The following is a 71,531-nucleotide window of genomic DNA, read 5'->3' on the forward strand; positions in this document are numbered from 1 at the left end:
TTTAACAATAGCGAATGATTGCGCTGCAGATCTCCAAAAACGCGTCTGTGTTGCGGTGATTTAGCCTCTGCTCAAACACAGTATAGGACTCTGTTTCTTTTACGTAATTAACATTTCTTGTTACATTATAAGCACTCACCTACGATGGACAGCTACATCCAATGGGAATAGTAGGTGAACGAGTAGTGCGAGGCGAATTTTTTTCTCTTACGTTAGTGTGTAGCAGTTTAGCTCAGCAGTCGGTACCGCAGTGGCACCAGTGTGTTTTTTTTGGTACCTTGATGGTACTGGTTTTTCTCTGCAAGCGTGCGAAGAGCGCCGGCATTGCTTCCATTAACAAGCATGCGGCAGGACGCCTGGAATTCCGTCGCACCCGCTCTTTGGAACTTGAAACGCGAGCAGCGGCTGTTTAATTTACAAAGCGTATAATTGTCTGTCAAAAATAGTTGACAAAAGTTGGAATGCCACAAGTATATAGACAGCCTAAAGGCTGTTTTATAAGCATAGCCTGTATGCATTCTATAAGCATTCGTTCATATACATTTTGTAGACAATAGTCTATAAGTTGTGTAAGGCCATAGGTCCATACGCTGTCTATAGAAGCGTCTACAAAAATTGTTTGTAGAAAGTACATACGCATTTTTTTTTCAAATGTCTACAGGATTTCTATACACTTTCTAAAATTTTGCGTAAGAGTGCGTTTAGAGCGCTTCCTAACTGCAACCTGTACGCTTGCATGTTCCTTTGAACTGTGGGCGCCACTTCTGTAACTGGGCTGCTTTGAGTGTAAACAAAGGCACAGGAACGAAAAGATGGTAGAAGGATTGAAAAGCGGGCTAGTTGAAACCTCTCCAGTCTTGGGAAGCGCACACACACGCACGCACATAAACTGAACACGTGCTGCCTGTCCTGTCTTGTCCTCTCTTCTTTCTCATCTTCAGTTTGTGTGTGTCCGCTGCCCAAGAATGGAGAAGGTGGTAAACCAGCCTCGCTTTACTGTCGATGCTTTTGTAAAAAAAATGTTTCCCACACTGACATTCACTATGCCTCCTGCGCATGAAATCTGAGAGAGCTCCTTGTAATCCATCCCGTTTCTTATCTTAATCTGTATATGTTCGGTGAGCGCTACCGTTGTTGCAGAACGCAGGACTGAGCTCGTTGCTTAAGGAACGCTATTGTGTTGGGCGCCGGCATACTGTTATCGGTACTCTTGTAATGATTATCGTCTTGCCGTCTTGCGGTCCTCTTTTGCTGAGTGTCAGGTTAGAGCACAGAAGCTCGGGCTTGACCTCTCAGCTTTCTATAATTTTTTTTCACGTCCCGTTCACCACTTGTCTCCATAATTGTCTCCACTTGTCTCCAAAGCCTGAACTTCTGTTCCCTCGTAATGCACCTGTGGCGAAGAGCGGCGCGCATTCCTCGCCACGGAGGAGGCGCCGTTTACAGCGCGGGATCGACTTATTACTTACCACGAAATCTGCACACACTACCGATTAGACCGCTTAGCCTTTCCGCCACTCATGGGCAAATCCCCGCGTAGGTGTGAAGTTATGTGGCGACAGCTGCAGACTCGCACCTTTCCGTCCCCTTACCTCCTCCACCGCATTCATCCCGCCATTTACCTTTCTCCCTCTTGTAAATTCTGTGTCTCTCCCAGAGCAGACTTAAACCACATCATGTGGGGGTGCCCTAAGCACCCCCTTCCCCCTTTCCTCAAGCAACTAATATCTAGTGAGGAGCAGTGGGAGGCTGCCTTGCGCAGCTCCAGGCCCGAACTTCAGGAGGCCATCCTGGAGTGGGCTGAGAGGATAAAGGAGGCCTACTTCAAGTAGTTCCTCCCCCCACCCTCTATTCCATTGCCCCCTTCCCTTTAAAGAGGGATAAATAAAGTTTTTAATCATCATCATCATCTAAGGTTTCACATTGCATACACCGCATTATGTCTGCCTGTTTTCTCTACATAGGTGCGTGTTTTGTAGAAGACGTCATCGCTTGGATCGTAACTACTTCAGCACACATTACGCAATCTGTGTAAAAAAAAAGGTCACAAATAAACAACCAAACACGATTAATGCAACATGAAGTTCACGTTATCACAACACGTGACTGCTGCAACAAAAGGCATAACGAGGACGCAATAAGTCGCAGGAAGTGCAGTTGCAGAAAGAATCGTCGTGTGGGTAAGTAAAGCTGCCCTCTCTTGGGCATCGATGAGGACATTTATCGCCCATGTGTTTTTAGGATATGGAGTCATTTGTTGTGTTTTGGAAGTCTGCTGCACGCTGTGTTCAGCCTGAATTGATGCCGTATAAAAGAGCCTCAGCTCAAAACAAGCTCCCAGTGGAACTAATACCTCGAACGTGTACTGCGCTAATTGAGAAAAAGCGAGCAGGAAAGCGAACTTGCCGGTTAGTTGTTGAGATAACGTGCAAAGATAGAATGCATAGAGCGTAGTGAAAAGAACGCTCCGTACGTATCTAAAGGTAAGAAACTATGCGACAGGCAACCTTGTGCTAAGCACGCACTATTCTCAGTACATGAATTTCTTATTTCGACAGCGACCACGACAACGAAGATCACAGGTAAGGTTTTCCTTTTATCCATTATTGATGTTTCCGCGAAAAAATATTACCGCAGGAAGCAAGTTATCGTTATCTTCACAAGCATTGTAGAAAATCTGTCGCTTGAGAGATAATATCGTAGATTACCTCTCAAGAGGGAATAACATCTTATAGATAATAGAAAGTATCATAAAGGCTCAGAGTACAAATGACAGTGAAGGTATCGGTTGAATATTTACTTATTGGCTCGGCAATAGGTGTCCCTTTTGCCTTTGACCTTTTTAAGACTGAATAGAAGCCGTCTTGCTTAAGGAGCCTAAATTTTCAGGTGTCTATCGTCCTTGCGCAAATGCGCTGTGTAACTACAATAGGAATTTGGCAGATATGTCTTGCGAACGCTAAACACCCTATTGGTAGAAATCACCTGTCCTTAATTAGTTTACTTTCGTTGCGTTTATCGTGCTGCCATTCATTATACGTCGTTATCAACTTCCCCGATTTCCCCCTTTGTTTCTCTAATCACTCCGCATTTATTTTATTGAAGTAAGCCCAATCGCTACACGAAATGAAATTAATAGATATTACGAAGTTGATATTTAGCGTGATGAGCTTAAAAGCACCAAATTCGGCTTGTCGAAAAAAAATGCAGGTTGTTGTTTTAATTCCCAAAGTGCTGTCATATGTACGAATAAAAAGTAGGGCTGTTGCTTGTGGAAACTGGTGGTGCACTGTGCTTGGACAATTGTAATGAGTGGTAGGTCCATTGACAGGTATAATGTTTTTCTACCTTTACCTATGGCTTCCTCTGACCTGCAATGTTTCGGAATCAATAAAATGTAATGAAATGTCAGTATGTCGGAAATTTCTTTTTTGATTAATTGATGCTCGGTGGCCTTACTGACGTAATAGCTATCACCACAGTAAAAAAAAAGTATTTTGCTTTGGTTAAACTTCGTTATGAAGCAAAAGCGCCATGAGAATCTTTAGGCGTGTATTTGCCACTGATTCTTTCTTTCTTGAATTGAAAATATACTCCTGTTTGCAGTTCCAACTACGACTACTTGTAAGTTGCCGGGCAATTGTCACTTTCTTTCTTTCTTTCTTTCTTTCTTTCTTTCTTTCTTTCTTTCTTTCTTTCTTTCTTTCTTTCTTTCTTTCTTTCTTTCTTTCTTTCTTTCTTTCTTGTATTTGTTTCTCAGACATCGGCAAAAAGGGGGTCGTAACTAAAGGCGTCAACCCTCATTGCGTAAACATGCTTAATTTGGACAAGATTAATACAAAAATGTAGTTTGTTAGTTCAGGAAGGTGTACAGGTCGGACTAAATTTCAGCAACTCAAACACAGGATAAAAAAATAATAGACAAAGCACTGGAACATGCCAGATGCACTTGCGCAAGTACGGCAATGACAATATAGTCACGAGAACTGCATAAGAAAGCATAAAATTACATTTATGTGGAACAATGATTGTAGAGAAAGAAATTGTGGTGGCTGAATAGCCGAGATTGATACCAGGTTCTCACGTGACATCTAGACATGCAGATCCCGCGTCATTACGAAATAAAATGTTACCTTAAGCGGCAAGGCAAGTCTACCGGTGCGGACATCCAAGGCGGAAAGCCTGTGCCCTTTGGCCTCCCCATGCTCATTTTGTTTTATGATCATCTTTCTTTTTCAAAACCTTGTATGTGATTAAAGCATCGACCTGACGTAAGTGACGTCATCGTTTCCACCCATTAATCGGCGCCGCGCCCTCCAATCACTTCATGACGTCATCGCTTCCGCAAAACCAATGGATGCTGGCTTATCTGTCACATCAGCTTCCTCCTCTTGGCGCTATGCTCGCGGACAACTTTCTGTGGCAAAGGTAAAGCTGTGGGAGCGGAGCTCTTGCACACATGTTAGTGCGCCAAGTAGTCCGGCAGCGTTCGACAGTGCTTTTGGTTGCTCGGAACAGACGGTGAATCGGCGCGGCTTCCACGTGCGACGGTTTCGCGTTTGCCTAGACGCGGAAGGGAAAAGCCGCAAAATAAGTAAGCTTTCGCATTCAGAGGTGTGTTTTATGTTATTTAACTGTTGCTAAATAAGGTGCTTATGTGTTCCGTTCGCCAGTTTAAGCTTACGTGGATGAATGCGCGGGACTCTTTTCAGAAGCGCTCTCACTTGTGCGCGCTTTACCTGCGTAGTTTTCCCTTCACAGCTACAGAAAACTGTCCGCGAGTATACTCTCTCCTCCTCCTCACGGCTGGTGCCCTTCTCTCCACCGCCCAACCGCCAACACCACCGCCGGCAGCATCGGAACGTCGGATACCGCAAAGAAAATTCGCTTCAATACAGACCGAAATTCGCGCTACAATGCTTGTAATATTCACGTTCTTTGCCTGGCTTTGAGCCTAACATCGTGATAGTGCATCACGCTGAAGAAGGCGAGCCGCAGCCGACTACATCTCGCAATCCACTACTGCATTGCCAACTCACTTAACACTAGCCTGGCGCTCTTTGGCCATACTTGGTCCTTGCGTCATAAGACCTTACCAGGGGCGTAGCCAGGGGGGTGGGCTTACGGGGCTTCAGCCCCCCCCCCCCCCCCCCCCCAACCGAAACTTTTTCGTGCTGTCAAGCACCGCCGACCAACACAACCCGCGGCGCCAGAAATAATGCTAGATATTGTATAGAATGTCTTTTTCACGCTCGAAAAGACATTTCAGCGCGAACATTGCGAAATCGGGCTGGATTTCGCTGCAGCGCCCATGCACCGGGAGTCACATGACGCAAGCAGCCCCATTCGAGCACAAAGTTTCAAAGGCGTTTTGATGGCAAGCGCGCTCGTTTCGGCATCTCGCGGAGGCGGCGGAATATACGGGGCGCATGAGTTTCGATTCCGAAACTTCACGGGTATTAAGTTCTCATTACCTTTTTTATGCGAAAGGTGCATTGACATTTGCAAAGTCGTGCTTTAGATCTTCAATTCCGGAACCTTGTGGTTTTAACGTTGCTATAAACATTTGACGCCAAAGGTGTATTGACGTTTCTAAAGTCGTAGATCGGACCATACAACTAGACAGCCAAATCAACACACTACCAGGCAATTTGACAAAGCACGCAGCGAGGTCCGATGAGACGAAGCCTTGTAGTGGGTCACTTTTGCCGTCATGCCACAGAAAAGAAAACATTTTTTTCACCTGCGCCAAAGCATCCATGTCAAGGCACAAAAGCCAGCACAAGTAACTCCGCTGTTATTCATTTTTCTACCTTGACTTGTATTCTCGCGAGGGCACATTGAGGCTCTTCATCTTTTTTTTTGTTATCGTTACCCCCGGGCTGCCGGAGCCAGCCAGAGCGCATGCGCTTTTATTGTGTTGCCTCGACCACCGCGTGGTGCACTTTGATGCGCGTTCGTTTTTCTCTAGCCGAGTGGATTTTCGCCTGGCAGAGTTTTGGACGCTTTCTGGCTAGCAAACCAGAAAAAGAAACAATGGTCGCTCGCCGCCATCACTGCGGGGACTCGACACGTTGCAATGCGTTCGCTTGAGCGCAACGTCTCCGGAAAATTTTCTCTCTTCGGTGTAGGATACCGATCAGTATGCGTATACGGTTCTCTGGGGACCAAGCGTCTCACGTTTTCTTCGATATTCCTTCGGTAGCCACATTACATGGCCAAAGTAGGCATTCGATTGTGGCCAACATGTTTTGCCTTGCGTTTTGTTTCCGTGCCCCCACCCAACAAAAGGAAAAAAAAGGCATTGTTGCGGTGCCGCAAATTATCGCATGGCAAAAGTTCGATTCGTTACTTCTTTTGCGGAAAGTAGTGGGCTACGGGATGCTTCAGTTGCCGGATACTCATATTATTGCGATAGCAATTATATGGACACTCCAGGCGCATTCCTGCCATCGCCGTCGCACTCATGTTCCGGAAAAAGTCCAAGGGCGATGACATCGCGACCGCGCGCCGCATGCTGTATGTGCGAGTGAAAGCCGGGGTGGTGGCATGGATGAGCCGACGGCGGTGGCTCAGTCTTGTGTGCGCAAGGGAGAAAAGCGGGGAGGAAGCGCGCCGCCTCCTGTCGCGCGCGATACATCAGGGCGAGTGGAGGGAGGGGGTGCTTTGATCTGTGAATCTGTGGTTGCGCAACATGTTTATTTGCCTTGTTTGACGCATTATATGCAGTGACTTTTTCTTAGTTAAGTAGATTAATTGGAGACTTGTAGGTATATTGAAATATCTTGTTGCGAGGTGTTTTGAATACGTGCAATGAACTTTGTTTCCAGTGACACTTTTTTGCCCTTTATCAAGCTGTATCTTCGCATTGGTTTATTCCATTGTATCTTCGAAATTTTAATGTATGAGGGCGAGTCAGATGAAAGTGAGCCAACGAACCATGCACAATAATGCCTCGGTATATTCTCTGCGAGGCATGCGCGTAGCACACAGGCATCTCCCATTTACAAAAGTGACACGCAGGTGTGAGGATAAAGGTTCTTTAATGCTCTCATAAACTGCTTTGAACATGGTTGCATGACATAAGGGACACTCCAAAAATTTAACAGCATGGTGTCGTGAGGTTTTTGACAGCTGAAGGTGTTTCCCAAAAAGAAATTAGTCGCCGTATGGCTGCCGTGTATGTTAAACATTGCATTTCATTGGTCACTGTGAAGGTTGGAGCAAACGGTTCAAAAAAGGACGTGAAAGTTGCAAAGACGATCCAAGAACGGGCGAAAGCCACCGTGCAATCACTCCCAACACAACGGCAAAGGTTGATGAGCTGATCAGACGAGATCGGAGGATAAGCATCCATGAACTGGCAGAGTGTGTGAACATAAGTCACGGTTCAGTTCACACCACAATTCATGAACATCTACGTTATCGGCTCTTGTGTGCCCAATGGATACCTAAGATTTTGAACCACCGCCAGAAGACGGAGAAGTTCGGCATTGCCTTGATTCATGTGATCCGGTATCACAATGAGGGTGACGACTTCTTTTCTGCAATTGTGATCGGGGACGAATCATGGTTGCTGCTAGTACGAGCCTGAAACAAGACGGCAAAGCTTACAGTGAAAACATTCGAATTCACCACCCCCAAAGAAAGCAAAGGCCGTCATTTCTGCCGGGAAGGTGTCGTTGGCTTTTTGGTTCGATCGTCAGGGGCCATTACTGAGGGAATTCGCTAAAGCTGGAGGGACTATCAATCGTTTCCGATATTGTGAAACGCTGGATCGGCTGCGTGTCGCAATCAAAAACAAACGACGTGGAAAATTCAGGAATGAGGTAATCTTGCTCCATGGCGATGCCTGTCTCCATGTCGCTGATGTGTTTTACACAAAACTGGCAAAGTTAAAGTGGGAACCGATGCAACACCTGCCAAACAGCCCAGACCTGTCGCCTTGAGACTTCCAGATTTTGGGACGTTTGAAAACACAGCTCAATGTAACAAGATTCGTGTCGAACGATGACGTTCAAGTTAAGTCAAGTCAATGTTCAAGTCAGTTACAGAATTTTTGAAGCAGCAACCCAAGTTTTATTAGACGGGAATCACGCGACTCGTTAGTCAGTGGGCAAATGTTTCAATGCTCATGGATACTACTATTAAATAAAGCACCCCGTTTGTCATATATTCGCATTGGCTAACTTTCATTTGAATCGCCCTCGCATATTTTGCAGAACTGCTGCTTTCTGTATGTGCTCTCTGTTGCGACGATAATTTCGGTGCAATTACAATACACGACCGGTGACAGCTGCTCCGGCGCAATACAATGTGACAAGGGACAGCGTCATTGCGATTTTACCTGGCAGTTATATATCTACAAATATGTAAACAAAGTTCTTGAATGACAAAGTTTCATTAAAATATTTGTACTCAGCTTGTTCATTTTATGGTCTTCACATTTTTTATTTCAGCGGCATGCACTGCTTTGCTGGTTTCAAACTGACATTGTTCTAAAGCTCGTCTGATATTTCCTTTACTTATTAAATATAGAGAAAACATGGAAGCATTGATATCAGGTATTTCAGGCACAATTTTTTACACACACGAGTATAGTCTTTTAAAAAAATATACATATTTCACTTGTCTTGACAGTGCGTAGCGTTCAAGAATTCGTTTGCAGCATCTTTGGCAATGGCAATGCAGTTATTATTCATGTATTTGATCCGTCGACAAATTCTATGCGGGGGAGGCCGAGCTGCAACGTGAGCCCCCCTTGAACGAAATTTCTGGCAACGCCACTGGACCGTATGTATCATCGCCATCGCGGGGCGGGTCCTAACGCGCGCCTACTGCAGTGACTCCCATGTGGAAGAAGCCGCTGCTCTGCTCGTTCGAGGCGACGCTGAGCCCGGACTTGGTGTTTCCCGACGATGGCCTGTGCGACATCAGCTTCTTCCAGGTCCGCGAGGAGAACTACACTTTACTTCGCGGCGACTCCGACGCGGCGTTCGGCGCCTTCCTAGCGGCCGCCGCTAAGCAGAACGTGACCGAACACGGAGTGAGCTTGGACTGCGAGTGAGTGCGGAGGGACAGGTGCCACGGTGTTGTAGCGTAAAGCTACACTGCGCGGGTTGGAGCCGAGCTTCGCGTGCTTCTGCGCCTGCCATACTGCGCATGCGCGACAGCTGCGTGACGTCACGAAAGGCGCAGCTGCGTCGCGCTCGCCGCCGCCGCGGCCGCAGCCAGCGCGCGCTCCTCGCCGCCACCGACTGCGGCGCATTCCAGAGGTGTGACGTCACAGTCTCCGCAGACGCGCCGGCGCCGTGTGCGCCCGCTGCTGCATTTACGATTGCGTCGCCGCACGGCACTGCGCATGCGCGAGGAGGGCGCACCGTGCGTATAAATGCGCGCGAGAGCCAGTTGATGTTGGCCAAACAAGGCCATAGCCGGATAAGCTAAGGTTACCAAAGCAAGGCAAGAGATCAACCAAGGATAGCCGTACCTTTACGCTACGTATATACTGGCATAGCTGAGCTAAGCCACCCTCAATTTTTTCCCTACGGGACCAGTGGTCAGATTGTCAAAGCTTGATGACTGCTGAGCAGTTTTCTCTAATTTGCGATCTGCGCTCCTGCGTGTACACGCGAAGTGTGAAAACATGAAGAAATGCAGTAACCTCCTGAATTAGATATAGTATACAAGGCAGATGCATACTATAATTCTGTAGAGTGAATGTGAAACCTAAAAAGAAGCTATAAACATGGTATGCGCAAGAAAAAGCTAGGGCGGTATCTGCAGGCGCGACAAATGAAGCCAGGATAAAGATGTGAAATAGATACTGCGCGATATCTTCGATAGGCGAAAGGAGAGTCGTAGATGGAGGCGTGCGAATAACCGAAGTTTAGTATACAGTTAGAATGGTCGTTGCTGTTCGACTCGTATTCTGGTCGAAGAAATCCTTATTCCGAATTAGGCAATATTCGTGTTCTTGTTTAGCTTTTTAATGTTTCTATGAATGCCAAAACACTTATTGTATTCTACAGAGATTGAAACGACTGATTCAAGTGATGAGGGTTCCAAATGATTTTGTTTTCAGGAGAGCGGCGATTGTTATGCATAATTTCAGGATCCGGCCTTAGTTACAGGTATGCTCTTACGCTATGTAATTGTTCGTAGGAACTAATTTCAAGCAACCCTGATGTTGGACATACCGTGAGCGAAAACGACGGGCAAATGAGAAGTGGCGCTTACGAATTCGGAAAAGCTTTGTGAATGCGGCCCCAGTTTCTGAGCGAACGCATAGAGAAAATAAGTTCTCAGTGGACTTCCAGTCATTTAAAGAACTGCGTTTGTGTGTGTGTGTGAGGGGGGGGGGGGGGAGGGGGTTGTGGTATGGTATGGTACGGTAAGGTACGGCATATGGTAACAGGCTGTTCTTTCGTTTCATCGCTGTCATTTTCATGGTACGCCATATATAACCTTTCAGTTATCTCCCAGTCAAAGCTTGTCGGTTATAGAGCATCTATTTGCGAATTTTCATTATTTGTTTGTTTGTTTCTTTCTTTATGTAATTATGTACTGCATTGTCCAAACACGCATTACAGCAGGATTGTACAACAATGAAAGAAAACGCGAACGCAATAAAGATTAAGCCCATAACGCTTGATAAAAATAGATGAATATGAAATAACATTACAGGAAAGGCTATTCCACTCGCTGATCGTGCAGGTAAAGGAAAAGTAATGAATTATATCACCCTTTTAAGAAACTTTCAGAAGGATTACATGTATTTAATGATTTAAATAAATGTGTTTTTTTTTCTTACGTGGCGGACTGCAGAAAATTTTGAGGTTCTATGTTTGAAACGAGTAAACAATTGGCATTGCATTCAATATGCGAGGCTATATATTTCTCAAATTTTCAATTCGATTACAAAATTTCACTATTTGAACGCTCCTAGCCGTCAACGTATCTACAAGCTCGCACGGAATTCACAGCGCTTTGATTATGTGGCCCCTCCCGGGTTCCCATTGTGTCCATCAAAAGTTTATCTTCCTACTCGAAAAACATACTGGTTGTGTAGTTTGACAGAAACAAAGAAAGAAGTGAACCAGCTTCATGACGACATAATGTTTGGCGAGGGATAACATACATCGGTCTACCTTCCGACTCGTTTTACCAAAGCGTTTTACAAATACAGTATTCAAATTTGCAGCTGCAGGTGCATTCAGAACTCTTTCAATGTGTACCTGTGCGCGACGCTCTTAATTATCAGACTTTTCATCGGAGCTGTTGCTCATACCAATTACAGAAATCTGTTTTCATCGCTTGCCATTAAACATACTTTCTGCCAGTTTGAACAGAGACCTAAGGCAGCAGTGGAGAGCGGATTTTCATTTCATTTATTTGTTGTTTGTGACATACAGCTGTCTCAGGGGCTGCAGCAAAAGGCAACATTCTTGCCTGACAAAGGCTGCAGCATTGTAGGCATCGCATTGAATAGGCACGCGAGTACGAACGAAAACTTTCATTGTATTGCAACGACGCACATATAATAGTGAACACGTGGCACATTGTAACCATTAGAGACATTGCGATGGCGGTCAAGAACAAAATGTGATAAATGCGGTCGCACTTACGCGTGTCACTGACGACACGGTTGATATTGAAGATACCTCAGTTAGGGCGACACTCTAAGATACAGCGCATGCAGCTGTCTGTCAGGACACCAAAAAGAGTGAAAGCTTCCCCGGGTCGAGAACAAAGATGGCTTCGTAAGTTTTGAACATAAAATATTTAAAGGTCGCGCCTCGGAACGTGTGTGTGGGTTGCTCGATCCATTTGGCTCGTGCCATTGGTCTTTTGTTTTGCAGCAAGTACGTGAATACGTCTGAAGCACTGAAGGAACCCGCCGGCAGGAAAACTATCAAAGAATTGTGGGAAAAGAAGATCTACCACTGGGCCTCCATGAACACATTTGTGTTGAATCCTCCGGAGTTGATCATGGGCTTGTTCAACATTATGAAGGTGAGCAGGGAAAAATGATTACACCAAGCCTTCCGGAATTAACGGTTATGCCAAGCATTGTTACAGTGACAGTCAAGAGAAACACGTGTAACCCGCCGTGGTTGCTCAGTGGCTGTGGTGTTGGGCTGCTGATCACGAGGTTGCGGGATCGAATCCCGGCCACGGCGGCCGCGAAAGTGGTTTTGGCACGTAAAACCACATAATTAAATTTTTTTTTGAAACACGTGCACCAGTTCGTTACGATAAAGTGTTCTGATGAAATAGTTCAGTCTGATAAAGTGTTCTGATCAAACTTTGTAATCTAATAAAGCGTTATGAGCGGACATTTCCGTCTGATAAGGTGTGCTGACCAGAGAGTTCAGTCTGATAAGGTCTATTTTCGTCAGTCTCGTTGTAACTGCTTGATTACAATACAAGTAAAAATCAAGGTCTTTTTTAATTTTTCGCTTAAATCCCAGCACATGTACCTCAGTGTAACGTCACGGGTGAATAGAATTGTGGGGCTTAACGTCACCGAACCTGAACAGTGGGTTTTAAGGAATGGCGTATTGGGCAGAGCTCAGGATTGATTTTGAACTCCCGGGACATTTTTGGGCGGGCACCTAAAACACGCAGTATGAGCGTCTTTTTTTTTTTTTTTTGCTATCCGCCTCCAGCGATATGCGACTGGCTGCGCTCGGGAAACGAACGACCTTGTGCTCGGTACCAAAGCGTCACAGACACTGAGAGAGCGTGGCGGGTAGTCGCCATGGTTGTCAACGCTCGAGTGGGCGAAGTCTTGGGGAAGGAGAAGGAGAGAGGGAACAGTAAGGGGATGAATGGATGACTGGATAAAGGGGAGGGAGAGGAGGGCTGACGACGGCTGACCCTCTCAGTGCCAGGGGTGCCGGTCTGTACGTGCAACAAAATTGAACAATTCCTTTTTTCTTAAAAAAAATTCTACCGTGTTACGATGTGCGAGAAAGCCGACGTCTATTTGTTTGATTACCACGGCCACACCAATACGTATAGAGGTACTGTGAACTGTTAGGGCCTACAACAGAACTACATGCTTGTGACCGTGGAACAGAACACACACAAAAAAATAAGGCTGTGCAAACCAGCTGCCAGGCATTATCAAAATGGAAAAGTGGCCTATTTATTGTTATCCAGTAGGAGAAGAAAAGCATAATTCAGGCGATTTATTACGTTCCGACTAGGTGGAGCGGTGACCCGGGACAGTTACTGAAAAGTCAGGGCTGCCCCGCGAAATTCGAAACGGTTGGCAACCCTAGTAGTCGCGGAAGTCAAAGCCATAGGTCCATAGAGTTACATACAATAATTGCTAGAGGGAATTCTGGCGCCAGTTTCATTCTCTTAGGTCCTTTCTGGACTAGCAAGTTCTGTCACGATACTAGTGGTGTTTCTTGGTATAGTAGGATGATAATTTACTCATACTTCTCAAACAGTTAGCGTGTTTAATGTATGTCTTACCGACTGCAACGAAATTCTGGATCTCGTAAAAAGCCAGTCTTCAGAGTGAAGATGTAGACTAGCCGGCGTGCAAAATTTTGCGCTTTGAAATACGAGCGGATGGGTAACAAAAACCTCGCAGAAGATACAACATTTCTATGCCGAAACTGGAAAAAACGAAAAGAAAAACGCCGCCATTAACGCAATAGTATATATTTGTAACCAATTTCGAAGAAACGAGACGTTGCTTCGTTGTAATTCACCTGTAGTGACAACAGATGCTGTGTTGGGTGCACCAGGTAAAGCGCAGAAAAAAAAAATGAGAAAGAAGAAAAGGAAAAAGACAGAAAAAAAAGAGCAGGAGCAACGAATAGTTGCTCGTGTACTTGCATTTAGGTGCACGTTAGAGAGCCCAGTTGGTGAGAATTATTCCAGAGTACACCACTTCCCCGTGCCTCAGTTTATGGTACGTAAAACCCCAGAATATATACACATAATTTTCTTTCTTTTTGCGTAAGGTATTTTTGTCGCGCTTTACTCGTAAAGCGCGAAATACGAAAAAAAAAAATGAACAGCCTCGTGACTCCGGGATGGATGGATGGATGGATGGATGGATGGATGGATGGATGGATGGATGGATGGATGGATGGATGTTATGAGCGTCCCCTTTGGAACGGGGCGGTGGGTTGCGCCACCAAGCTCTTGCTATTACTCTGCCTAATGTCCTACCTAGGTTAAACAATAAAAAAAAACAAAAAAAACCGCTATGAACTACCACACCCAAATTTTCTGATCCCCTATAGTGCAAACTGTGCTTTTGTACGTCTACGTCTTTTGTAGTTTCCCTACTTTTATTCCACCAATCTTCAAATCGCCTCTTACTAATGCCTATTGCGGACACGTTTACTTTACCACTGCTCCCGCTGAACCCAAGGGCTTCAAGGAGGCCAGTGGTGCCTAAATCAACCGCTGGGTAGACGTCTTCACATTCTAATAAAACATGCTCCGTCGTTTCTCTAGCTTTACCGCAGCAAACACATGCTTCTTCTTCCTTCTTATATCTCGCTTTATAGGTGCGTGTTCTAAGGCATCCCGATCTCGCTTCGAAAAGTTATGAGCTTCCCGTTGAGTTATCATAAATTGTTTCTTTCCTGATTTCCTTTTTTCCTCTTAAGTAGTTACTCATGGAAGGTTTCTTTTCCATTGCCGCCACCCATGAGATCATTTCAGCCTCTCTGACTTTCCGCTTGACCTTCTTTGTTGCTGTGTTGCCCATCCTACAGGCCGCATACTTGCTGGTAACTTTCCTTAGTTCTTTTCCTCCACTGTGAATCAATGTTTTTCCTGTACAGATACCTGAACACTCTCTCAGCCCATTTACTTTCTCCCATATTCCTCAGGCGTTCTTCATACTCAATTTTACTGCGAGCTTCCCTCAGTTCAAAACTAGTCCAGCCCATATCACCCTGCACAGCTTCATTTGTAGTCTTCCGGTGAGCGCCCAATGCGAGGCGACCCACTGACCTTTGGTTCCCGTCGAGTCGTGATTGTACCCCTGATTTAAAGCAAACAACCGCATTTCCAAAACTAAGTCCTGGAACCATTACACCTTTCCACATACCTCGGAGGACCTCATACCAATTGTATCCCCACAGCGCTCTGTGCTTCATTGTGGCTGAATTTCTCTTCCTCTTCACTGTTATTGTTTTTTCCTGTGTTTCCTTATATCTATTGCCTTCGTTTATCCAAGGTATTTATTTTCTGTTACCCGAGGTATTTCCTGGCCCTGTATCTCCACTGTCTGTTCACTGTTTTCATTGAATACCATAACACCTGATTTTCTATCACTAAATTTCAAACCTAAATTGTTGCCTTCCTGTCCACAGATATTAGCCAGACGTTGCAAATCACTTTGCTTGTTAGGTAGCAACACAATGTCGTCCGCATAAAATAAACCTAGGAGCTGCTGCTCTACTACTGTACCTGCCTGTTTGTATGAGAGATTAAGCCCGATGTTACTTCCTTCTAGCGCCTTCTCCATCCTTACCATGTACATCATAAACAGCAGCGGGGATAAAGGGCACCCCTGCATTAGTCCCTTGTTGATATGAACTTACTCCTCGCTCCTCATCCCTTCCCATTCAACGCAAACGGTATTTTCTAGGTAACTCTCTCTCAAAAGCTGTAGACAATCGTCACTTAAGCCTTCCCCTTCCAATATATCCCACAAAATGTTGCAGTCTACGTTGTCATAGGTTCCTGTAATGTCTAAAAAGGCCACATACAGCGGTCTTTTATTACTTTTGATATTTCAATACACTGAGTAAGAACAAACAAGTTATCATCTAAACGCCTACCTCTTCTGAAGCCATTCTGAAGCCCACCCAATATGCCATTATTATCTGCCCATGCTTGAAGCTTTAATTTGACTGCCTGCATTGATAGCCTGTATATTACCGATGTAATGGTCAATGGTCTATACGAGTGAATTCTGTTTCTCGCCCTTACCTTTATAAATTAAATTCATTCTACTTTGTCGCCAACTGTCTGGTATTCGTCTATCTTTTAAAGTTTTTTCCACTGCTTTCACCAGAGCTTCTTTACTTTTTGGTCCTAGTTCATTTATCAGCTTAACGGGAACCTCGTCTAGCCCTGTGGCTGTGCGCTTAGGAATTTTCTCTTCCGCTTTCTGGCAGTTGAAATTTGTATGTACCAGATCCTTTTCCACTTGGATCTCCTCCTTCATGCTATTTTTTTCTTCAAGTACAACCTCGTCATTGCCTTGAAAACATTCGGCTGTTACTTTTCGGATGTAATTTATTGCCGCTTCTCCCTCCAGTCTGTTTTCATCTTCGTTTTCAACTTCCTGCCTAATAATTTGATGTGGTTCCAAAATATTCTAGGTGCGGCCTTCCTTTTCTCACGTATTTCTTACAAGCAACGTTCACTTTCACCTTTTAATTTTGCTTGCGCCAGTATTTGAAGCATAGAATTTTTCTCCCGGTATATTTACCTTTTACTGGTTACTTCACCCTGCGGCAACTGCACATTCTTTGCCTGCCTGTGCTCTCGAGATGCTTTCTGTCGTTCGGCGATCGCTTCTCGTATCTCCTTGTTCCACCAGCTTTTCGGTTTCTTTTTTCCTTTCCACCGAACATGTTGTTTCTCTTTCCGTACTTCTGTCGTTATTACACTTAGAAGCTCACCATATTCCCACTCTTTACTTGGCCATTTGGCAAGTTCTTCCTCGACTCTAGTGACTATATTTGCTATTTGTTCAGCGTTCAAATTTGGACTGGCGATTTTGTGCTCCTTGATCTCTTTCCCAACTACATATCCCATTTTCAAAATGATGCGTTTATGGTCACTCCCTATGCTGCTAAACCCTTCCTCATCGATGACCATTTCTCTCAACTTCTCATGAATTCCTATCATCAGACAGTAATCAATGGTCGATTGCTGGTTTCCCACTTCCCACGTGATCTGCCCTTCACACTTAGCCCCTGTATTCATGATAACGAGGTTATGTTGCTCACAAAGGTCTAGCATTGACTTCCCGTTGTTGTCGGCATAGCCATCTAAATCCTGTATGTGAGCATTCATGTCACCTAATAGGACAATTTCAGCACCATTCCCGAAACCCTAATATCAGCGCTTATGCATTCCACTAACTCTTTATTCTTCTCTGTGCAATTATTACCGGTCCACAAATACGTAACGCCCAGCCAAGTTTTTTCCTACTCATTGTACCTGGTAACCAAAAATGCTCTTAACATTCTGAATTTACTCTTTTCAGTTTGGCTCCCTGATGGATGAGCATTCCGACTCCCCCTCCATTTTTTTCCGACTTAGTTCTGTTGCACCCTTCCCAAACATAATTCTCAATAACTGGCGGCTCTTCTGAGTCTCTAAGATGCGTTTCTCTAACCGCATACACCCCTATTTTTTCGCTATTGAACTGCTTCTCGATCTCTGCTCACTTTTCCTTTCATCTGCCGCCCTGCATGTGCATGTGGCCTATTGCACAGCGAGCCCTTTTTCTTGCTTTCCTCCTCTTTCTGTTATCGACCCTGATGCTCTTCTGAAATTCCTCTATCGGACCTTCATTACTACCTACTCTGGCCTCATGAGCGCCCGCGGGCCCCCTAAAAAAGCAACAACGCGACCACGAAGTCGCCAGCCCACTTCTCATGCCAGCCTGTAATTGAAGTGGATCCCGTCTCGTTTAAAACCACCACACCTTCTCACTTCCCTGTTTACTTCGACAACCACGAAACTTTTCTCTCGGCTCATTTTCCATATCGCCTTATTAGCAGACACTACGTCTCTTTGTACGTGACTGTCATGCACAGGCACATTCGGTACCGTGCACACCACGATCTGCACCTGAGGGGATAGCTCGCGCAAGTCGTCCACCCCCTTAGCCAAGCGCTGGCCTAGTCCTGTCCCTGTCCTATTTAGGACGTCATTTAGCCCACCTGCTACTATGACAAGGTTGCGCACGTGGGCATTTTCCACAAGCTTTTCTTTTGCTCACTCCATGACAGTACCCAGTGTCCCCACTGGAAATGTCCCTACCGCCACTATTTTGTCGCCTTTCACCCTCTCCACAATTGCTTTTGAGCACCCAGCTAGGTTTGAGTCGCCGGCGATAATCACTCTTTCACTCTCTTCTACCTCTCCTTGCTTCTGTTTGTCCTTTTCCGCGTGATTCGGACTCGACAAGGGGCATTGTCCCCTGGGCTCCTGCTTTTTTCCGCGTGGCGGGCTCAAGGTGGGTGCCGCTCTTTCCAGCTAACTCTTTATCACGCTGCACGCATTCCGCGTACTCTGCTGACACTCCCTCTCCTGTCGCGTTGGGGGTCTGCGTTCCATTGTCACACACATTCTCGTTCACAATGGCGGCCCTGTTCAGCTTTTCCTCGGCTGCTTCAAGTCTCTTTTCAACTACCTTTCATGCGTCACGCTCCCTGTTTAGCTCATTTTTGAACTCTTGCAGCTGTTTTCCAAGCCCTTCCTGGAAAGCCTCCATTTTCTGCAGCCTAGTATTGACATCACACTGTGTGCCGGTTGTTTGGAACGCCCTCTCCATTCTCATCCGTCTCCTCATCTGACTTGAGGGACCCCCCGCGCACTGCCTGCTTTCCCGTCTTTCTCGCCATGCAATGCACGGCTTTTTGCAAATACTATAATACTATAATAATGCTACTACTGATGCAAATACTATAATACTATATCAATGCAGAGCGCGTGCCTTTTAGTAAAAACCGATACGCACAGGATCCAAATCCTCAAAATGCGCAGAGCAACTCTCACCATTGTTTCAAAAGCAATCAATGCCGCGGAGACCGAAGGAATGTCACGCTCTCGCACGCGCTCAACCACGCGGCCACGCTCTCACTTTTCTACCAGAATACACACAGTAAAACCACTAATAGCTATTAGTTTTCCAACTTCCAAGCTACCATTTAAAGACTACAAACGCTCAACGTACCACCCGGCTGCACGTGCACAAGCGCGTAGCGCGAAAGGACGCTTTAACCATCCTGCACAACCAGATGTACAGGAAACACACCTGCTCACCTGAAATACGAGAGACAAAGAAAAAAAAAGAAAGACAAAGAAAACCAGCCAATTACTATATAAAGGCAAAAAAAATCAGCAAATCAAAAACAGGAGCAAGCTCAAAGCATGCACAAACACTTATGATTTCGTCGCCGCCACGGAGACCCGAAAAGCACGTCCATTCGCCACTCGGCGTTGCGACAGCAGCGGTGCCAAACGTTGTTTGAACGAACTAACTTCGGTTATATATGGCCTCCGAAATCAAGCCCCGGTGCGTTTCGCGCGGGAGTGATCGCGGGGGCCATGTGTTACATATGGCCTGTCTTCGCAACGGCCGGGTCACTTCGTAGTCTGCGATGATCACGCGGAACACAGCTCGCGGGTCATCCGAAGTGCAACCGTCGATAACTTTTGTCGCTTCCAAGGCGGTTTTGCCGAGTCTCGCAGTGAGCATTATATGTTATTATTTCCCAGCGCGGCTGCTTGGCGCCTATGGGGTTGCGGTAATAAGCCTGAGGTCGCTGGATCGAATCCCATTCCTGGCGGCTGCGTGTGCCGTGCATTTTTGGGTGCACGTTGAAGATATCCAGGTGGAAAAAAAGAAATAATCCGAAGTCACGCACTGCAAGGCGTGCCTCAAGATGAGATCGTGATTTTGCGAGCGTAAGACACCTGGCGATATTAATTTTGATTAGTTCCTTTCACTTCACCGTTGGTGCCGCGGCGCTCGGGTGAGCTGTCACGAGGCAAATTTCGTATTTCGCGCGCTACGATTAAAGCGCGCGCGCGAGAGAGAGAGAGAGAGAGAGAGAGAGAGAGAAATAAACTTTACTGTGAGACCAGGCTTCTTGAGCCCAAAGGTGGGTGGCCTCCTCAGTTCAGGTAGCCGTGGCTCGCTGTCGCCGCCCGAGCCCTGTTCACCAACCGCAGCTGGCTGTCAGGGTCTTGCGTCACCAGCAGAGCCTCCCACCGGTCTTCCAACTCTTCTTCTGAATCCGCCTCTTTCTGCATGTTATCGCCTGGTGGTGATGATGATGGTGGTGCTTCTCGATTATTCCTGCATCCAAGCACCATATGGCGCAAGCTGTTGGGCGTGTCCGGCGGGCAGAACTTGCAGTCTCGCCCGTAGATGCCCGGGAAAAAAAAATTAAGCAACACGCAGCACGACGAAAACGACTGAATTGCATGTTTTAGGGGGCAACAAGGGGGATTTTTTTCTCGTCAGAGTTCAAGCCCTCAATTCGATAATTAAAAAAAGACAGTTTTTAATTATTATTCGCTGATTAGCAGGTCAACTAGCGCACTAAAATTATCGTGGTGGCGTAAGAGGACTAACGGCCGAACGCCATATATTTCAATATAATACGTTCGACCAATTTCTTTAAACATCTTGGCTAACTTTAGCTGGGACGCCATGTGTGTGTTTGTTTGTGTGTGCTTGCTTGCGTGTGTGTGAAGAATTCAGTTTTGGCTATCGGAGGTATGCAAAGTTCACTGTACATAACAGGTCTATGCACAGTGCTCAGTGATTGAAACGCGATACGCAGACAGCACGGCGGTCGGCGCTTTTTGCGTCACCGGTGATCGCTGAGAAGGCCGAATGCAGTTACGGTGCGCCAAAAAGATTCTCGCTTTCATTCGACACGAAAATGCATCATCTCAGTGGGGCCAGCGCCCACTGGTGGCCGGCGTAAGAAAGTGCCGGCCGCCATGTTGTCCGAGTATCGGGTTTCAAACGCTGAGCGCTTTACATACTGCACTAAAGAGGCATGCTAAAAAAAAAAAAGAAACGCTTTTGACCATCAGTTTTTGTCACGTCTACAGGATATAAAAAAGATTATCGAAGAAGACATAAAGCCAAATCGTTCTCACTACGTCGTCTACACCGGTACTCTCAGACAACCCGTTCGGATTGAGGCCGAAACAAAGTGGTTACAGTAAGTGTATTCATTTTTTTCTCTCGGTTGGCCAGGCACAGATACACATGCACAGTAGCGTCCAATGTAAACCGCAACACGGCACCCGTGGTCGTAGGGGCCCCAACACTGCTCGGCTGGGCCGAAGTACGAAAAATTGGTTCACTACCATACGTTTACTGGCGCATACGCCATGGTAATAGGAACGGTGTTTAGATCTCTTAGTTTTCGGTTTGTCGGCGCTACCGGGCAAGCCCCTTCAAACTCGGGCACCGTGTCGCAGTTCACAATGAACGCGACTGTACGTCAGCTAATATAGCATGCGTGCATGTGCTTCGCAATGCTGGGCTACTATTCTTGAGCACAGGACAGTTCACGTGCATTTATGTCGAACGAACTTTCCTCGGGATATTGGACGATTCGTTCGATTGATGTAGCCGTGTAGGGCAGAGATGCATCAGCACTGGACTCTGTACTAAAGGTCACAAGCTCAAATCCTCTTCCAAGATGCATTAGACAACAGAAGAATTTAAAGCAGCGCGAAATACGGAACACCAGTGAAAGAAAGACAAAGGCACAGCGCTTACTCACAACAAGGTTTATTTGTCACAAACCACGCGATATAGATACAGGGTGATTAATTTTCCCGGAATTTCTAAAGACCGCCTGCTCGAGATAACATAATTCTAGTGCTTGGGCTAGATTACATCAGAGGGGCGAACATTACTTGCACGAGCAATCGAAACACATATTCGACTAATTAACAAAGATTCGCTAATAATCTTCTGAATTAATTACTTTACGGCACATATCGCAATTTACGAACTGTAGCTGGTAAGTTTGCAAGGCGTATCCACTTGGAACTAATTTCCAGAATGAGGCCATTTTTAATATATGCACCAGCAAGCTCACCGTAAAGTGTACTGTTATTCCGCTTCTTCAACAAAAGTCTCTATTGCATTAAAGAACAAAAGTAACCGGAAACTACCGTGTATTTCGTCCCGCAATTTGGTAAATGGTGTCTCGAAAGTGGCGTCGTCATGGAAATTCATTTCAAGTGTATACGTCTTGCAAGCTCACCCGCTACAATTCGTATTTTCAGTATTGGTCATAATTCACTCACTGGCTTCTCTATTAAAACACAGACGCTGCGCAGTAACTACACGGTATAAATCAGAGTATGTCATCGTACACGCACATCTTGTATTCGAGAACCACCCGAGCCCACTGCAAGCTGACGGTGAAATCCCGCCCTCTCCTTTGTAAATATGTAGCCAATGTATGATCTGTACAAAACCACGCAAAGTGACGTGTCAATGAGTATTTAAGACGCAAATCAAATATTGACGTACGCGTACCTACCAGCACCTTCCCAATCGTTCCCAACTGATGCAAACGTGCCAACGGTATAGGCACCGTCGTGAGCAAACGACGAGAGCTTAAGTTTCATGTGAAATGCTAAACCAAGCGTCATCTTTACACGACTGGTGCAGCTATCAGCCACTGAGCTGCTGTAATGTCCTTTAAACCCATGCCACGATCAATAAGGCACAGTTAAAGATGCGCAAAATCTACAAGTATGGTGAGCGTATTCTGTGCTCTGCGACGGCCGCTACGGCGGTTCGGGTACCTTGCCCCTAGCAAGATGGCGGCGACTAATTTTACTTTTAGAGAGCCACCTCTACTCCAGGAGTCTTAGTATATAACCTACTTGGGTTTAACATACGGGAACGCAAATCTGAGGAAGATGTCAAAAGACAGGACGCCGTCTAGTGCCTCGAGCGACACGTATCGCATTAGAAATCATGCTGTTGTTGCTATGCGGACGCATCTCGTTTGGCCTACGATTGCCGGAATCGCCGAACAATCTCAGAAATTGGACGCGCTAAGCACTCGTAACTGACGTTTCAGGCGAGTGTAGAAGAAGCGAAAGCTCATTTCAATAGTTACTGGCGATCAAAGCGAGCGAAAGCATAGCCATGACGAGAAAACACGTTGAAACGCGGTGCCATGGGTGCCACCACGTTGAACCGCGCTATTTCTTAGCGTGTCCAAGCATTGCGAACGTTAAACTCGCCAAATGATGTACGTTATCATAGCGCCCGTAAACCACGGAAACCCGATTACATTCCGAGCACGCGTAGTGATGGCAACGCTATTTCTTTACGTACTAATGTGCCTACGTTCGGTTGCAAATGCCATTCTAACGCTGTGAATTATAAAGCTATTAATATGATGTTATTATTATTATTATGTACTAATATTATGAAACAGGCGTTCAGCTCACCTACCCACATTTTCATTTCTTTCTTTCGGGCCAATGTGCCTTTTTCTAGCAGCAGAATCACGTTTTGTTCAGTTCGCTGACGCTCGGGATCTCTGTACAGTGCTTTTACTATCCAGTACACGAGGGTGGGGCACACCATTCGTAAGAATTTTACGAGTTGCTCTGGAAGATTACCGCGAATGTCTTACACCGCGCGTCAGGACCATCATGTGGATGGACGGCGTGGTGGCGTTGGCACACACTGTCGAGGACGACCGATCGTGGAGTGCCGGCCGGATGATGCCACCCACCTTCTGGTTAGACCTGCAACTGTCCCACGTGTACAAGACCAATATGGTGGGCACCCTCTTTCTGTCATGGGATCGCTTTACCTCGTTCGCATTAAGAACCGCGCAAAGAGCGACGGAACGAAAAAGAAAAATGTTACGCCTGACTTTAATCGAGAGGAAGAGAGCGGTATGGATGAGAGATCAAACGAGGGCAGGCCGATATTCTGGTGGACATCATGGGGGAAGAGAAATGCCTCTGTGGAGGCCATGTCATGTCAGGCCATGTCAAAATTACAGATTGGGTTCCGAGGGAAGGGTATCGCAGTCGAGGACGACCGAGAATCTGGTGGGGTGATGAAATGAGGAAGTTTGCGGGCGCAACTTGCGCATAGGCTATAGCACAAGACAGGAGTAATTGGAGATCGCCGGGAAAGGCCTTCGTCGAGCAGTGGACATAAAAAATAGGCTGAAAGTGCTGCTGATGACATTGTTCGTGTACGTGTTGTCACTTTACGTATTTCCTGAGCACGCTATCATGATGATAATGATGAGTGTGATAATGATTACTAATGACGTCCCCTTTGAACCGAAATGACGTCACTTAGCCCGTGCGAAATGTTCACCTTTTAGTAATCTAGAATTTTGCCTATCGCTGTTTTATATATTAAACTACTAGTGTCTGTGACCAGCCAGTCTTTATCTCCTCCTCCCTGTTCTTTTTTTTTTCGACAATACTGCAATCGTCTTTTACTAAAAGCAGCCAATGCTCTCATGAGCTTTGAAACCTCGGTTCTGCTGGAAGGAGGACGCTCACTACGATTCTAGCTGGACGCGCATTGCCGTACGTAGAAAATTGTTTACGATTCAGGTGAACGCTTTTCGTGACCCAATCAATCTGTGTTATGCCACGTTGTCGCTCAGCGCAAGACGCTCCTTCCTGTATCGGAAGTCTCTCGAACGTTATCACTGGTTCTGTCCGTTGTCTGTTGTCGCCGAACCTTGTGGAGTCAGATTGGCGCGTTACTTTCGGCGAAACACGCGGGCACCAGCGACTTCGCTCGAACCTTCGACGAGTCGTGTGTAAAAGCCGATGCGCTTCATCCGCAGAAGATCAGACTTTTCGTGACCGACGTGTGTGCTCGCCGCTATCATTGTGCTGAGTGTTACTTGCTTTTCTGAGCACAGGTTCGCACAATAGGCAGTTAGTTTCGAGATTAGCGTTGTGTCCCTGTTGTTGTTGTTGTTAAAACCTTAATCAGGCAAAGGTGTTCGGGGCGCGCAGGCCCCTGGGCCCTCGCACGACCGTACTCTACTCAAGTGTTTATGTTCCGTAGGTCCATAACACTGGCAGCCCGGCTGGTCGCGATGGTCTGCGTTGCCGGGTCCTCAGAGCGGAGCACGGTCTCCCAGTCCTCCCACGATGTCAGGTGCTCCAGGCCCCGCGGGGGAGGGTCCGCCGGGCAAAGCAAGAGGATGTGGATGGCGGATGCGAACGGTTCGGGACAGAGGGAGCAGGTGGCGGTGGGGAAAGAGGGATGGTAATGGGATAGGGTGACAGGGGAGGGGAGTGTGTGGGTCTGGAGTCGCCTCCAAAGTGTCGCATGTCTGTGTCTAGGGATGGTTGAGGTGGGGGGTAGATCTGACGTGCGGCTCTATAAGCCTGCGTCAGATCGCTGAAAGAGTGCATGCGCTCCTTCGTGAATCTCGGATCGGAGGCCACTTGAGCCCGGTTAATAGAACCTCAGGCTAAAAGGTTGGCAGCCTCGTTTCCGGGATTCCCGGAGTGCGCAGGCACCCATATCAGCTCCACATGGCGGGGTGGAGGTGCAACGGGCGAGTCCAGTGTGCAAAAAGCAGGAACATGGACTCGGCCTCATGCAAAATTTAGTATAGCTGTTTTTGAATCTGTTATTATGTACCGGGCTTTCGTATGGGTGATGGCAATGGCAATCGCAGCTTCCTCTGCAGCTTCTGGGGAGGTGTGTGGTGGGAGGGGTAGTGTGATGATTGGGGAGAGGGAGGAGACCACCACGGCGGCAACCGCTTGCTTTCCAATGCATGCGGCGTCCACCCATACGGCGTCCGGTTCGGGGCCGTAATAGCGATGGAGCGCCTTAGCTCGAGCTCAGCGGCGCACCTCGTGATGTTGTGGGTGCATGTTCCTCGGGAGCGGCTTAATAAGCAGTTCACGGTGGATGTGGCGTGGGGTGGCGAGTAGTGTAGGGTCGTTAGCCGGTATCCGGATCCTGAGGGAGTCCAGGATGTGCTGCCCAGTGGATGTCTGTGTCAGGCGAATGTATTGCGCGTGTCGGTGGGCTTCTACAAGTTCCCCGATAGTGTTGTGGAGGCGCAGGCCGAGTAGTCGGTCTGTGGGTGTGTTAAGGGGTAGTTTTAATGCTACTTTGTACGCCTTGCGTATTAAGGCATCTCCAGGATGTGCTGCCCAGTGGATGTCTGTGTCAGGCGAATGTATTGCGCGTGTCGGTGGGCTTCTACAAATTCCCCGATAGTGTTGTGGAGGCGCAGGCCGAGTAGTCGGTCTGTGGGTGTGTTAAGGGGTAGTTTTAATGCTACTTTGTACGCCTTGCGTATTAAGGCATCTAGGGCATTAGTATCATGTCAGGATAAGTGTAAATATAGGGTTGTGTAAAGCACACGGCTGCGGACGAAGGCATGGATGAGGTGACATAGCTGGCGCTCCTTCATGCCTCTGTGGTGGGCTGAAACCCGGCGAATGAGGTGTGAAATCGCACCTGCAATGTGCTTGAGTTTTTTCAGGGTGGTGGTGTTTTTACCATCACTCTGGATATGGGGTCCGAGTATGCGGAGGGTTTCAACCTCCGGCACTGGGCGTCCGTCCAGATCGATCGTGATGGGGGAGCAATTGGGGGGAGCATGGGGAGCAGCGAGAACGAGGTCTGATGAGTAGTAGTTCGGATTTTTCTGGGGAGCAAGAAAGACCGATACTGGCAGCATAATTTAGGGTCAGGGTGGCTGCAGACTGGAGAGTGTCCTCTATGTCGCCGTCACTGCCGTGGGTAGTCCACAGCGTGATGTCGTCGGATAGAGGGTGTGTTTGAGATGGGGTATGATTGCCAATTGTCGGGCCAGGGGGATTAAGGTGATATTAAATAGAAATGGGGACAGGACGGACCCTTGCGGGGTGCCAACACTCCGTAAAGTAAAAGAGAGGGAGGTGAGTGGACCAAAATGTATCTCAGCCGTGCAGTCGGTCAGGAATGCTTGAATGTAGGTGTACGTACGTGCACTTACATTCAGTGGTGAGAGGGCAGTCATGATCGCTTGGTGTTCTACGCGGTCAAAGACTTTGGAGAGGTCGAAAGCCAAGACTGCCTTTGTGTGACCCGGGATAAGGGGGTCGAAAATGTCGTGCGTAAGTTGTAGCATGGCATCCTGTGCGGATAAATGGGGGCGGAAGCCCACCATGCTATGAGGGTAAAGGTCGTTTTCCGCCATGTGTTGTGTGAGTATCGATAATACTACATGCTCGAAAAGCTTTCCGAGGCCTGAGGTTAGCGTGATCGGGCGAAGGTTTTGGAATGTAAGCGGTTTATTGGGTTTGGGTATGAAAATGACCTTCGCATGACGCCAGGACTGGGGGAGGGTGCCCTCCCTCCAACACTGGTTGAAGTAGTCCGTAATCTGTGTCATGGATTGATCATCCAGATTACGAAGCATGGATTTGGTTACCTGGTCGGCGCCAGGTGCGGAGCTGGTACGGAGAGTCAAGAGGGCCGCTCTGACTTCCGTCTCCGTTATGTCCGGGTCGAGTGTGGGGTTGGGCTGCCCTGTATAGGGAGGCAAGCGAGTAGGTGTGCCTGGGGAGGTGTAGGTTTTTTTAAGTGTGTCTATAAAGCTGTCAGGGTTGTCTATGTGTGCGTGGATGAGTCTTGTTACATGGTGTTGTGTTGCTGTTTTTGTCTGCGTCAGATCTGTAAGGTGGCGGAGGAGTTGCCAGGCCCGCTTGGTGGACAGGTTCCCAGCAATGCCGTCGCATACCTGGCCCCAGTTGGACCGGCAGAGCTCCTCAGAATGTTGTTGGATTTGGGTTTGCAGCGCGGCCAGCCGCTCTTTAAGTGTCCTGTTTAGTTGATTCTACTTCCACCGTTCTAGGAGGCTGTGATAGGCTTCTCAGAGGTGGGCGAGTCGGGTGTCTACTGTAGGGGTTTCTGTAGGGGTTTCAATGATTTTTGTGTTGCGTTGGACGTCATCCTGGAGTGATTTCACCCAGGTGTCGATATCGGAAATGGGGGTATCAGAGCGGGCCGCCCGAGTGGTGCGGAGAGAGTCCCAGCTTATGAGTTTGTGTGTCATGTAAGTGTGACGGGGTTGTTTGTATGGGACAGTGACCTGTATAATGTAATGATCACTGCCTAGTGTGTATTGTGTTCTGGTCCAGGTGACGCCTCGGAGAGAGTGGGTCAGCACCAGGTCCGGGCTGGTGTCCATACTGATGCTATTGCCGATCCGAGTGGGCGTCAGGAAGTTGTGTACGTTGAGGTGGAGGTTCTGAAGGAGCACCCAGAGCCTGCGACCTCGGTGTGTTGTTGTTTTGTATCCCCAGTCTGTATGTTGACTGTTGAAGTCTCCGCCGACTAACAGGGGGTGCTTTCCTGCCAGACGGTGGACCGATCGAAGTAGGGTCTCTAGAGGCGCCATCGGGTGTGATGGGAGGTGATAAATGTTGACAATAAATATGGATGGTAACGTGTGTTTATGGTGTATGATTTTAGTGATCACGCAGGGCGTATCTGAAGCGATATGGTGTACCCTGTGAGTGATGTTACGGTGTATGAGTGTGGACGCCCTGGGTTTGTCTGTGGCGTCTGAATGTACCGAGGTGTAGCTGGGAAGTGTTGCGCAATGTGCAGCGTCTTTGAGTAAAAGTATTTGGGGCTGAGCAGTGAGTGTAGGAAGTCAAAGCTGCAGAGGTGCACGCTTGCCGCGGAAGCCACGGCAATTCCAAGTTAGAATTTGTAGGTTATTATTTTCCCGCGCCGCCATACTGGAGCGTGGGGGGGGGGGGCGGAGAGGGAGGGTTAGTTGCGTGTCCATTGGAATGTGTTGGTTAGGAGGGGTGAATTGTGTAGGCTGGAGGGCGGGTTGCGAGGGTATGGAAGGGCGCATCTGTGTGACGCGGTGTTCTATGTTTTCGAGCATCTTGTTAAGCATAACATCCATGCGTTGCTCTAATTTCTCCGTGAGGGGTTTCTACGAGGTGAGTGAGTTTAGCCTCGAGGCGTGTTTCGAGTTCTTGTAGTTTACGATCGAATTTAGCCTCAAGCGCTGCGAGTTTGGCATCTATGTCTGTCAACTGAGGGGATGGTATTTCCTGTGTGGTTCGCTGTTTTTTCATGGGAGGTGAGCTGGGAGATTCCGTCTCGGGGGGTGGAGAGGAGTTAGAGAGGCCTGATTGTGTCGGGGGTTGAGTATGGACGAAGGAAGCAAGGCGACTAACCTCTTCCCTGAGGGCCCGGAGCTCCTGTTCCTGTTGTAGCGCTTCGGGAGGCTGGGTGAGCGGGCGGATATGTCTTCCGGCGGCCAGGTCGGCCCATGTGAGATGTCGAGCGTCCGAAGGGCGAGAAGCTGTGCTGCCGGAGCGTCGACGCGGGCTGGGACTGGATCGATGGTGTTGACGATGTTCTGTCTTCTTTTGAGTGGACCGCGGCTGGCGTGTAGTAGGCCTTCTTCGATGTGCTTTGCGTCCACTTGTTCCGGTCAGGTGTCCTCCACCGCAGAGAATGCACTGTGGAGCGCAGGTTGGGGGGTCCGCTCTTTCATGAGTTTCGCCACATCTTGGGCATCGATGGGAGCGGGGCAGGGTGCATACATGTGCTCGATGTCCTGGTTTTCTGCAGTTCGCACAGGCGTCGATGTGTCCCCGGTAGACCGTGCATAGGTGGACACCGCCGCCGTAGATGATTTTCCTCGGAACTGGTCCGTAGGCGAAGGTGATAAGGATTGAGCGTATTTTCCCCATACGTCGGGCATCAATGATGGGGACTTCGGAATTTCGGTCCTGAAGGTCTGCGATGACCTCGCTAGGGGTTTCATCCCAAAGTGCGTTTGTGATCACTCCGCGCACCGCCCCGGCTGGTGGGACGATGTAGGCTGTGATAGCATGCTTTCGGTCGCGAAGTGTAATTTCCTTGAGGTTGACGAGTTTGAGGGCGGTCTCTTGGCACGTGTTGTTTGTGGGATGTACTCGGATCTGGATGTCTTGTTGGCCTTGTAGCTGCGCTGCTTTCATGATTGTGGCGAGTAGCGAGCGCGGTGGAATGTCGAGAAGTGCGAGCCCTCCCTGTGATCTGTAGACAATTTTGTAAGCGTCGGCAGACAACGGCGCGAGTTGGCGACCTTTGAGCGCTGCTGCTCTCGCAGCGCGCAGCTGTTCTTGGCGAGGCTGGAACGCTGGCGGCGATGGCGTCGTGGCGTTTGCGTTCTGTGGCGTCCCCATGCTGGATCCTGGGCATGCGGGAGACGATTTGGAGGCTCCGGTCGTGTTCCGACGGGACGCGTGCATGGACAGGACATGCTTCCAGTCTCGAGGGTTGTATTCGGACGGGTTCAAGTCCTCTGCGGACACTGTGACCTGCATGCTGGAGTCTGGCAAGTGGCCGCGCGAGGCCTAGTGCGGCGGCTGCGCCGCTGCCAGAAAGGAAGGCTGTCGGCTCAGCCGGAGAGCGTCGGATCTCCAAAAATGTGGGGTCCTCGGGAGGCTCTCACCTTGCTGCGTTGATTGAGGTAGGCAGTGGAGTTCCACGGTGGTTTCGCTGACCGCTGAGCAGGTCTGTGTGCGGAGCCGATGCGGAGCGCGTCCGCCCTCCCTTGTGTCCCTGTGGTTATTCATCGTCACGACAGCGGGGCAATGTATTCGCATTTCATTAGAACAGTAGTAGTATAGTATCCCTGCACAGAACGAGCTCTAGTAACGTCATTTTGTGATGGTTTGTTCAACCATAGCATCGCATAATTTTAATGCAAAAGCGTTATATTTTCCATGAAGGTGAAAAACTGGCGCTGTACGCAACGAGTGGTACAAAAAAGAAAAAAAAAACATCGTCATCAGTGACGTCATCAGCGTCTTGTATGATGCCAGTGATGATACAGAATTAAAGTTAGAAGAAGTTAGAGCAATGTTGTGGCTTAATATGGAGCAAAGTGAATCAAGGAGAACTAAAGCGAATGAAGATGAATTAAATGGATTAAGGTGGATTAAAGTGCATTACAATACATTAAGGTAGGTACAAATGAGAGAAAGTTGGATTAAGGTGGATTAAGTTAGAGTTGTGAAGGACACGTGACAGTGTACGACGTAACGTATCATGTATGTAACTGTATAATTAGAGTAGTCATATTGCTTTCGCGTTCAAATTACGGAAGGATACTTAAGGGACAAATGTTTCGTGTGCTTGTTTCATCCAAAAATGAAAAAAAAAATAGCGACTAGTACTTTCATGACAGTGTTGCTGCTGAAGCCTTTACACCAGCGTCAAAATGGAACGTAGTTGTTGGAATTTTATTTTTCTGTCGTTGAACTCAGCAACAGCAGGTGGAGCCACCAGCGCTGCGTGTCGGCGCCCTTCCGTAAACGCTAATGGAGGGTTCAAGCCTGCCCGTAAACGTATGGCCGCCTACGAAACTGTGGACAAACCGACGGTGACAGCAGAAGCGCTGGTGGCGTCACCTTGTGACGCTTTCCTTAAGCCACAACCTTTCAGAATTGTTTCCGTCTTGCACCTTAGTTCTTTCAGAAGTGAAGAAGGGAGAAACGAAGCCACTAAACGCTAATGAATGTAGGTACCAACGCCTTCGTACGAGCAAATACGTAGAGCCTAGATGTTGCAGTCATACTAGTTCTTTGCATTATAGTTGACGCCAGCGTCACGAGATGGCGCCAGCAGCGCTGCTGCGTGCATACGTGTCTCGTTATCTCGGGTATTCTGTAAATCGTTTACGGACAAATTGTGTTGTCGTCGATGCCACGTTATTCTTTTCCTCGCGGCCACCAGACTCGCTATATCATGAACCCTATGAAAAAGAAGAAAATCTCATAGGCCCTATATTCTAAAATCCCATACGAACATATCAGATACAAAAACCCGTACGCTCCGGTATATCTTATGGGGCAAGTTCCGTTTGATTATATAAACGCAAGCAGATCCCACATAAGAAACCATTTGTTCTCGTGTATTCATGGGCCATATATTAGCCATATAAAGAAACGCGTTTTGGTTGAAGCATCCTGAGTGTAACGTGCAATATTACGGCGAAATTTAAGCAAGAACAGGGAGGCGGTAGCCGCAAAATTTTTCTTTGTGATTCTAAAGAAAAGCGCAGTTCTGTGCACTGCTGCTATGACTATAGCTGCAGCTACTTTTCTGTACCCTAACTTGATATCGCTTTTGGTTCTTTTTTTGTTTCATGGTGCAGAGATCAGCGCACCACGGCATCGGGAATTTTTCCAAAAGGGACATTAATGGCACTGCGCTCTACGTGTCGTTGTCTCTGGCAGCCAGGAACTACGTTCCTGATGAGAAATACGCCTTCCGGGCAGAGATGCTGGAGGAACACGACCCGATTTTCGTCGGCGTCATGGACGTGAGTGCATGGAACACCGTTGAATTTAGAAGCACCGCCAATTCCGCTGCCACATTTTTCCAGCGCACTCGAAATCCTTCAGTGGAACTTCCCGAGAACTTCAAGAATGCGTTGTTGGTACATGACGTACACTGTGCAACTGGGGACCCAGATCGCGATTACGAAATTTACTGGTAGATAAAGATGGTTTGGAGTGCCTACGGCAGACAATGCCAAGTGATGACAGGCAGCTTAGCATTATCCTTGAAGAACAATGATCAGTCATTGCGTTCTGCAAGTATTGCATTGGCACGCGGGCCGCAAACTTGGAGGTTAAGACAGAAGCGTGAGAAAAACTTGGGGACCTGCGCCACGAGTGAGGGAGCGAAACAATGTTAGTCGTTACGTAACGTTAAGAGATGGAGAGAGCGGTGTGGATTAAAAAGCTAATCGGGGAGCCCGATATTCTAGTCGAGATTAAACGGAAAATTGCCGGTTAACGAAATGATTATCCGCTAAACTCTGGCTGAGAGTCCAGAATCGCTTCTTCCCTTGTGTTATGCTCGAATAATGAAACAAGAAAAGCAAAAACCGAGTTGCTAAAGGTACTGCCGTTTAACTGAATTATATGCGCAGCTAAATTTAGCGGCGTGACCCGCCGAGGTTGCCCCGTGGCTATGGTGTTGGGCTGCTGAGCACGAGGTCGCGGGATCGAATCCCGGCCACGGCGGCCGCATTCCGATGGAGGCGAAATGCGAAAACATCCGTGTGCTTAGATTTAGGTGCGCGTTAAAGAACCCCGGGTGGTTGAAATTTGCCGAGTCCTCCACTACGGCGTGCCTCATAATCAGGAAGTGCTTTTGGCACGTAAAACCCCATAATTTAAATTTCGCAGCGTGTTTTGCGACGGGCTACACGTCTCTGGAATGGTGCGCTTCATAGACTTGACCTCAGCAGCCTCTCCACTCGCAGATTACGAGCGGTTAGGATGGTGAACGCAGCTAGGATAATTAGGACCATGAGGTTAGGATTAACTCGCTTATCTGTATATTTTTCTTTGACACAGTACTGCGAGGACAAGGAGTTCCATTTCGGTTTCCAGGACAAAGACCCCGTCGGTGCCTTCTACGTCAGCCGGACAAAGGAAAGGTTCATCACTTTTGACGACTCGAGGTCCCTCGCGATGAAGGTAAATCAGTGCGCGTTCATAGCCAGCTGGGTTTATCAGAGATACCTGTAATATGATTCCTATCAGTAGTGGGAGGCGATAAGAACGAACTGTATGCAACGTTTTGTGTAGGAGGAGGAAACTCGTCAAAGAAATCGGTCTGCCAGAACTAAATATTAGAATTATGGAGTTAAGTCTATATAGATCCGGAAATGCCGATTTGGGAAGTTAAACGTGAGCTGTTGGCTAGCAGATATTTTAGATTCATTCTTTGCAGAGCGGTGGTTTTAGAAAAGAAATTGTATGGAAGGATGTCGTGCCTCAAGGTCATGTGCAAGTGGAGAATGAAAATAGTGGTCCTTTGCTATCGCAGAAGGGGAACGTTTATCTTTCTGATACAGTTAAAGAATTGTTATCGTCTCCCTGTCCTATTTTTCAGGTTGCGTGCGCGTCACGATATCAGACGCTGGCCTAAAACCGCTTGCTTCCGTTGTCTGTTTGTTTTAGTGTTCTCGCTTCATTCGGGCGTAATTGTAAGGTTTATATAGACTGCGCATGTTTATTCTGGCACAGCATCATAATTTTCCCCTACATGGAATCAATACAATACATTCATGCTTTTATTTAACGAAATGAATGCAGACAAAGAAAAGATGGTCTGTAAAGAGTCAGCCTTTTTGCTTACTGTATATTTGTTTGCAGACTGGGTTGCCTTCCTGCGTGCTTGTTCGTTTTGTTTTCTCCTGCGAAAAGCATATAGAGAGATTGTCCGCACAAAAATATTAGTGAAGTATCTATTTTATTTAGTGTTCATACAGAAAAGTCGACGAAACACGCATTTAGTCAATTGAAATGTCTGCAAAAGATAAGTCCGTTATGTGCTTATTTTTGGTGCATAGAGATTAGAAAAAGTCGATCAAGTATCTGTTTTATTTATTTTATATGAAGTGTTCGAAGGGGAAATTCGATCACGTATCGATTTCTTTTAGTCTATGAGTATCTACAGAAAAACGCGCGAGTCACGATGATGTTGACGATGATTTATTGGCATTGACATTAGAATTAGGCGGTGAGAAATTGTCGCCTATAGTCCGGGGCAACCTATGAATTACGAGGTTATCTGTACACAACTAAGGAAATGCGCAGGTGCAAGTTGGAATCGGCTATCGCAGGACAGGAGTAGTTGGACATCGCTGGGAGAGGTCTTCATCTTGCAGTGGACGTAAAAATAGGCTGCTGCTGCTGATGCGCGCTGTCCAACTAAAATAAAATTTGCATAGACGCGTCAGTCAATCAGATTCGCTTATGTGCCTGACGCCAAGCGTTTTCACGTGTTTGAAACTGTTTGCTCCGTAAAGATCACCCCCTGTATCACTCGTTTCAAGACCAAACCGGAACGTCAGGGCACGTTTAATAGGTGACCCTGACGTCACTGCACAGCCAAAGGTAATGATTTAGCTTGAAACAAGTAGCTTTGCTTTTCTAATTCAGCTAGCGTTTTCATTAAGCAAAGTCATTAAGCTGTGACGGACTGCAGCTGGTTCAGCTCTCTTTCAGAGGTGAAGAGCGGGCGCACTGCTTTTTTTTTTTTTTTTGTGAGTCGAGCTTCTTTGTAATTCTGAGGTTGTTATCGACTATAGCCCGCAAGAGGTAATCAGGTAAGCTATACATGCCTTTCATTTTAGCATTTTGTTCACATCTTAATTTGCGTTTCTCTTCTTAACCTTTTTTCTCTTCCTTAAAGCGTTTTGATCTACGTTGTACCGCTACCTATGCCTGTAGCGGATGTGGTCCTGCCAATATCTTCACTGTTTTTTTTTTCCCACCAACACGCTACCTATTTCTTTCAGTCAATTTGTGATGCACAAGCTGCTCGTAGAGGCTGGATGCAAATACGTTTCGGTATCTTGGTCGTCTATCGTTGATTAGGATAAAACGCCTTTAATACTCCAAAGCCACAAGTCTGTGAATAGTTTACATAGATACCGCACACTTCTTCCTTATCAAAATATTGTTCTGACAAATGCCTATAGACTAATTAATTTTTTTGTGTGATGACGAGGGCTTGCTTGAAACTGTGTCGATAACCGTTCTTCCAGGACGACAGTATTACTCCGCCTTTATTTCTTGCTTTTACATCAGTTTTGTAGAGGGAAGAAGGACCTGACTGACGTCCGATATGGTTTAGTTGCTTTCAACACCGAGCTCGACGACCCCAAGAACGAGTGTGGCAAGGGTTCCTATCCACGGCTCAAGTTACTCAGGAAGCTGGTGGACTTCTTCTACAACAATTTCACTTCCCCCAGTGCGTATGAGAAGTGTGTCAAGCTGACCTGATTATGTCTCACTGGCCGCAAAAGAGCCGAGGCTTTTCCAGTTGAAGAGAAAGTAAATTAAGCATGTGTGAGACAGCGCTGCCTCAGCAAATTGGCGTTTATCCCTCTTTGCCCCCCCCCCCCCCCCCACTTTTTTTTTCGTGCCACAAACATGACAAGTGATATATAAGATAACATAAGATCAGAGACAGCACATACCTTGCCTTGCACATGCATGCGGTTGCAGCCGTGGGTAGCCAAATAGAAGCGATAACGTTATACTGCGTAAGATTCTGGGTTTCATCGCAACGAAAATTCATTGACTGGATTTGTGACACATCAGTCACTTTTTACGCTAGCAAGCTAAGTTTGTTTGACCGCTCGCTGTAATCTCTAATTCCTATCGTAATTTTGTTGTCATGCTAGGCGACAATCTTACCGCATGTGCGAAAATAAACCTGCTTAAAGTTCACGCATGTCTAGACTAAACTCCAGTTGGCGATGAAAAGCGTTTTTCGTGTCTCATTTGACCTATGCCCTGGGACGTGTTTGAGGCAAAAGAAACATCAACGTCGATGTAAAGTCAACTGGTCCAACAGGAAGCTATATTATTACTCTTCAAAGCCGACATTAGAAGCGCAGGCACACGTAATACACTAATGTGCTTATTCGAAAACACGATTTTCGACAGGCGCAAAACACCGCAAACGTGTATTTGTCTAACGGTGATCGTCACATGTGGAATCGTGAATATCACTTTGGACGATTGCAAGGAAACCTATATTCTAACTCTGCATATCTAATTAGTGAAATTAACTTTTCTGTCAGACAAGCAATAAAAGCAATAAAAGCGCTTCTGCCTTTCTTGAGATGTACCAGCCTGTATGACCCCCTTTTGTGACCTTTGATGCAGAAAGCTGGGCTAGTTGGTGGTTATTCGTATAAGGGGACGTGAAATAAGCGTGAAATACTCGAGGCCTTCCTTATTCATCAGGAAAAGACAGGCCTGCGTCAGCAAACCTAACGTATCTTTGACCACAAAAGAAATAAACTTCCTGCAAAATAAGGTGCCATTGCGCATGCGCTTCATGGATTGATCATGTAGCATGCATCTTTGTGCATATATATATATATATATATATATATATATATATATATGTGTGTGTGTTCTCCTTCGAATAAAGCCAGTTGATGTCTACCGTTCGGTGTGTCTTTTTTTCATGTTCCTGTCCGTGCCCTTTTTTACGCGTTAGTGAAGTGTCCCCTTGTGACCAACCACAAAGAAGAAGATGTCATTTCGTCCGTGTGCGTGCATACTGTGAAGCTTCCTTCTCCTCCTCGTCTTTCAGTCCCCCTTCCCCATCGCAGAGTAGCCAACTGGGCTAACAGTAGTAGCCACGGGCATTGTTAACGCCCTCGATCGATTTCCCTTATCAGTTCTTGCTTGCTATCAGACGCACCGAAGTTTGTCAGCCTAAGCGCATTGCTATGTGTGCGTCTTTTCCCTGTTGAAAAAAAAAAAGAAAAGTCATCACAGTTTTCTTTTGCACAAAAACAAATTTTGTCGTATTTCGGGACGTGATATTCCCATACCACATTTCTGTGCTGCCATTTGTCCTTTGGGCGTCAGAACAAAGTGGATTCTGTCGTAGTAACACCGACGTAATTCTGCATTGAGCATGACGCATTGATGATGCGACAAGGCCAGTCGAGTCACCATGGAATATTTTGCAGATAAAAGACGAGAGGCCTGTGTGAAAGAATTTCGCATGTCTGGACATTTGCCGTCATCTTTTTTGGAAGGTGATGACTGACCTAGTCAGTTTCCTGCGTTACATATCGCTGCTTGTTGCGTTTTACTGTTCAGCAAGAGGGCGTGAGTCGGAAGTACGGCTGCGGCGATTGCATTCTGCTAATAGTGGAATGCAAAATAAAGAGCTATGGATACGTAGCTTCACGCTATATGATAACCAGGGCCCGCATTGGAAAATAGCTGTTAGGCTAGAGGTGTTCCAAAGAGCAAATTGGAGCCAAGATCAAGTTGGGCCAGCATAGCGTTACACAAGGACGAAGGAAAGGGGACGAGGACACCGAAGTCATTTTTTGTTTCTGTCGTCCATGTGTAAGGTTATGCTGGCCGAACCTGTCGATATGCACCCGGCCCAACGAAATACCGCGGTAATGTTCCTGCCAATAATGCTGGTGCAAATATTATAGGCGAAGTCGGCCGGCCAATGAGGAAGGGCAGTTACAAACGAGCAGCTTTGTGAAATTTTTTGACGTAATACCCCATCACTTGACAGTGCCGCGTTGCGTTTTTCACACGTACCTTTTTTTTTTTTCATCTCGCTTTTGCTTTACTACGTGGTGTGGAAGGTTGTGAAATTGTAAATCAAGTATAGTGTAGCCAAGGTAGAGAATTCGAGGATATAGCAGATTAACGTGATTAATGTCCACTCGCAGTAGATAACAGGTTATGGCTTACTTTGGATCCGTGCGACACGCGTGTACGGGGTTATGCTTTGTCACATTACTATGCTCGGTAATCGTTTTCGAGAGCTGCCAGAACACTCGCCACTTCGATTCGTTAAAAGCGAACAGGCAGCAGTCGACAGCGTGCAATATGAAAAAAAAAAAAAGAAAGGAACCGCTTCAGCTCGTTGGCAGCACGCCGACTGACAGCAGCGCCACCCTGATATTCATTGCATTGTGTGCCGTACTGCGCTTCGCCTTCTCGCGGCAAATATCGCAGTAACGTTCCTGAAGACTGACTCTGATAGCACTGCGCAAGTCTGCGGCTCGAACAATTCACTCGCCGACAAAGCGGGAGCTTAAGCTGACGCGCGCGAATGAGCAACACGCTCGTTGGACAACGCCAGCATGGCGAAACGCGAACTCATCTCGGGGCGGGAATCGCCTTATCTGCCATCGGAAAGCGGTGCGATAGCTGGAAGCGCGCGCCGTTGCCGGAGTCGCGGGATAATGCATACGCCGCCCATAATGCCTGCTTTATTGAAGTCGGTAGAGGTAAGCGTTTGCTTGGTTCGCTCCCGTATGCGTTGACTCACGTAGGACGGTTCACGAAGACACGAGAACATTCTATAGCGTTGCCTCCTTCACGTGGAGATTCGGCGTTCGCGACGGTGTCCTCGAACATGAACAATTTGTGCCCTCGACGTGAACGATGACATCCTCGCTTGGTGGTGCTTAGTTACGCCACACGAGAGGACTTGCGGAACGGCATCTCTGGCTTCGTGTTGCAGGTGGTGTACATATGGCGAGGGAAGTGCCCGACAGCTGCTACACCCCGCGTTGTGGCAATGTCACAGAGTATTCATGTCGACACTTTCCAAATCGTCATGCACCAAGTGTCCCGGCGGGGATAGAAGCAGGGAAGTGCGCTAGTAGTTCGTCCACTATTTACCTCGCTGCTTAATTTCGCCTGATGGGTATTCGTTTGTGGGGCGTGGCTGAAATGCGTCCTTTGCTGTAGTGTGCGGAAGCGCGTCCTTCGATGTGCCGATCGGCAGTGAGTATTTGAGAGCTCGTCGTCGACAAGACTGAACGCTTTTGCTGTGAATCTATAGACGCCTATCACCTGGCACTGTGGACTCTGTAGTGCTATCTGGCTACGCCATGTTGTGCCGCTCGTTCTGCACCGACTGCGCGTGTATATTCTACGGTGAACGCGTCCCTCCAATGCGGAAGGACCATCTTGTCGTCGTGGCTGTCGACAGCTTGGTGAGTGCTATGATGCAAGACAAGTTTGCAAGCACATCGCTCACCATTTACTGCGTCAAGAGGTAAGACGCGACTAATGGCATGATGTAAAAAAAAATTGTGGTGCTCCAGCTTTCAGCCAGTCAGTTCACTGAAATAACATAACAGGGCGAGATTATGCGTAGTATTTCTTGTAGTGACAACCAGCTGCCTAGAAATGGTAGCTGCCTGCCGCCTGGGAAGGGTAGTTCTGCCAGCTGGAGATAATGGGCAGTGTATGCATGTATATATGCATTTATTATCACAGGTGTTGAGGTAGGAAGTTGTATACACCCGAACTGAAGGGTTATGTAGCGCCCCAAACTCTCTTCACGCTCACCGTCCACGAGGCTTGGGTTTACCTAGCGTTTAGACTAAAGGACAACTGGTCTTGAAGAAGACACATTCCTTTATGGAAGCATTAGCCTGCCCGCTTGCAGGAATCGCTGAAACACCCACTCGTAGCGCCAGCGAAAGTCGTCATCGTTTTTATTATTTCGTTGTTGCGGCCCGAACATTCGAAGCGGGAAGCAAGCTAGTGGAAATTCTACAAATGACGGCGCTACGCCCTCTGACCGAGGCTGCTCAGGCGGCAGTCGACGCGACGCAGGCGGTCACGTTCGACGCCACACTGAAACGGGGCAGGTAGTCGACGACTGCCCGGATGGCTGACAACTCATCGAAGGCCTCGTGCCTTCTGCAGGCGTTGCTCCAGTCCGCAAACTCCAGGCTGTACACCGCTACGCCGTACTTCAGCGTCAAATGCTGCTTCTTCAAATGGCACAGCTGTATTAAAACAAGACGATCATGATAATTACAATGACAATAAAAATGACAAAGAAAATGACAAAGTCGCACTTTACAGAGCGTTCGTTGCCTGTATGCGAAAGTTTCGGCACATAAACGATCAAAAACTGTCCACGTGTGCTTCAGCTGCGGCCACTCGTGAATGGTGGCCTCGTCACAGTACATAGGTTTTCGATTCACGTACGAGATCCTGTATATGAGTGTCGCGTCCTTAGCCGATATGATGTGTATTTAGCGGTTAGCGATAACAGTTCGGTGCACTGTTAAATAAAACGCATGGGCGTAGCGCACGTGTTAATGGCAAGGGCACAATCGCCCAGCTTTGCTGCGGAAGACTAGTGGCTGGTGACCCTGGCTCCTTTCTTAACACCTGTGCATTGCACTGGCATAGCTTCATCCGGCACTTGCAGTTAGAGCACTAGCAATGTGAGAGCCGCACATTGAAGTGTTCCCTTTATCATTGTACCACACTGTAAATGTGTTGTAAAAATCCAATGCACCACTCCAGCTGCTCGTTTATTACCGCGTGGAGTTTTTCTCTTTTCTGAAGACAAGGTCTTCTCTGGCAGCTCCTAACTGATTTTAGGCTCTTCAGATTATGGCATCTTCTAATATATCTGATGACTTTATTCAAAATAGGGCAATTGAGGGCCCTACTAATAATAGCAGGACAACGAAAGAGGCGTCAAAATGAAGATTGCAACAAAACATAGTGTACAAGTTAGCGTATAGAGCTATGTACGAAGCAGTAATAGGGCTTCACAAGGGCAAAGAGGCCGAAATTAAACCCAGAAGCGCTGGCTCAAACTGCGTGCGCGTAAAACCGGAAAGGGAAGCGTTTATTTAACAAAAAATATAAGCCGATTCCGTAGATAGTGCGGTCTAAAAATTTCCGCCATTCCGTGGTTTAGCGCAGCGCAAACAACGAACCACGGGGTACTCCAAGCGCCCAAGAAGACCGCATCTTTCTTCTATAACACTGTGCGGTGAAGTGCGAAGCGGGACTGGGGACAGAGGGGAAAAAAAAGAACGAGGACAAGCGCTTACTGCCACCTCATATTTTACGGTCTGATAGACGGTGTCATATATATTAAAAAAGAAACTGAGGAAAAGCGACATAAATATGTCGTTACGAAGAGGAAGCCCGATGCACAAATGTGTTTACAACGATTTACATGGGGAAAAGCTAATTAAAACCTACTAGCTTAAACCATCACCCTTCTTTCTTCGATGTCAGGCAGTCGACTCGCCTGTTGCATTTACCTTGCTCCGAAGGGCCTTGGCATTATCGTACATAAAGATCCTCCTCCTCGACGTGTCGTGACAGAACTCGCACTTGAGGGCCTCCGAGTAATTGCAGTTTGGCAACAGTGTCTTGCTGCAAGCCTGCGCAAGTCAGAATGAAGCCGAATAAGTAGGGCAGATCCCGCGCGCTGTGGAAATCTATGTGTTGCGTGAAGCATTTCGAAAGTAACTGGTCATCTGGCATCGTTTAGGGTTCTTCAGTGAGTTCCTCGGCGGCGCGAGGATGATTGCCTAAGGCGAGAAAATGTGTGCGCGTGACGACATCGGCAAGTCGACGACGATAGCAAGATGACCGATTTATTTGGCCAAGCAACGTTACAACCTGTTCCGTTGCGGTACGGGCCGATACCGAAGGTGGTGAAATGTCACGCGGCGTACGCACCAAGAAATTCCAAGCCGTATAGCTTGCGTGTGCCAAGCACTGCTCGGATTGTTCGGCTTTTCTGCGCATGCGTTTTGCCTGACGGGTAGAACGTCGGCATGCTGCGCTTGGGAAACGGTGTTGAAAACCAGCAACGCCCCCCCCCCCCCCCCCCCCCGACCCGTAATTTATTTATATTGAAGATTACCGAAGCGTGCTGAAGAACCCATCGACCTGCCGATTGACAAAGACGTATCTGGTAGACGGCAAAGTATGTCTGGCACATTTTGGTGTAGAACGCACAACGCGAGGGCAGAAGCTCCATCTTATGTATACGAGAGGCGAGACCGTAAGAACGTCAAGGTGAAACACTGCCGGTGGGGCCGAAAAGGCTACCCGATGACAGCAGTAGAGCGGCAGCAGCGGCGGAATGACTTGAACGAAAAAGTACTACTTTATGTTCATCGGTAAATTGCTGTAGGCCTTAGTAGGGCTTTCTTTATTAAAAGAAGCAACAAGAATAGCACAAGGAAGGAATTTTCTGAAGGGTTTTGCAATTAGTCTCTTTACATGACTTACTTTTTCATGTAATGTTATTTCCGTACGGTTGACGTTATATGTAGCGGCATTGTCATGAAGTCAGTGGGCGACATGAACCGACATCGCTGTACTTTGTGACTCATTCGCTGAACCGATAACGGAAGACTGAAGCAACCATTGCTTTATCAATAGGTCTCTTCCCTGAGCCATTAGAATAACCTGTTCGGCGATGAAGCACCATCGTTATGGATCGAGTGCTTTTTGTTCTGCTGTTCTGCCTCTGGACGTCAAAAATAACGGGGTAACAAAGATAGACGCTAAGACATTCCTTTCAAAATTAATTTAGGAACTGTGTTGGCTTTCTCTTGACCATTTTTTTCTGCATTCAAAAAGCATTCTATTTACATGTAATTGAACAGCAAGAAACATTTTTGCCTATAGACACAATGTTTGTGCAAGTTTCCAGCCTGCGAGGGTGTGTTCCGCGGGAAAACAAGTTCACATGACGGACTAAATTGAAAACCAAGACCGCACTCAATTTTCTCATATACTGCGTGTGAACATTAGAACGCTGACATTTCGGAAAAACTGTCTGAAAGCTCGAAAAGTTTTGATCATCTGAGCCACGAGGAGATGTGCTGTACCACCTTTTTTTTTTTTGTAACGAAAGGGTGATCTCACCTCCGCTATGCTCGCCAGCTGCTGCATGCTTGCCGTGACGTTGCAAATTCCAAAACGGGGGCGTGGCTTGCCGTTCCACACTTTGTCCGATTCCTCCGCGAAGGCGCGGGAGATCAGTTGGTACCAGCGGCCGAATGAGGCCACTGAGACGACCCACGTAGAATTGACGCCTTGGTGGCGCAGGTTCTCCATGTCTTTCACAGCAGACTCCTGCGTGTTACAACCCAAGCCGTTCGCTCCGTAAACAGCCAGTCTTATAGACCAGGGGCCGCATCCGCAAAGCCTGTCGCTTGTGAGTGCTCGTTGCCATCGACTCGCAGCTTTCGCTAATTACATGTCCAGGATCAGGATTAGCTGGAAAATGATGTAAAGAAAAATTCTAGCGCTAAGAGCTTGTTTCTGAACACGCACCCCAGAATTTGTAACCCTTCTAGGGGGCAGCCACGTTTTTTCCGGAGACTTCGAGAATTAGTGGAAAGAGCGAAAGAACGATCGCGATTGTTCTCAACCTGTTCTAATCTCTCTGCACCATTCCCTATTTTCTTTTAATTCCTCAATCTCTCTCCCTCATGCAGGGTACCAAATCGGACATCCGTCGGGTTAAACTTCCTGCATTTCCTTGTTGATCTCTTTGTTCCCTTGGTTGTCGCTAGTGTTTGCTCGTCATGGCTTTGACATCAGCTACCCTGTTATCAATCCTGCGGTCTATGCTCTGGATTCGGTTATCGTTGGCGAAGGTTGTCTAATGAGCTCCTGCTCTTGACGGGCCTGCGGTGACTAAAAAAAGTTCTTGGCCAGTATTGACAAAAAGCTCCTAAGCCACAATTATTCATTAGATTCCAGACAACCCTGATCCTGGACATATTATTAGCTAAGGCGATGGCCCAACGGCAGTGAAGGATTTCGAAGGAAGTGCTTTGCGAATACGGCCCCTGGTTAATACAAACAACACTGATACCACGCTGGGCCTCCACCCTCTCAACTATGCAAAACATTGTGGACAGTGCGCGAAATGAAACGCAGGTCAATGTTGGCCCATTGACGCTGTGCTTTGCTTTCTCACGTCACCTGATAAGGGAGGCAGCGTAATCAGAGGCGTGGCTGGGCCGACCCTGATCCTCGCACATGGTACGTGTCCTCGCAATGGTTTTATTACGATGGCACTAGCAGAATATAAATTGACAATCACTGATGCCGGCAGGTGTGGCCTCGGTGGAAGAGCTACCGGCGAGGTGGAGCAACAGAGCGGTAATGGAGGAGCAATATCGCGGCTTGACTTAGGGAAACACATGACAAGAGGAGCGGAGGCAGTTGCGCGGCGGGTGCGATAGTTTGCGCAACGGTAAGATGGCCGGGGTACAACTTTCACCAGCGATTCAAGGCGCCGATGCAAAATGCGCGCACTCTAGCGCGACCTAGTTGCGGTGCGCGTTCGTCCCCGCACGGTAAGCTTCTATTGCGATAGCAATTATACGGACACTAAAGCAAATTTCCGCCGTCGGCGTCGCCGTGATGTTCTGCATAAAGGTCTTCTGCTGTCGGGTGGATCAACAGGTTATCGGGAAAGGCAGTCCGCATCCTGATGCAATTAGCCGGACTCTCGCAAGCGCAAAGCCCAGCGTCCAAGGTGGCCTGTAGGATACTTCCGCGAGAAAAGCCAGCAGAGCGCATGGCGGTCAGTCACTACCGTGAATGGGCGGCCAAGGGGGTAAGGCGTGAATGTGGAGATGGCCCAAACAGAGGCAAGGCATTCACGCTCGGTAATCGAGTAATTGCTCTTTGGGGCAGAGTGCAGGTGATTGGAGCATACGCCATGAGTGCAGTCATGACCACGTTGGCGCTGGGCAAAGATGGCTCCGATTCCGTATCCGTAGGCATCCGTCTGAGCTTCAGTAGGAGCAGATGGGTGGGAGTGGGCCAAGGGAGGGGAAGTCGTGAAAATGTGGATCAGCGCAGAAAATGCATGAACTTGTCTGCGGCCCTTCAGGAACGGCGTATCTTTCTGTGGAAGGGCGATTTCGGCGAAATTTTCGACAAAGCGACGAAAGTAAGAACACAAGCTAATGAAGGAGCGAACGTCTTTGGTAGAGGAAGGTACAGTCAAATGCTTCACGGCGTGAATTTTTTACGGTTCGGGTAGGATTCCCCCAACAATTACAAGGTGACCAAGCACTGTGATTTAGCGACGTGCAAAGTGGAACTTGGGTGAGTTTAGCTGAATATCAGCACTGCTGAACACTTGGAGAATGGCCGCCAGACGCTGAATCTGACTGGCAAATCTCGTTGAAATAGCCATTACGTCATCTAGGTAACATAAACAGGTCGACCATTTGAAGCCTCGAAGGAGCGAATCCATTATACGTTGAAATGTAGCCGGCGCTTTACATGGACCGAAGGGCATAACTTTAAATTAGTGTGGCCCGTTCGTTGTTACAAATGCGGTCTTCTTGTGGTTCCTAGGATCCACGGCCACCTGCCGAAAGCTACAACGCAGGTCGATGGACGAAAAATAGCTTGCTTCATGGAGGCAAAGTTATGGGCATCACCTATGCGTGGTAAAGGATATACATCATTCTTAGTGATTTCGTTCATGTGTCTGCAATCGACCCATAAACGCCTGGTGCCGTCTCTTTTCTTGACGAGTACAACTGGAGCTGCCCATTAGCTAGACGGTTAGGTCTTTTTCCGTCCTCTTGGAGACTTATTTTTTCTGTAATCCCTCATCCCGCAGCAGAAACAGGATACGGACGCCGATGAGAAGAGTTCGCGTCCTCGGTGTCGATTCGATGGTTGACAACCGTTGCCTGGCCAAGCGGGCAGTTGTATAAATAAAACATCATGGCATGACGCTAACACATGGTGAGGGTCATCAGCGTGCACAGGTGAAAGGTCCGCGGTTATCATTTTGTCGAATTCACTGGTTCACGTTGACTGGTCCTTCTGCACATGTGGAACTTGAAGGGGCTACATATGTTAGTGGGAAGAACTGACAGTCGACGAAAGAGGACAAGGTTTCAATAACAACTCCCGATGGTAGAACATGCACGGATATACCAAAGTTAAGCACAGGCAGATGAACTTCATTGTCAACAATTTCGACAACCGTGCGTGGTAGGGTCACATTGTGTGCCAAGACCACGTCAAGAATCGGCGATGCAACGTAATCTCCGTCAGCGACATAAGATCAGGGCGTCAAAATAACATACCTAGTGAATTGAAGCGGCAACCGCACGAACTCCACAGAGCACAGTCTCGCAGGGGTAGCAGAATGAGTCTCAGGGACACAAGGGAATTCAAGTTGGAGGACACCGATGCTACAGATGATGAGGGCTAAATATGTGGGCAAAAAGTCAACGCCCAAGTTCACTTCGCATGCGCAGTGCTCAAGCACATGTAACATAGCTCTTGTCCAATAGCCAGATATAGTGACGCGGGCAGTAGAAATACCGACAACGGTAGGGTGTGCTTCTGTCGGCAACTCTCAACTGTACGTTTCACGGCAAGTGTTACCACTTTATTTAGTTTCTCACGAAGACTGCTGCTCATGACCGAGGGTTCTGCGTCAGTGTCGACAAAGGCCGGAACACTTACACCGTCTACTTGGACTTCAAGCAAATTATAGCTAGTAGGGACAGTTAGACGCGGATTTGGAGGCCGGGTCAAGAATACGGCGTCTGGTCTGGGCACTGCATTCGTTAGTTTTCCGATGCGCGGCGTCCAGGGTTGGTAGGCGACAGCAAACGGCGGGCTTGCTGCGAGCGAGATCGGCCGTCACGTGGTGATGTGGACCTGCCGTACACATTGGTGCGAGTGTTGACATCGGTTACGCCAGCCGGTAGAGAGTGCGACGATGTTGCACGAGAGTAGCTGCCAAGACGAAGATTCCGGGTCTTCCCGCCAGTCGGCGATGACCGGTGGCTCCAGCGGTGCCGCGCAATGTGCCCAAGTCGAGAGCACGCGAAACATATTGGACGGTCATCCGGCGTCCTCCACTCAGCGTGGTTGTGGTACTGCGAGTAAAAGGGCTGCTTCCTCGGTTTGACTGGTGGAATGTGATCAGTGCTTGGAGGGAGCACAGTGCCGACAGAGGGCAGTCCTAAATAAGCGACCTCCCGGAGAACGACGGCTTGAATCAAGAAACCATAGGCTCGTTGGCAGACGGCACATCGGGTACAAGAGGCGCTGGATAAAGTGTTTTTTTTTTTGTTGCTGACGGTGAACGATACGTGTCGAAGTCTCGGGTGCTGGCGATTGTAAAGTCGGGGGGGTTCTTCACACGACTACGATGAGGCAGTATTGTGGAGCCTCTGAATTGCAGGGTGGAGGGCGAGATTTGCTTGTACTAATTGGCGACACTCTTGCACAATAACATCCACAGTAGCACAGTTGCTTAATACCAAGAGGTTGAATACGCCAGCGGCAATACTTTTGAGGATGTGCCCGTTCCTGTCACCTTCGGACATGTTACTGTTAATTTTACGGCAAAGTGGTAGAGCATCCTGAATATGCGAACTGTATGGTTTAGTCGATGACTGCGCGCGAGAGCCAAGTTCTTTTTAGCGGCTAGCTGATGACACAAGGGCTTGTCGAGCAAATCATTCTCTTCCAACAGGTCTCAGCTGCTCAGGTCGTTCTCGTGCGTGTCGTACCAGACGGGCGTGGATCCTTTAAGATAAAATACGACGTTCGACAACATAAGCGTATCGTTCCACCTGATCTGTTTGCTGACACACTCATACCGTGAGATCCGATTCTCGACGACCAGGCCGTCTGTGCCACAGGGGGGGCCTGAATCGTTAGGAATTGTCCAGATGACAGAAGGGGGAGACGGCTGCTGCGCGGTAGGTACCGGCAGGGTGGGTGCTTCGTTGGCCATCGCGGCGGTAACAGTGCGGGGATCACTCGAGTTTAGCGCTTGGGTGATGGTTACACGCAGGCAGCGTACCTAGCACCTCCGCTAAAAAATGTTTCAGAAGAAACGCATATTTACAGACATTGACAAGATAAGGCGAGCGGCACAGGCGTAAGAGCAGGGAAAATGGTCAGGAGCAACCTGTAGCTCGTCTTAATTCGTGCCAGCCTAATGGTTTATGTATGGTGTGCATATCACCATATGCTTCGACATCCGAGCGCAAAACTCATGCACTTTCTGAGGAATGAGTCAGCGGGCTTCTACACGTGGGTTCATCAGCGTCATCATCACTTATTGTCCCTTAAAAAGGTGACCCCTTTTCATGGTATTATACAAAGGGTCGTCCATATGAACCAATAAATACGATGCTCATTATTATACAATGGTTAACTTATGTATACAACGGTAAACAAAGCTTACTATATGTGCTTGAAAAAGGTGATAAAATAATAACAAAACAAAAAAATAAGGTAATTGCCGCACAACCGGCAGTATAATAGAGCAGTTGAAAAGGAAAATGGTCGACGTTAGAGTAGCAGCGAAGTAGTGGTAGGTTAAGGGTTTATAAACATGACAGTAGGTGGCTAAATTTATCTGAATTCCTTCATTTCCTATACTGTCGGGTAGCGTGTTCCACAGTTCAATAGCAGTAGGTAAGAAAGCATTGTTGAAGGCATTAGAGGTACCATGCAGACGTTGTGGATTCAGGTTGTTAAAGAGACGGTGAGGAGTGCGGTTGGGTGGAAGAAGAATAGCGCTCTTGAGGTGTGGGAAACTATAATACAGTTTGTGGAAAAGGAAAAGTTGTGAAATCTTTCTACGAAGTGTTACTAGGGATGCTGAGGGTTGATTTAATGCTACTTAGACTCGTATGGCAGTCGTAGTTTCAGGCCATAAAACGTGCCGCGCGATTCCGCACTGCTTCAAGAGAGTTGATAAGGTAAGTCTGGTGAGGGTTCCAAATTGCTGAGGCATACTCAAGTTTAGTCCGAATGAACGTTGCGTAGCCGAGCTTGCGTACGAGAACTGGAGAGAGAAAAATCGATCTCTTGAACAGATTTTCGAATCGCTAGAATTGCCTTATGTATCGGTAATATTAGTGATTCCGTTGTCCATATATACCGAAGAGAAAGATAAACCATGCGGAGCTTACCAAATTATACCTGTAGGAGAACGAATCGGGCTCTATTAAGAACGTGGGAGGCAAGATCTTGCAGTCAGGCCACAGCTGGTCATGTGCAAACAGGTGTCCGTATGATATGATCAGGTTTGGTGTGAACATCTCCCTGCGAAATAGTAAATGAGTGCGCGCCATACACTGGGAGTTTGTGTTAGCGGCAACACGTGCATTAAAGATCTCCCGCGGCTGATTACGTGCTTTTCTCATATCAGCCGGACTACTCTAATCATCATCATTATCAGCCTATCTTTATGGCCACTGCGGAACAAAGGCGTCTCCCAGCGAGCTGCAGTTGCCCCTGTCTTGCGCCAGCTGATTTCAAGTTGTGCCTGCAAATTTCCTAATTTCATCCCTCCACCTAATTTTTTTGCCGTCCTCGACTCCGCTTCTTTTTCCTTGTCGCCCATTCCTGTAACCTTGACAGATCGTTGGTAGTCTGCCTTACGCATTATATAAACCTGCACAGCAGCATTTTTCTTTCTTAATGTCAACTAGAATATCGGCTACCTCGTTTTCCCTCTTATCCACAGCTCTGTCTTCCTGTCTCTCTTAACGTTAGGCCTAACACTGTTTGGTTCCATCACTAGTTGCGTGGTGGTTGACTTCTTCTCAAGCCTTTTTTTAACGTCAAAGTTTATGCCGCACATGTTAGCACTAGTAGAATGCAGTGATTGTACGCTTTTCTTTTCAACAATAAGGGCAAGCTCCCAGTCATAATTCTAGTGCAGCGATTAAACCTCGCTATCTGTCTCAATTCTTCGCCGCTCCCCCCTCAGGAGGAATTGCCAATTTTCTCTTCCAGTGCACTTCATAAATGTCCCGTAAAGAGCAGCATACGTACCAGCGCATGGCAGTTTTGGATTGGATTTGGGGTCCCACGGTAAAACCGCAAATGAGGCAGTGCAAGGGCATACATGGGTAGGGCTTCTTTCGAAGTAAGGTAAGCTCAGAGCAAAATTAGTTTTGAAGTAACACTAAGGGACATAGATGAAAAGAAATGGCTGGCTTAATGTGCACAGATATCTGTACTTCGAAAGCGTGGACATGGAGTGGAGATAGATGTCAAGAAAGCTGACAACCAAGTACAGGGTAAGTGAAAGTGTAAATAGACAAGTAGAAGCCGTGAGAAAGAAAGTGAAAGAAACAAAGACGGCAAATTGGATGGGAAATATCGAAAAAATAAAGGAGTTCACGGAGATTTACAAATACGGCAAGAAGGAAATCGGGAGGGAAAATCCGTACGATAACGCAAAGGGCAGTGCTTTGCTATTTGAGGCCGATAGCCGGCTGCCTAAGAACAAGAAGATACCGCAGCACATGTCACCTTAAGGTGAAGTATGAAAAAGAAAGAGGCCGGAAAGGACTCGATACATCGTAATGAAATGCTAAGATATTGACGCGGTGAAACTCGTAGAGTGTGTGCACCTTGCCGAAGCGATGGCTGTCAAACAATATAGAAGAATTAACTGCTCAGCAGTCGTGATTATTAAGATACAGTTAGGGTATTTGTGGGAAAAAAAGGCAGGGAAGATTGATAGAACCGGAGCCATTGCAAGCGTAGGTAATGGCACAACATACACTCTAAGAAATGTTTACACCCTTGGAGTCGTATCTTGCCACACAACAATAAACGTTATCTGTCTTGTCCGCATTTCCTTTCTTTAACCCTGCGAGCCTGGTACTTCCCAGTAACGTGCGGCATGCGCGTTATCAGCATGACATAGCATTACCGACAGGAAAGTAGCGGGCGCGGCGTTTTCAAGAAAGGAAACGCAAGCAAGGCAGATGACGATCATTGTTCTGTGGCAGATATACACCCCGAAGGGTATAAACTTGTTTAGAGTGTAGTGGCAGATCTTTTAAATGCTAAAGTTAACATCGAGATAAGGCAGGATAAGGGCTAGGATGGTGATGGATGTAGTAAAACCCCGAATAAATCAAGCCGGAAAAGCGACTATTTGGACCCGCCCCGCTTCAAAAGGGATGCTAATACACATCGTCATCATCATCGCGCTCAGAATACATCATCGACAACGAACAGCATGCACATTCGCCAAGCCGTGTACAGATGCAAACTTAAGTCTGGTTGTGAGATGTGGGCTGTCTAGCTCGCCATACCGTAGAGTTCCAGCGCTTCCAACATCTCTGACGGCGCTTCTTGTCCCGCCAGCGTTGTGGGACACCTGGTGCAAGCCCGGGCGCTGTTCCTTTTGCCTACACTGTCCGACAAACGTACACCCTTTGGGTTGTATATTTGCCACAATAATCGTCTTCTGCCTTGCTTGCGATTCCTTTCTTGAAACCGCTGCGCTCGCTACTCTCCTGTCGAGAATGCTCTGCCACGCTGATAACGCGCATGCCGCTCGTGACTTGGATGTACCAGGCTCGCAGCCATAAAGAAAGGAAATGCGGCAAGACAGATGACGATTACTCATTCTAAGAAAAGTTTACACCCTTTGGAGTCCCCCTTCTGCCACACAACGATAATCGTCATCTGCCTTGATGCGTTTCCTTTCTTTAACGCTGCGAGCCCGGTACTTTCGAGTAACGAACGGCATGCGCGTTATTAGCATGATAGCATTCCCGACAGGAAAGTAGCGGGCGCGGCGTTTTCACGAAAGGAAACGCATCAACGCAGATGACGATTATTGTTGTGTGGCAGAGATACACTCCAAAGGGTGCAAGCTCTTTTTAGAGTGTAGCGGGCGCGGCGTTTTCAAAGAAGGAAACGCATCAAGGCAGACGACGATTATGTTTGTGTGGCAGAAGGGGCACTCCAAAGGGGGTAAACTTTTCTTAGAGTGTGTTGTGCGGCAAGATACCACCCAAAGGGTGCAATTTCGCTTTAGAGTGTAGCAGTAGTTGACCTGCGCGCTGCGTCGCACCCGCATGTAGCTCCCGCATATATCTAGTTACAGAACCCTCAGGGGAGTTGCAGACCAGAGCGAAATATTGCAGTCAAGGTCCACGCTTCGGGCTAAACTGCGTAATTTTTAATCGAAACGCGCTAAGCATAAGGTTTCTGCTAAGTGGATGACTTCATTTATTAGTCGCCATTGTTTCTTGTTTTTGTTTTCTTTGGTTCACTTAAGGTAAGTTCTGTACGAAATTGCCTCGTCAGACACCGTAAAAAACTCAGGAAATGAGGTGGAAGAGCTACCCTGACAGCAAAGCAACTACGGGATACAGTATATAGCAGAAAAAAAAAGTTCATCGTGACGAGGACATAATTAGTCTGTACAGGTTATAAAAAAAAGTCGAAGTTTCGCCGTCGAGAGGCGAAGCATCGATTGCGGTAGCAAATTAGTAGACAGCTATACGAAGTAAGAATAGTAGCTTTATAGCCCGTATAAACTTTTTAACAATAGCCTACTAACTAAATTAACTAGCATGGTCCCACGCGCGCACAAGGAAACACGAGCTCATCTCGCTCGATGACCGCGCACACTCGCTGTCAAAGTGCCGAAGTGTGAAAGCGCGGAAGCTGCAGCGAGCGAATTCACATTCGCGCTACCTATCATTTTAGCGCAAGCTGAGCGGCGAGAACACAGCGCCCCAGAAGCTACCAGCACTTGGTGCACTGTGTCCCCATTGCAGACCGTTTTCAAGCTAGAGCCCGCGCGGCGGCGCAATACGCAGCCGCCGCCACAGTAGAACGCCTGTCCCCTTCCCCTAGTACCTTGCGCGTGACGGAAGACGGAATTAGGGTGGTTGCTTGGGCTAGTCGGTAATTCATGATAAAAAATGACGTACAGCACGAAGGACAAGGACTCTCGCAGTCGTCTCTCGCAGTTCTTGTCCTTCGCGTTGTGCGCCATTTTTTATCAGGAAGACGTGCTCCCTCTCCGCTTTCCTCCCTTTCGCGCGCAAGATGGAGTCACCATCGTCGGCTCACCCTCGCAAGCTATCGCTCTTGGACTTCATAGGGAACATCACGGCGACGCTGGTGGCGATGGCGACGGCACAAATGCGCCTGGAGTGTCCATATAATTGCTATCGCATATAAAATCGAAACAGCAAATCGTGCTCATTCCACCTAGAAATAATCGGTGGGTGCACGAGAGAAGTGGGAGTACTAAACAAAATCCTAAACGGCTCTACTAGATTCTAATACAAGCACAATGTCAGGAATTTTAAATATCCTGAGAACTTACGTATTATTAAGCCGCCTGTTCACTTATTTCTTTTATGACACATAAACTTCGGCAGTTTAGTAAGTCTAAAACGGGTGGGTTTTTATTGATAATGTCTGGTATTTGTGAAGGCAGTTGTTGGTCTCGATAGTTGCTGTAGTGTTCGAAATTTGTATAATTAGCTCCTGCGTATTTTGTACAGGTGCTGTTTCACATATGTATTCAAGAGCAGTGATGCATTTGTCCGATACTGACGTAAGAGATAGTTTCTTTTATGACTGCTTAGAGGGCAATATCTTCAGCTTTTAAAATCTGGTCTTGTGCTTTCGTAGAGTGAGGTGTTGAAAGTCGAACTTTTTTGCCGGTTTTTTCTAAAATTGGAGGGTTATTCAGGCTTGTGTCAGTCGCTGTTAGCCTTACCAAGAAATATTATCTTAGGTGCTAATGGGCGACAGCTTGTTAACTTGAAGCTTGACATTCGATTGAACGTAATACCTTAGTATATATAATGTTAACTTATTTAAACTCTAATATCGCGGTCCCGACATTCGCACTGAAGCGAATAATTTCAAAGGGAATATGTGACAATTGGTCAGCAAGCAAGGATCGCTTTGCGATTTGTCCCTCTGGTAATGTGTACCTCTGGACGTAATGCAGTTGTAATGAAACAGTGCTTTTTGATGCGAAACCATCAAATCGCCCATTGAGTGAGAAGACCCTTAATCCACGCGCCAGAGCCGCTTTTGCTAAGCAGTGCCAATCTTTGATGTGCACCACTGTTCCCTTATTTGTCGCTCATATCAGATCCGCTTCCGCAATTTCCTCTTCCGGGATTTCGGGTTCCTGAATTTTCGCTTGTTGCACGCTCGCACCTCTATGTGCCGGTGACTTAACTCCCGCCTAAAACCAGAAGCTGGGATTACGCAAGTTCCGGTCGACGCCAGGAGCTGAGCGGGTGAGCGAGGGAGAAGCGCGGAGAAGGAGGGTAGGTTGGCGGTACTTAACCTGGTCGGCGAAAACGCGTAAGGAGGGGCTTTTAGACTGGACAAGAGAGAAACGGCATCTAAATTCCCATTGGCTGGACGCCACGTCTCGAGTGCGCCTCAACGGAGCAGAGCGGGCGAAAGGGTGCACTAGCTGCCGCGCGTCACGTGAGGGGAGAGAGGGCATCGCCGCGACGCCACGTCATCTTCGCTCTCGTAAGCCTGTGTTATACGCGCGTTCCTTGTCAGCGCAAGCTCTCGCCTGAGTTCTAAATGTGCCTCGGTAATCGCTATAAAAATTAATCTATAAAAAACAGAATAAATTCGAAAGGAAAAAAAAAACTTCGGTGGTAGTGACTCAGGGGACGAGTGTCTTACCCGCTGGTCTAAACAAGCGCCTTTTAGTTAGCAGGTCTGCGCACTCTGCTTCATGACGTCGTGCTACTTGGACTACTGCTACTTGCTACTTGGCTCGGTATTGGTGCCAAGCCTGGCTTCACGAAAGCGGTGACGTAAAGAAAATAAAAAACCTCTTTCTTAAAGAAAGATGGTTGAACGCGAAGCTTACCCCCAATGCAAACTGAATCAAAGTCGAAAGCCAACGACCACGCAAAATTAACCCAAGAAATGCTGAGCGACCCGACGCTACGCATGTGCGATTTGATTGCTTGTTTAGGACTGCATTTTTTGAACGTTGAATGAAAACGCATTTCGTTAAGTTGCATAGCCTTTATTTTAGAGCATGTTGTTGATTACATGCACACACTCACACTTTCGCGGATGATTCTACACTTGCGTTCGCGTACGGCAGCCTCCTCTTCTGCCCTGCGCTGCACCGCTGGCCTACCCATGGTGACGGCCAGGAATGCATTGCGTGACGCGCGTGATGCAATGCAAATACATACAGTTCGTTTGGATAGCGTGGCGTTCAACCATCTTTCTTTAAGAAAGCGGCTTTGATTTTTTTTTCCCAGCTCCTTAGACGAGCCCATGTTCCCGCGCACTTTCTGTCTCCGATAAGCAGGGAAGCTCAGTTAATCGCGACAGGGTTGGTGTCATGCCTAGCAGACGCAACTTGCGCTTTCAGTGAACTTTGTGCGCATGCGCTGCTCTTGTTGAACTCGGCGCTTCGCGCCGTTATCAGGCACTGACCGGCCGGCCAGTCGACGCTGGCGCTGTAGTGTTCTACGCAGACGTGTAAAGTTGGCTTTCCTGCAGTGCGTTTTCGGCGCTCACGGACGAATCAGTGAGACCCCCCATAGAAAGCTTCGCTTTAATAATCGCGGCTTACTCGGGAGCGTCTCCATTAGAGTCTATGGAAGTCGGGCAGGATAGCATGACGTCACGGATCGAAGTGCACCAGACTTGCGCTGCCTAGGGCGCCTGCCAAGCGTCCCAACAAGCTCGCTTGTGGGCTAGGAGTTCATATCTCGAAGAACCACTCAACGGCGTTCAATTGGGCATTAACGCTTTCGAATTCGCAAATTGTAAGAAGTGCATAGCTGTCCTCGGACATCTTAAACCGAAAGAATAATAGGCGGGCTTCAACTAAACAACAACAACAACAACAACAACAACCAAAAAGTGTCCCGACATATACCGCGATGTCTAATTGCACGTTTTCTTTTGTTTGCGCAGTCACTTAAGAAAGAAAAAACAATGTGCATAGCACTTACTTTAATATTGTTGCCACTTCATTGATCGCGCCTGCCATTTTTAGTGAGGCTGCGAAGGCGGTGTATGACCTTGGACCCTTCGTTCTTCTACGCGCAGTTAGCGTGGACACTACCTAGAGAGAGAGACAGAAAGAGACAGAGAAAAAAAAAATAACTGTTACATGACACACCCAAGAATTCTGGAGAACAAGCTTAAAAAGTCACAAGACCCAAACCAATTACGCAGAGCAGCTATGAACTGTGAAAAATGAGACGTCAGTTGACTGACACGACGACACGAATCGGAGCAGCATTACTATACGTAAAATATTGTTACGTGTAGAAAGACACAGACAAAAGAGGCTATTTACAGACTATTTACACTAGAATGGAGCCAGAGCGCCAGACCGACATTCACTCGCGCCAAGGGCACAGACCCACTTCGTCGTCGTTCTCACGGCGGCTCGTCTCTCGGGTATTTACCGATCATATCGTAATAATATGTTAACTACGTTAATCACATAATTATGGTTTAATGGCAGTAGAAGCGCTGATTCCCGCCTTGCTGAGCGCTTCATCTGGCACCATGGTTTATAAAAGTAAATTGTACATATTCTTGTGAACATACCGACAAGCAATTTCACAGAGCGAACTGTGTAAGTTACTTCTGTGCGGGAAACATGCAACTACCGTATTTCCTCGATTGTAATGCCAGTTTCTCCTCTTTTTTTTTTCATTATTTTCTTTGCTTGAGTTCGACCCTCGCGTTACACTTGAACAACGCGAACATTTACAATTTTAAAACAAATAATCTAAATTCCGCGGTTTTTGACGTTACGTTGGCAACCTGTACCTTTGCGTCTCGATGCAATCCGTAGACACGTCAACTGAAGTCAAAAAATATTTTTTCGGTGGGGGGGGGGGGAGTATCGACGCCATTATCACTGTGCTTGTGACTGGTGTTAAGATTACGATGCTTCATTACCCAGCGGCCATTCGGGCTCCGACTACGTTCATTCGCAACGTCATGGTGACGCACAACGTTCGTATGACGGCCGCTTCGAGAGACGAGTAATTTTGACGGTCCAGCAGTAGGGAAACCCTGCCGCGGCTCGGCGACTCGACGCCAAAGGTTTGACGAAACTCGAATGCTGGCGCCAATGGGAGGCCCTCGGTAGATGCGGGGCCGGTCCGAAGGCCCTCGTGGTGGCCTGGTACTGACCCCGAATGAAATGGTTGTGCGGTTTTTCAAAGAAATACTCAATCTTAAACGAGCTCGATGGCACGGATAACTTGATTCTCGGGCGACCACTGTTCATAGTTCCAGTCATTTGTCATCGCCATAATCTTATTACACATAGAGTTTACGCACTTTATAGCGACTATTTTTAATGGCCCTTTACAGCCACATCACATCAACTTCACAGAAATCATAACTCCACTGCAAACTCATCAACACTGGCATGGCGCTTCATTCGGGCGATCACTTTCGGAAATAGTTTCGCTCTCGCGAGACTTGGCTCATTTCGTCCCCGAACCCCTCGCAGTATGCGGCCGACGGCGCTGTTGGCACTGATAAGGAGCTTGGCACAGCGCCAGAAACACTTGTCGGGGAAGCTTTCGGTGCCGACTCACGCGAAACCTTGCAAAAGTGATATCATCTCCCAAAGTGATCACCCGAGAATATCGCTCAAGTGAAGCTCTGTCTCCTTCTGAGGCGACAATGATTAGTGAAGAGACCTCCTTTCCGAAGCGATTCCTTGAGCAAAGGTACCGTTTCTCTTTCCGTTCATCTCGCTTTACATTCGCAGTTTCCTTCTTATCTTTTTTTTTATTTCTCGTAGTGAAAAGTGAAAAGGCGACCTTCGCGTTACAAGCGTGGTCCCGTTTCCTTGGACTAAGTGCGGTACGTTTAAGTATGCTTTCTTCAAGCGATTGCAGAACCTAGCTCTAATATAAAACCAGTTTATAACAAACTATGCTTTAACCGTACCTTTATATTTAGCCGAGCTACTGCAATACCTTGCCAAAACGAATGACATTATCTCAACTATGCTCCTATAGGGCCAAGAAATCAACGCCGTAGCTGTAGCGACCACACCGTTTTATGGCCAGTAATAACTGAAAAAAAAAATGTGCTGTCGCATAATGTTTGTTATATATAGGTTAGGCTGTGCGTGGACGCCTACAACCTGTAGCGTTAAACAAACAGCCTAATCCTAAAGAATGTATCATTGCACGCATGTCTCTCCACAGCAAGAGATAATCACATGAAGTCCAAGTGATGGGGCCGTCAAGACAGAACGTATCTAAGAGCTAAAATTCATTTTTAAGTTTTTGGTACAGCGTCACATGAAAATAGCGAGACAACTATATGGCACTGCCTACCAGACATTGTCCATGCCATACGGTTTAGCCCACCATTCTCGTCTCGTTCATATTCGCCTCCTATTTACAGTGTCTTGGTTGTTAAATGAGCTGTTATATATCTGTTCTGGGTGACTTCACCACCTAACATGAAAGGGAGCATAATGTCATTTTTCACCTATCTCACATTTATGCTGGGCTCTTTTTTCTAAATTATATGTTATCGCTACTTCACGTACATTGTTTTTAGAGCGCAGCTCTTTGGCGTCCGTTCCTGGGTTTCGCGTCGTCGTCGGCGTTGTCGTCGGCCTCGTAACCAGCTCCGCCCCCCCTTTCATCCCCCCAGCGCTAGCAGCGACCGACTGATACCGCTGGATGCCGCTGACGCCGCTAGAGAGTCAAGATAACGTGACTGCATAGAACACCGTCGCCGCCATGCAGAAAGAGGAGGAAAGGGTCCCCTCCCCCCCCCCCCCTGTTCTTGTGTGGCGGATAGGGTGCTCTTCAGTTGCCGACGCGCCGGTTATTTCACGTAGGCCCCGGCACGTCGACGAATACGTGACCACCTTCCCACGGCTAGACCTGGTTCTTAGCGCTGCGGAAGCGAGGGTATCATATTGTTTGTGTCGGCATCGGCGGCGTTGTCCCTGAAACCAACTCCGCAGCTGGGGTTGACTCACTATCGGCGTCAGCGGCATCAGTCAGTCGCTGCTATCTCTTCCCTCCTCCCTTTATCGTGTTGTCCGCTTGCTGCGCGCGCTTCTGCCCCCATCGTTTGCCGCTGGGTGTACACGCCGCCCCCCTCCCCCCTCTTCCTGCGAGTCTCCGGTTGTCAAAGCGCCGGCTCGAACTTAATTCCTTTCTTCGCTCCTCCTCCAATGCAACCCCTGTGCGGTGGCAATCAGAGAGCCAGATCGGTGGCGGCGGATCTGTATATGTGCACCGCCCGAGCCGAAATTGCCGCTGCCGTTCGCCCTGTGCGGTGGCAATCAGAGAGCCAGATCGGTGGCGGCGGATCTGTATATGTGCACCGCCCGAGCCGAAATTGCCGCTGCCGTTCGCCACTGCGAAATTATCTGCCAGTTCTTTCTGAGCCATGAGCGAGACGACCGATGGAAGTCCTCCGTCTGCTGCTGCTGCTGCTGCTGCTAAACGAGCTGCCAGAGCAGAGGCCCAGCGCCGTCGCCGTCAGAATCCAGAGGTGCGTGCCGCCGAAGCAGAAGCTTACCGTCGCCGCCGTCGAGATGATCCAGGAGTACGCGTCGCCGAAGCAGAGGCTAAGCGCCGCCGCCGAGAAGACCCTGCCGTTCGCGCCGCCGAAGCGGAGGCTCATCGCCGCCGTCGAGAGCAACCAGCAGTAAGCGAGGCTGAAGCAGAAGCACAAAGCTTCCTTCATGACTGTCAAGAACTGTTAGTGGAGTCTTTGTTAAAGGAATACGTGTGAAAAATAAAAAAAAAAAATTCTGTGATAGCGCATACATGTGTTGCTCGATTTCTTTGCCTCAATCTATCGAAAAGGTGAAACAGCTTATTTGCTGCGCTCAAATTTCGCATTAGGAAGTAACGCAATCGTCGGTAATTTTTTTTCCAAATCCTTCGCTGTACTGTTTTTGCAGTCACTGATGTGCAGAAAGCCAACTGATAATCGTCTGTGCTCCAGTTTTAACAGCTAATAAACGTTTCTGTTTTTAACCCCATTTCGACTGCTATGATCTTCCACTGCCTTTGTTTTTTGTGCACCTAAGCTACAGCTTCCCGCTAAGGATTCAAATGGTTCACCGTGCATGGAAGTAGTGGAGCAGAAGTGTAGGAACTCAATGTGGGAGAGGATCGTCTCAGTGACATTATTGATGATGAAGAGAATTGGTTTATTCATTCATTCATTCATTCATTCATTCATTCATTCATTCATTCATTCATTCATAGCGTGCCAAAGCAATATGGTGGCCATGAACAACACCGCAGCAAATAGCTGCAGGACAATTTCGATTATCTACGCTTCCCTAACGTGCACTCAGAGCGTGCCGCTAAGAGCCATGTGAGTTTGTCGCAATACCAGGTTTGAGTTTTTAAAGCGAAGCTTTCTTTGCCTCTGCTCCCGACATTCCGGGCGCTGCTGCTGCTGTTGTGGGTGTCGCGCCGCTGGGCTTCTCGTAGCACCCCCCAGATGGCGCTCGCCCCTGCGCATCGCCGCCGGCGCCACCGATGCAGCGTTTTATTTCCTATGCTTGCTTTCCTATGCTACAAAAATGTGTATGCCGGTCTGCGGAGGTCGTCGGCTTGGCTGTGATATCCCAAGCATTACAATTGTTTATAGCCCGAAGAGAGCGCTTGGAGTTGGCGTCCCTGCCGGTAGCCCTGGCGGCGAATCACGCTGCGCTGCCGCGTCCGTATGTCAAACGTCCGAACGCTCCTTTCCAGCAGCCAAACGCGTAATAATTCCGCTTGCTGACTGTCCATTGTTGAGGGAGTGTTTTCCTGCACACTTCTGCCACAATGCGGTGTGCCATATGAGGCAATGATAATGCTCCAACCCTCTCTGAGATTATGAACAACGACGCACAACAGCGCCTCCAACAAACACGTCTCCCTGTGTGTTATGTGGACTACGCAGACAAACAGCAGTGGTGCACACATGGTAACGTTTGGCACCCACTCACCACTCTCGAATTGGGCTAAACGCTGAAGAAGTTACAGATTCGCCGCCAACATCACCGCTAATTATCGTCAATCAAAGCAAACAGCATGCAGAGCTTCGCTTGCATCGATACCCACAGTGCGCGGGACCCTCATACTTCGGTTTCTAATCACCTTGCATTTCTCGTTTTCAGAGAGAGAGAGGGAGAGAAGGGATGAAGGAAAGGTAGGGACTTTAACTAGTCTGAGTCCAGTTTGATACTCTACACATGGGGAGAGGGATGGGGGAGTGAAAGAGAGAAAGAGAGAGAAGACGTGAGCCTATATGGCACTTTCACATGCACTAAGCTAGGTGAAGCATATCTGCAGTCGGTCACTCAGCCTTCATGTACTGAAGAAGCACTCGAATGGCTTTCTTGGCTAGCGAACTGTGAGGCAAGGGGGTTTATTCTGTAAGAGTCTACCAGTGGACTGTCCATTTCGGCCGCTGTTGGTTGGCAAGGGTCGTTCGTCTCCTCCTCTCGTACAGCTGCATCCCATCAGGAGTGGCCGGAATGGACGGTCCACTAGGTGGACTCTTACAGAATATCTCCACCCCCCTCCCAGGCTTCCAAGATCATTGCTTCTGTAAGTGGCCTATCTTCCAGTCTATCGAAGGCACACTCGAGAGTCTGGCGTAGATTATGGAAGCGAGAACAGTTACACAGAAGATGATTGATGGTCTCTTCACACTTGCACTTAGCCACAGTGGTGGGCCCGCCATTCCAATACGATAGTTGTAGGAGTTCGTGAATGCGGCTCCTACCCATGTGCACAGCAGGCACAACAGTGTTGTGTCGCGTCGTGAAAGCTGTGTTAGTTCTTTCAGTTACAGTGATGGGTCGAGAGTATAATAATCGTGCGCAGTGCGTGGGATCCGCATATTCTTCTACATTACAAAAGCTCTGTTCTCACTACGAATTACGAATTCGTATACACTGAAACCTAATCTTTCATTCTAGGTCGACATTTTTCTTTTTTGTCCATTTAAAATAACAAAAATGCTAGCATCGAGCTTTGGAAACCTGCGAAAACTGCAAACACATAAGGTGCAGCTCCGAAGGAATGCTCATGCATACAGAGGTAATTATGAAGCTTCAAGCAGACTTTGATAACCTGTGTTAAAATCTTTGAAATAAGTTTCGGTGCATATTTCCAAATAATGTCTCGTGACTTGAAAAATAATAAATTTTTGCCTTTTTGATGGCTTGGTTCAAGTAAATTTGCCGAAAAACCTTGTGCAACTGTTGATGCTGAAATGAGAGAGTCCTGCATTGAAACGCATAAGGATCGGCTCCAATGACGTCAAGAAGTGGGGTCAAATGCGTACCAAAAATTTTCAACAGGCGGGAACACTCGGCCGAAACTGGCTACAGGAAATACGTCACGCTAGTATTAATGCCATCCGTTAGCTGCCGCGAGCATCGAAAAAAAAAAAAAAGAATGCGGGACGAAGCTAACACATTTTTATTTTTTTACTATTATTTCCCGCTAAATCTAGAAAGTGTTGCATATAAATCAACTCATACATTGCGACTTATATTTCTTGCGTTGCCTAGCAACAGGCTAGCGGCACGCCAGATCAGCCAGATGCACGCGTCATGCGCAAGACGCGCCACCGAAGCGAGTGAGGCCGGCGGCGCGTGTGATGTTCGCCTGTGCGGCGGCCGTTCTGATTGTTTTTTTTTTTTATGTAGCCTGGCTTATTGGGCTCCCGGCGTATTCTAGTGTTCCTTCTGCACTTCGACACGGCACCACTGCCCTATTGGACTACGGCAAGGGGAAAAATTCTGTTTGGTAGTCTGCGACTCATTTCAAGGAACTTATGCTTACGGCACGTTTACCGAGTCTTGTGACGCAGTTAGCGAAAAACAGCTCGGCCGTCCTTGCGCAGTTACTTTGAGTTGACTCGTGCTGGGAGATGTTTGCGACGCTTTCTACGGGCTCCGACGTAGTCGCAAGTTATTTTGGTAGTTTTTCGGCATGCTCGCCGCACCCGGCTTTGTGATGCAGGTAGCAATAAGCAGCTCGGCCGCGGTGACAAAGTTGCGCGTGTACTGAATCTAACTGGGACAAGTTTGTGACGATGCTAAGACGATGATAAGTGTACCATCAACACTTTCAGGATATTCTTGAGATCGTTAGTCGTCGCCCACGTTGGTGTGTTAATGACGCCGAAGTGAAAAGTCTTCCGCTCCGCAAGGCTCTCGATAACGGTTGTCCCAGAATGGCCAGTGAAAATTTCGGTGCTGTCCCTCACCGTCCTGCGTACAATGCACCGGTTTCCAAGGCTTAGAGGAGGGCAGTATAACAGATACATGAACGCCGAGCCATCATATGCGCGAGTGCTTTCGCACAGCGAGCAGCCGCACAATGCGAAGACATGATCGTTTAGTAAATTGTAGAGAAAGGGAAAATAAAGAGAGAAGGTAGAGATGTTACTCAGCGAAGTGTTTATTTTACTTCCCTATGCTGAAGGAGGGGAGCAGGGAGTAAAATGGAGAGAGAGACGATGAAAGGAAAGGCGCAGTGGATGTGTGCACGCGTGTGGGCAATGTTATTGGCCTCACTACGCACATGTCTGCCTGAAGGCGATCATCAGTGCTTCCTAAAAGGATGCAGAAAAGAGCGCCTCTTCCACCGCTCTCTCTCACTCTCTCTCTTTCTCTCCCGTAATCAAGGGCACTCGCAGAGGCTAGTTGTTCTTAACAAAATCACCAAAGTTCCTTCACTGCTTCGTTCGCTACCGAGCACTGAACTCGGTGTTCCAGTAACGCCTGCACAGACCGTGAACAATTACTCAGTAACGTGAGCCGACGGTTCAGTGGTTGTTATCGTTAACCACATATTGAGGACAGTGACACGATAAGCGGTCAGCCTTCTCTTCGTAGCCGCAGACGTCGCACGTGGCATTGTCGGCCGTTACAGTAAGTAGCTGTTGTTTGAACCATTAGCGAACCCGCCGTGGTTGCTCAGTGGCTATGGTGTTGGGCTGCTGAGCACGAGGTCGCAGGATCGAATCCCGGCCATGGCGGCCGCATTTCGATGGAGGCGAAATGCAAAAACACCCGTGTACTTAGATTTAGGTGCACGTTAAAGATCCCCAGGTGGTCTAAATTTCCGGAGTCCTCCACTACGGCGTGCCTCATAATCAGAAAGTGGTTTTGGCACGTAAAACCCCATAATTTTTTTGAACCATTAGCGAAGGCAACTCGGAACCACAGCCAGCGCAGAAGCGATGCCACACGAATACGTGTCTGCACGGGGGATGGAGCTGCTGCGAAAGGCCTACCTCTTATATCCTCGTGCGCCTTCATATATGGTATAGGGGGGCACCGTGGTGAAGCTGCCTCGCAGCGTCTCTCCAAGACAGCTGAGACAGAACGCAGTAGACCGCACTTAATTCACGAGCAGCGTCGCCGACGGAATCACTTCAAGAGATTCCGCTGTTGTCAGAGAATCGTTGCAAGAACATTTCGATGAGACTTTCTTTTTTTGTCGGCTAGTTACAGATCATCTCTCAATACGACCAATGACGGCGCACATGACCGCAAGACAATGTTCGAGCTCTCCGCAGAAAGAACAACACATAATGTTTAAAAAAGCGCTAAGGACGTGCACTGGACAACAGAATAGAGGATTGGATGCACACGGCGCTGACTTGCAACTGCGTTTATTGAAAAAAAAAAAAAAAAAAAAAAACACGATGACTTTTTGAGCCCTTACATCAACAGTGCGTGCATGCTCGGTGGGAATAAAAGCACTTGCCATTCTCAATACATTGCCTCGTGGTCGCTGGTGAGATTAACACCGTTGTTGAACCCTGTTCAACGAGCCCATTGGCTTCAAAGATAAGGCTATGGAAGGTTGGATAACACACCCACTACCTTGTCTCATTATGTGAAATGCTTCCGCCACTTCCCGTGTATTGCTATCAGTGGGCACAAACAGGATTTTTGTGTCATCAAAGAACGGTTTACACTCGCATTCGAAAGAATGCTTTGCCAGGTTTGTAGATTTCTAGTCTAAAGAATTCTGGGGCTCCGATAATCTCATAATAATCCATTGGCATGTCTGCCCTATGCGCGCAAGGCCGCAGGACAAAAGGATTTGGTAAACAACAGCAATCTTACAGCGCACGGGCTTTTTTACCGTGGTTTATTCTACAGCATGCGTTGTTTCCTATTCCTTCTCTCTTTCTTTGGACAGCTGCTCCCACCTTACCAACTTTATTAGGAGCTTAAAACAAAATTTTGACACCGTATCTGGTCCCTACTTTTTTAAGTCTGCGAGAGAGCATGAATATAGGGCATTAACGCTACTTTTTACACCTTTCAACCGGGCTACTACGCTGCTCCAAGTCGCGTTTGGAGGGCTTTCACTTCCCGGGGATTTTGCCTGCACATGAGATAAGGACCGAGTCCTTAAAACCGGCCTCCCTGCACCGATGCACATGTGCCTTGTGTTCATCTTATGACGACACGAGTTCTTGAGTGCCATACCCATGCAGCTGGCTACTGTCCCATTTTTACAACATTTGACTGGCATGACCTGTAATTGAACAGGGGCTTCTCGCTCGTAGAGGACTACTGCCAACACAGGTGGTCTTGTTCGAAGTTTAGCTTTAAATCGAGGCATTGCAGTATGCTGTGTTTTGGAACTTCATGCGGCAATATGAGTCCGGAATCGCTTTGTTTAAAGACATCAAGAGCATGTGGCACACTTTCAGGTTCGAGGGATTCGACGAGCACAAGAAAATCATCTACACACCTAAAATCGCGCATAAAATCAGCGGCTAAGTGTTTCTCCACTGTTTTGTCAACACGGCTAAGAAACAAATATTAGGATTGGGGCTACTTTGGCACCTATACACACACCAGACTTTTTCATGTATATTTGGTCTTGCCAAACAACGTACATATTGTTGAGATAGAAAGACAGGAGTTCTAGAAAGGATCCAGTGTTAATTCCTCATTCACTTTGAATTGCACGCTCATTATTTTCCTCCTCAATGCATTCCTGAAAGCACTGCAGGAGCGTGTTGTGTGGAAGGGAAAAAAAAAAAAAAACAAATCTACGTCCACGCTGAAACCGCAACATGCTCCTGGGTTATCCTTCATTAGGAGCTTTACGATCTCCTCCGAATTAAAAACCAGGAACGGGTCTGCCGCACTAAGATTCGACAGAAGTTTAAGTACATAGAAATAACTATCTGTAAAGTGTGGTGCTCGGACACAATTGCTCTGAAGGGGACTTCGGGTTTGTGCGTATTGGCCGCGAAGAAAATTTCAAGAACGGGTAGGTCAGCGTTTTTTTACCTTGCCTCATGTGCAGAAAAAATCATCAGGAAGTTAAAGCCCTCCAAACGCGACTTGGGGCAGCGTAGTAGCCCGGTTGAAAGGAGTAAAAAAGCAGCGGTAAAGCCCTACGTTCATTCTCTCTCCCACACATTTAAATATGTAGGGGCCAGATATGGCGTCAATGTTTTGTTTTCAGCTCCTAATAAAGTTGGTAAGGAGGGAGCAGCTGTCCAAAGAAAGATAGAAAGAATAGAAAAGAACACAGGCTGTAGAATAAACCATGGAAATAAGCCCGTGTCCTGTAATATTGTTGTTGTTTACCAAATCCTTTTGTCCTGCGGCCTTACGTACATAGGGCAGACAGGCCGATGCATTAGTGTGAGGATATCCGAGCACCAGAATTCTTTAGACAAGGAATCTACAAACCTGCAAAGCGCCGTTTCGAATGCGAGTGTAAACCATTCTTTGATGACACAAAAATCCTGTTTGTGCACACTGATAGCAATACAAGGGATGTGGCGAAAGCTTTTCATGTAATGGGAAAAGGTAGTTGGTTTTTTAGCCTTCCCTAGCCTTATCCTTGAAGGAAATGGGCTTTCTTGAACTGCGCTGAACAACGGTGTTAATCTCACCCGCGACCACAAGACAATGTTTTGGGAATGACAAGTGCTTTCAGTCACATGGAGCATGCGCGCACGTTTGATGTAAGGCTTAAAAAGCGATCGTTCCTTTTTTTTTCAATAAACACAGTTGTGTGTCAGCGCCGTGTGTGTCCCATTTTCTATTCTGTTGTCCGGTGTACGTTTTTAGCGCTGTTATTAAAGATTACGCAAAAGCTCGCCCAGTCTGCCGTTCTTCTTGAGAATAATGCGCTCAACGGACTGTCAGACCAAAGTAAAACATGAGAATGAGGGCAGAAGAGCGTGGCAGGAGCAGCCGTCATGCACGGAAGTGGCAAGGAGCGTTCTAGAATGGTTGGGGTAACTTACTAAACTCATAATACATCGACGCTAAGTCCCACCTTAGAAAAAAAAAAAAAAATATGCGGCATGGTTTTACATTTGGAGCAATTCCTCGACATGGGACAGCGGCTAGGTGTCGACGTCAATGCTTCCGACTACGCTTCGTTAATTGCCATATTAATTTAGATTAGCTTAACAGGGTCCATGAATAAATTGTCAAACTTATCCGCCATATTTACATCTCTTGCAATGTGACCTTTTGATACCAGGGTGTAACAACTGTCAATAACAACAAAAGTGACGACATAAAAAAAAGGGAGAGGAATGGAACAAAGAGCTGTAGAAAGCATATGTACCTTAAGCTTTAGCAACCTTTTAGAGAGACGTCATACCCGCCTCTCTCAAAGATGTTAGACACCGCGAGGTATTCTTGCAGTGCAAGCGCAAGATCGCGAAGGAAAACGCAGTTACAATGCAGGTGATGCCGTATGCGCGTGTCTCTGTGCCTGCTTGTGCTACTGGAAACCCCGTTACCGATGTCAATACACCAAAAAAGCACGACAATGCAACTCACCCGTGGTTCAGTCCCACGCCGTACTGAGTGCGACTGTGCCTCCCAGCGAAGGCCAGGAAATGCTCGAAGCTTTCGTCGTAAGGTCCCAGCAGCGTGTTTAGTCCGTCCTTGTGCATCGAGCCGTAGAAAGTGAAGTCGCACACTCCGTCGCTGGGCAGCGGCATGGAACTGTTAAACTTGGCCCCGGCGGTGCACACGAGAGGCGTGCTGGGCATCGACTCGGCTGTCGTTAAGGGACGAAGAGGATATGTGTAGGCGCTGTCCGCAGTTAGCGAGATGCGCAATTAGTGGCATCGAAAGCAGCTCTGAACACTCGAGATGCGAAGATTAGTACTAAGTGGTAGAGTCGATCACTAGATTTCTGTACTAAAACCAACTGTATAAGTAAAGCCAAATTGGGTTCAGTAACCTCCCCGAGACGCCACATCGGTATACACAATCTACGGGAAGGAAAACTGCCACACGCGGCCGGACAACGACGCTAAGTTGAAAGTTGCCGCCTGTATATCTCGAACATCTCCTTATAACGTCACAGTTAGGGAGCCCACCGGCTAACTGCTTACTGCGCGTACCTATGTAGCGCACAAAACGAATGAAAGCTGGGCGAGTTGGCATGGTAACATATTTTCGCTTTATAGTGGGAAGGGACACAGACAAGACTAGAAGAAGAGAGGACGATCGGTAACTCTCAACTAAATCTTCATTGAAACGATCAACATGTATAACTAATTGCAAAAACCTAACTAAGGAAACACCACATGGTCTAAAGAATATCAGTACACAGATATAAACACATCAGAAAGTAGGGAACTCTTAAAAGTTAAACAAGAATAGGTGCTACTTGGGATGAACGCACGTGCTGAGACGATATTCAAATTCACTGTTTAAAAGTGGTATTGATGCCTGGCCAACGCAAGTCTCCCGTAATCTTTCTTACGTGCAAAGTTTTAATTATTTCGCGTGTAGTATCGCATTTGTGTCTTCAAAGGGTTTTAGTGTCCCAACCAAAGGCACACAACCGCAATTAAAACAATGCCGCACTAGATGTGACGCATTATGTTTGTTAAGGGAATTATTATGTTCGTTTAGTCTGATAGTGACACACCTGCCACTCTGTCCAATGTAAGCTTTACTGCACTTGAGGGGAACTTGAGATCCCATCTTCGTCGCCACTGATGTAGCGCGGGTAACAACAACAGACGCAGTAGGTGCATGCAATGGAATGGTTTATTGAAGATAGCGTGGCTGCTTTTATTCTGTACGAACCAGCAGGTGCATGCGCACTTCGTGGTGCGATAGGCGGGCTTGCCATGACGCGATATGGCAATAATATTGATGTTTGTATCGTAATTGTTTTGTTACGTGACATGCTCTTTTTCATAATTTATACTCGAATGAATCTCAACTGGCCTCAGGCTAGGGACTCAGATACATCACTGCAATTCCATTTTTTTTGTAAATTGCTTTATGTAAATAAAATTCAATTCAATAGTTCGAGCGCCACTTCCTCGAAGCCCACTTCGTAAGCTCGTGCAGCGTGTTCGACCGCCTCTGAAAGGCCGCGTCTCAAAGGACAGGGTCTGCGTCTTTGAGCAGAGGTGCAGCCTCTCAGCCGTTGAGAGGCCGTTGAGAAGATGTCGAGCACTAAACTCAGCGACACCGGCGGCTGCTGCGTACGGTGCGTCCGCGCGGACGCCCTATCTTGAACGTGATCTGCGATGTGGACTGAGTGCGCCGAGTGCTAGTAGCTTCGTATGCGCTGTGCTTTCGACGCGTAGTTCGCGTTGAAGCGAGACGCGGCACGAGGGTCCATTCTCTCGCTGCTGCTACCGCGCTTCTTCACTCCAGCGGGTTTCCGCAGCCATCGAGTGGGATGCCTTCAAGTTTGCTTGTGCGCGCGTGGCACCATGCTTGTTCAGTTCAGCAGGCGAATGTTAGCAAGTTTATACGGCCGATAAATCTGCTATGCCCTTACTTCGTATAGCTGTCTACTAATTTGCTATCGCAATCGAAGCTTCGCCTTTCGGGCGAGACCGCGACCTTTCTTCCCGTTACCTCAGCCATGTACAGTCGTGAGCACGCTTAGCGTAAACACGGGAGCGCGTGCCGCCCTGTGCTATCAGCGATGCCTGCCGACGCGAGCGTGAGGTTCTGCACATGCGCAGTGCGTTTGCGGCTTGAATATTTTACCACCGCGCGCATCGCGTCATCGGAAAGCGCCTTCGTCGTCTGCTATGTTGCGCGCCGGCTGCCGCACGTTTTATGATAAAGATCACGCCACCACCCAGCATGCTATGAGCAAATATATAAATGGAGACGGTGTTTCTGAACGTTCCACAGGTGACGGCATACTGCCATGGCTAGGTTTCCCGAGGAGCAGAGGCGTGAAACTGTGCATCTTGCATATAAGTGGTGCACCCAACGTCAAATCGGAACATCGGTTAACAGGCCATTGAAGACCGTGAATAGAATAATTCAGGCTTTTAAGCATGAGGACGCATCCGCGATACGACGCAGGATGAAGATGAAGAGGATACGACGGAGGATAAAGATGTGTTAATCATCAAAACGGTAGTCCAGGATCCTTTCCTAGAGTGCTGACTCCATTTAGCTATTTACACGTTTTGTTGTTAGTAATTGTTGCGGCAAGCAGGGCGAAAGCTGGAACCCACGCGAAAGCTCTTAAATAAGGACGAAGTGAAAAAGAACGAACGGTGGTAGCTTCAGAAGCAGGCAAGAGATGGTGTAACGTAGTAACATTTTTTTAAAACGTAATTCAATGGGCGCTTATTTGGTATAGAAGACACGCAAAGTCTAAGCTAAATGTAAATCGAAGGCCGGTACTGCCGCACAGACCTAACCAGCTCTTGTTTCATTGATCGTAACTGGCAGATCGCGGTAAGCCGGACGATAGCAGCCGAGGCAAAATATAGCAGACGACGACGGCGCGCTGCGATGATGCAATGCGCGCGATGGTAAAATAGCAACGCCGCAAAAATGCTGCGCATGTGCAGAACTTCGCGTTCGCATCGGTAGGCGTGGCTGATAGCGCCGTGGGGCACGCGCTCCCGTGTTTACGCTAAGCGTGCTCACGACTGTACTTATGCATACATGTCTGGAACAAGGACTCAGGCTCAATTACATTTTCGAATTAAGTAATTCTAACTGTAATGAGTTATTGTTTTCCTGTAACGTGTACAAGTGTGCACATCACATATTGCGACGTCCTTTGAAATCCAGGTCAAGGGGTCTAAATTAATAAAGCTCTTCTAGCTGTCGCCATTAAATGACTCGGCTGTCCCGAAGAAAGAGTGCCCAAATGCTCCCCTTATCACCGTGCCTCCGTGCGGTACCACACGAGACCACTGGTACCGATAGTACCACGGTGATTTTTACCGATGTGTTAGACTTTAATACCTTCCGATCGACCCACAAAAACGATTAGACACAACAAATCACGGTTAGTTCAGAATGAATGGTAAAGGCTTTGATCGTTCACCTGTAGCGATTTCCGTGAGACGTGCAGCTCTCGCGCGGCGTGTTGGCGCCACGGCGTCCGTCGGACGCTGTGACTCGGCCAACTCCGTCACGTCCCCTTCAACTTGAGCGAGCGGAGTCAAGCCCCACGCCTTTGCCCGTTCCGCCTGTCTCTCCTCGTCTCTATGCTGCCGTTGGCGAATGAAAACCACCAAGGAAAGACAATTGCAACGAAAACGGTTAATCGCAAAATCGCGCTCGAGGTAACAAA

At 47.6% G+C, this 71,531-nt stretch overlaps 2 protein-coding genes across 2 annotated transcripts; one reads left to right on the forward strand and one right to left on the reverse strand.

Annotated features, from left to right (window-relative positions):
- Positions 1–2,558: 2,558 nt before the first annotated feature.
- Positions 2,559–35,724, forward strand: LOC126528578 (uncharacterized). Its single transcript, XM_055069145.2, has 9 exons — positions 2,559–2,582; positions 3,607–3,624; positions 8,844–9,063; positions 11,862–12,015; positions 20,857–20,969; positions 23,436–23,571; positions 31,959–32,126; positions 33,172–33,294; positions 35,416–35,724. The coding sequence occupies exons 3-9, from the start codon at positions 8,852–8,854 to the stop codon at positions 35,608–35,610; spliced, it is 1,101 nt and encodes a 366-aa protein (XP_054925120.1). The 5' UTR covers positions 2,559–2,582; positions 3,607–3,624; positions 8,844–8,851; the 3' UTR covers positions 35,611–35,724.
- Positions 35,725–37,958: 2,234 nt separating this feature from the next.
- LOC126528150 (uncharacterized) lies at positions 37,959–56,189 on the reverse strand. Its single transcript, XM_050176017.3, has 5 exons — positions 55,926–56,189; positions 49,107–49,239; positions 43,042–43,251; positions 41,418–41,540; positions 37,959–40,133 (listed from the first exon to the last, which is right to left on the reverse strand). The coding sequence occupies exons 1-5, from the start codon at positions 55,961–55,963 to the stop codon at positions 39,933–39,935; spliced, it is 705 nt and encodes a 234-aa protein (XP_050031974.2). The 5' UTR covers positions 55,964–56,189; the 3' UTR covers positions 37,959–39,932.
- Between the last annotated feature and the right edge of the window lie 15,342 nt (positions 56,190–71,531).

The sequence above is a fragment of the Dermacentor andersoni genome, chromosome 9 (assembly GCF_023375885.2).
Source record: "Dermacentor andersoni chromosome 9, qqDerAnde1_hic_scaffold, whole genome shotgun sequence".
Classification (NCBI taxonomy): Eukaryota; Metazoa; Arthropoda; class Arachnida; order Ixodida; family Ixodidae; genus Dermacentor; species Dermacentor andersoni.

Excerpts from the sequence above, each read along its gene's own strand:
- LOC126528578 (XM_055069145.2), top strand. The coding sequence starts at position 8,852 with ATGTGGAAGAAGCCGCTGCTCTGCTCGTTCGAGGCGACGCTGAGCCCG. Across the intron at positions 12,016-20,856 it reads GCTTGTTCAACATTATGAAG|GATATAAAAAAGATTATCGA; the intron begins GTGAGCAGGGAA and ends TCACGTCTACAG. Across the intron at positions 20,970-23,435 it reads GCCGAAACAAAGTGGTTACA|GACCATCATGTGGATGGACG; the intron begins GTAAGTGTATTC and ends ACCGCGCGTCAG.
- LOC126528150 (XM_050176017.3), bottom strand. The coding sequence starts at position 55,963 with ATGGCAGGCGCGATCAATGAAGTGGCAACAATATTAAA. Across the intron at positions 41,541-43,041 it reads AGCTGGCGAGCATAGCGGAG|GCTTGCAGCAAGACACTGTT; the intron begins GTGAGATCACCC and ends TGACTTGCGCAG. Across the intron at positions 40,134-41,417 it reads CCAAGGCCCTTCGGAGCAAG|CTGTGCCATTTGAAGAAGCA; the intron begins GTAAATGCAACA and ends GTTTTAATACAG.